This window comes from Myotis yumanensis, unplaced genomic scaffold, assembly GCF_028538775.1.
Source record: "Myotis yumanensis isolate MYYU_CA2020_CCGP unplaced genomic scaffold, mMyoYum1.0.hap1 SCAF_11, whole genome shotgun sequence".
In the NCBI taxonomy this organism is placed as follows: domain Eukaryota; kingdom Metazoa; phylum Chordata; class Mammalia; order Chiroptera; family Vespertilionidae; genus Myotis; species Myotis yumanensis.
The window spans coordinates 41,869,672-41,940,232 of NW_027223762.1; the positions used below are offsets into that span (position 1 = coordinate 41,869,672).

Below are 70,561 nucleotides of genomic sequence, written 5' to 3' on the forward strand. Positions count from 1 at the left end.
TGTCAGCATTTTGAAAAACCCTAACTTAACTCTGGTGCCGTGTCACATATAGAAATTTTTTGATCTTTGCAACCATAGTAAAACAAAGACTTATATTTTTGATATGTATTTTATATATTTAAATGCCATTTAACAAAGAAAAATCAACCAAAAAAATGAGTTCGCGTGTCACCTCTGACACGCGTGTCATAGGTTCGTCATCACTGGTGTAGGCAGTGGTTCTCAACCTTCTGGCCCTTTAAATACAGTTCCTCATATTGTGACCCAACCATAAAATTATTTTCATTGCTACTTTATAACTGTAATGTTGCTACTGTTATGAATCATAATGTAAATATCTGATATGCAGGATGGTCTTAGGTGACCCCTGCGAAAGGGGTCGCAACCCACAGGTTGAGAACCGCTGGTCTAGCGGAAAGGCAAAGGACTTGGCTAAATTGTGCTTTCAGTGTTTTGTAGAAGGCAGAACTTGCAAGTGAAGAAATTGGATAGTTAGCAGAGTAGATTTCTAAGCAAGCTATTGAAGGTGCAACTTGGGTCCCTCTTACTACTTATAGTAAAATGTAAGATGAAAGAGATGAATTAAAGAATTTTTAAACAGCCCTGACCGGTTTGGCTCACTGGATGGAGAGTTGGCCTGCGGACTCAAGGGTCTCAGGTCCGATTCCGGTCAAGGGCATGTGCCTTGGTTGCGGGCACATCCCCAGTGGGAGGTGTGCAGGAGGCAGCTGGTTGATGTTTCTCTCTCATCGATGTTTCTAACTCTCTATCCCTCTCCCTTCCTCTCTGTAAAAAAAATCAATGGAATATATTTTTTTTTTTTAAATTTTTTTAAACAAAAAGGAACCAAAACTTGAAGATTTGGGAAATTCTCAGCCCACCTATATTGCAGAAGGTGAGAAAGCTTGCTCTGAAGAGAGCATTAAGGGTATAGCTGGATAACCATTTGATCAAGAGATTGTGGGGTCAACTTCTGGACTTAATCAGCCATCTCAAAAGAGGCCAGAAATGAAGATGGGATTATACCAGCTATAATACTGTCAGTTTGAACTAAAGGGGACAGAGAAAACAGGCCAGAATGAAGGCAGGTGTTGGACTTCCTGGGTTCTACAGAACCAGACCATAGAATTATCTGGTTGTAAACATGCAGTACTCTTCAAGGAGGCGATTCAGAGATCATCAGGGCTGCTGCTCTGACCACAGGCCCAGGAGGCAAGTCTATTTCCTCCAGGTTTCAGAGGGCAGGGCCATCACAGCAGAGACCTCTTTGTGTGGGGGAGGAGGAGGAGTAGGGGAGTAGGAGGGGCACGACGCTGCCAACCAAGGGCTCCTGGAAGGTGGGATATTGAGCCAAAGAGGATTATTGTGAAGTCATAAGATCTAATGGGACTTGCCTGGCTAGTGTTGAGGCCTGCATGGGACCCATCATCCTTTATTCTTTCCTATTTCCCTCTTGGAATGGGAATGTCTATCCTATGCCTATTCACCATTGCATTTGGAAACACATAGCTTGTCTGGTTTCCCAGGATCACAGCTGGAGGAGTTTTGCCTCTGGATGAATCATACCCAGAGTCATACCCAAGTGATATACATACTTAGATGAGACTTTGGACCTCAGACTTTAGAGTTGATGCCGAATGAGTTAAGACTTCTGGGGCTGTTGCAATGGAATGAATGTATTTTGCATGTTATAAGAACATGAGTTTGGGGAATTAGGGGCAGAATGCTATGGACTGAATTGTGTCCTCCTCCCCCCACCCCCCCCCCAAAAAATATTCATATGTTGAAGCCCTAACTCCCAGTGTGACTACTTGGAGACCATTAAAGTTAAATAAGGTTCTAAGGGTGGGACCTTAATCCAATAGAATCCGTGTCCTTATAAGAAGAGGAAGAGAGACCAGAGCTTGCTCACTCACACTAGCTCTCTACTATGTGAAGCCACAGAGAGAAGGCAGCTGTCTGCTACCCAGAAACCAAACCTCCTAGTCCTTGATCTTAGATTTCCCAGTCTCCAGAACTTCGAGAAATAAATTTCTGTTGTTTAAGCCACTCAGGCTATGGTATTTTTATAGCAGCCCAAGCTAACTAATACATGTTTTGTGCCCCTGTTTCCCCATTGGTAAGACAGGGATAATCGTGGCTACCTATGAGGACAGTTGTGAGGAAAGTTAACATAGGAAAATATGGAGGGCAGAACCCAGCATACTTTAAGTGCTATGTCTCTTTGAGGAACTGTTATAAAGATGAAGACTGCCTCTATGCTCAAGGTGCTTGGGTGTCCAGCTTGCACAAGGTGCCATAGGGGCTTAGCTAGGTATTGAGCTAACCCGGAAAATTCTCACTCCCATTGGCTAATAGTTACAACTCCACATTCTTCAAGCTTTCATTTGTATTCCTCTTAAAGGTTAATTTTCCCAGGAAAGGTTAGCAGTCACTTATTTCTCAGGTAATGAAAACAGATGGAATGAAAGATATTAGGTGTAGGACTTGAGAGGATGAGGACAGAGACCACTGGAGGGTTGAAGAATAAGAATGCAGGCTGAAGGCCCTGAAGCCTATTTCTTCAAAGCATGAAATTAAGGAGAAAGTACAGTTGAGTAGATTTGTAACAAGCAAGGCCATTTAAAGGGTAATGGTAAACTTTGAATTATCACACACACAGAAAAAATCATTAAAGACTCCAAAACTGCAATTTATTTGTCTGCAGAATATAGACCTGCACCAGTTTTTTCACTTTTCATATTTGGAACCTGAAACACAGAAGGGAGTTTATTGTAAATGCTAAAGATAAGAACAGGTCACAAAAGAAATATCTAAAAACTTGTTCATTTCATTAATAATCAAAGATGTTTGCATTTAAAGACATCATTTTTACCCAGTAAAAATCTATCATTTTAATAGATCCTACTGTTGGCAAGGATATGATGAATTCAGCACTCTTACATCGATGATAGTATTACAAATTAGCACCACGCACCAAGCCATAGATTGTACCTACCATGGCTCAGGAGTTCTACTTCTGGGAATCTATCCTTTAAAGAAATACAGGAAGAGTAAAACACATTTGGTTATTTGCCAAGTTTATGAGAACAAAAACCTGAAAGCAAATATCTGTCTATTAGAAAACTGTCCAATTTAATGAGCCATTAAAACTTGTAATAAAGACCATATATTAACCTCTAAACATGCCAATGGTAGAATAAGGAAAAACAGAACACACAATGTTATCTACCCCATGGTAATTTCTTAACTCAGTTGTATAGAAAAAAAATATTTGAAAGCATTTTAGAATATATCCATCAGCAGTTTTACTATGATCATTTTGTATCCTCTCAATTTTCTGAAATCTCAACTTGAAGAAAAAACAAATGCATGACTAAAAAAATAAACTCACTTAAATGATGGTCAGGCAGTTTGTATATCAGAACTTAGATGTGTGTCACTGTGGATAATAAAACACCACATGCTTTAACTTAGGTTAAAGTTCTTATTTATTTCCTAGTCCCCTCTCATTCACATTTCAAGGGTGAGTTTTGTCAGAATGAAAGGCTGTTACAGGATTTAACACTATTTCCCACATCCCACTGACTCACTGAATATTGGGCAAGTTACTTAAACTTCTGTCCCTTAGTTTCCTGACATGTAAAATGGATATAATTATACATCACAAGTTGGTTATAAAACTTAATAGGTACCATCTTTCAGGTACAGTGTCTGGCACAACATAAGTATCAACAACAATTTTTCCCCTGACTTCGATTAAGCCTTTTCGCTATCCATGTGATCAAGCTTTCTTTTCTTGAGTTCAAATTTAGCTTTAGACATTTTATTTTAAAAGTTTTTATATAATCTAGAAGGTTTTAAACCTAAGAGACAAATTCATGTAATATTGTGTTTACTTGAAGGGTTAAAGGGTAATTTAATCTTACCAGCCTATAGTCTAGTAGTATATTATATATCATTGTCTTAGTGTTGTTCTTAAGTGTTTCCTGGAAAATCCGAAAAGGTAATATTTAAGCATCAGAATATGAAAACTTAAATTATATTAATGTTGTCTGATTCTCACAGCTCATTAAAAAGAAAAGCCTGTTGGCCTCATCTAAGTCAATGCGTTACAGGACCAAGAAGAGTGTGGTCTGAGGAACAGAAACCCAGCTTGCTGCCCAACTGCTTTAATACGGCAGGTGCACTCCTGTTGTTGGGCGTGTTGCTGAATAATTTGACATATTATCCAATGTACTTTTCCCTCCATCTAGTCCTTGATCTTAGATTTCCCTCATCCACTCAGTCAAGGCTTGGGGTTGGGATGGGTGGCAGCAATAGAGGAGAATGGCAAGAATTGGATGGAAGTTTCCCTCAAAGGTAGAGGCTGGCCTTCCTTGGACAGACAGCGCTTTGGGTTAGCAGAAAACCAAATGCTAAGACCACCTAAGCTAGTACTTGAGGGAGGTCAATGTGTCCTTCCACCTTTCCCCCTTAATCTAATCCTGGGTTATCCAGAATAGGTCAAGGGCCATTACACGTCAGAGAAATAAAAAGAAAGCATTGACCTTCTCAAATTATGCTGACAGGGTTAGGAGCACAAACCAGGCAGAGTTCTTGCCAAACACACTTCACACACATACACATACATGCACACACAACATACCAAAACCCACTTCCATGATTGATTCAACCTTTTGTCCTCATAGAAAAATCAGAGTTCCAACAAACTCCCTCTCTTATTTTTGCAAAGAAATAGAAATTTGTCTATCCTCTAACTTTTTAAAAATCTTCATCAGATTTGGCTTTAAGAGTCTTCCTTGGGTGCTAGTTGGACCTCTTCCCAAGTAGCTGTGGCCTCAGGAATCCTCCACCTGAATCACTCCAAAGTCAGATGGATCCCATCCTGCATGTCCCAGATCTCACCCTTCCAATGTTCCAGAGAGGACGACCAGCATCCATATCATCACAGCCCCAAACCCTCAGGGCCCAAAGTTCAGAAGACACAATAACACCCTAGAGCCAAATGCAACCACTGGCACAGCCTTCCCTCTGAACCTCAGCGCCCTTGGTCTGGAGCTGCAAAGTTAAATGCCTAAACTGGTGAAGTGGAGACCAACAAACCAGAGAACACCCACCCCATCAAAAAGGAAGTTCAGTTTTTTAAAATACTCTGTTGGCTAAACTTATCAGAATATGGCCCCTTGGCTACCAGTGAACACTGGGGCAGACAAAAGTGCTTCCTAAGGAAAAGCCTAGGCCAGTGATGGCGAACCTATGACATGCGTGTCAGAGGTGACACGCAAACTCATTTTTTTGGTTGATTTTTCTTTGTTAAGTGGCATTTAAATACATAAAATAAATATCAAAAATGTAAATCTTTGTTTTACTATGGTTGCAAATATCAAAAAATTTCTATATGTGACACGGCACCAGAGTTAAGTTAGGGTTTTTCAAAATGCTGACACGCCGAGCTCAAAAGGTTTGCCATCACTGGCCTAGGCCCACCCCACTGCATGGTTAGGGTTTTTGCTAAAACACACAGCCACTACCTGGGGGAAATGTGAGAGGGAAGGCAGAAGGATAGATGCTTCCGGGCTTTCCCTGGGTGATGATAAATTAATCCCAACTCATTCCAGAGCTTAAAATGCCATTAGAAGCAATGTCTGCAGTGATTGCTTTCACACGGAGATTACCACAACCTGCAGAGGAAGTAGTAGAAATCTACCACCCACACAGCTTTCCTTCTCTGAGAAACGCTTTCCCAGGACTGCTGCCCGGACAGGCCACGATTTAGAAGTGTGTGGTGGGGACACCTCCGGGCCTCATAATAGACACCATGTTTATCCATCTCTCTCTTTCCAGAGCTCCTCTGACCCAGCACAATTGGCACCTCACCCCAACACTGAAGGTGGCCTTTGTACAGGGACACAACCTCCACAGGATCACAGGCCACTCTGAACAAAATTCAGAGCCTTGTGTGATGTGAAATGCCCACATCATAGCCACGCATGACAATAGAAGGAGTAAACAATGGTGGTTTATTCAACATCTTGCCGCCCAGCAATGCCCAATCCCCAAACAGCAAGATCTTACACCTGCAAGTCCAATTCTAAATGAGCCTCGTCTGGACCTTGACATTAATCCCTATCCCCACCCCGGACAGATGCTGTGGCATCACCTGGCCCACAGCCCTCTCCATCCACACACATACTTGCTGATTCAGTCCCCCAAGTGAACCTACTCTCTCCTGAGAAATTAATCTCCATTCCTACCATCAGCAGATCTTATGTACTTCGTTTGGAATTTTGCCTCTCAGGAATGTTGCTGATCTTGCATAGCCTGTTCAGACACATCCCCAAATCCCAAAATATGACCATCTCTGCCAGCATCCGGAGTCCACTCCTCAAATCCTCTCCAAGGGCAAGAAGGGCTAAGTGGGACATCAGGTTGGCAACTTACTTTTAAATGGGTCAGGAGAAACATTCTTTGTACTGTGCTTGCAAGTTTTCTATAAGTGGATTATTGTTTCAGAATAAATGTTTTTATTTTTAAAAATGATTTGAACATCAAAGTATAAGAAACCCTTGACAAAACTGATGAAATCCTAGAACACTTCTGCAAAAAATGACTCTCTATATTTAGGCCTTAGAGAGCACACAGAAGTTATAGGCATATATTAAAAATCTAAAATTTATGAATTCTTTGTTTATTTTAAGAAAGAGAGGCCTGATACATGAAATCTGTGGGGGCGGGAGGGTCCCTCAGCCCAGCCTGTGCCCTCTAGCAATCCGGGACCCCTCGTTCCTAATTGCCTGCCTGCTTGGCTCGCCACTCTTCAGCGCCTACCATCGAGGCGGGAGAGGCTCCCACCACCGCTCCCCAGCATTGAGCCTGGCTTCTGGCTGAGCAGAGGTCCAGCTGTGGGAGCACACTGACCACCAGGGAGCAGCTCCTGCATTGAGCATCTGCCCCCTAGTGGTCAGTGCACGTCATAGTGACCAGTCATTCTGGTTGTTCCACCTTAACAGTCACTGGGCTTTTATTATATAGACTAGAGGCCCAGTGCATGAAATTCATGCACTCTGCAGGGGGAGGGGGAGGGGTCTCTCAGCCCAGCCTGTGCCCTCTTGCAGTCCAGAAGCCCTTGCGGGGGGGCGGGGGGGAAGTGCTTAGCTAGCAGTTGGACATCCTTAGTGCTGCCGTGGAGGCCGTGAGCTCAGCTTCTGGCTGAGTGGCACTCCCCTTTTGAGAGCGCACTGACCACCAGGGGGCAGCTCCTGTGTTGAGCATCTGCCCCCTGGTGGTCAGTGTGCATCATAGGGAGCGGTTGAGCAGCCTTAGCATATCATTAGCATATTATGCTTTGATTGGTTGAATGGATGATCAGATGACTGGACACTTAGCATATTAGGCTTTTGTTATATAAGATTAGCACACTCTTCCAATTAAACTTGGTTAGCTAAAAGACTAAAAATGAACTGTTTTGTTCCCTATGTAAAAGAATTTTCAATCATAATTTTTGTTTCCTACTAGAAAAAGTTAATCCCTGCTTTAAATCAATTTACTAGAAATGACCTATTTCCAGGATCACTTATCCTTGGAAGACACCGGTCTCCTATACGTCCTTGCTGCTGGTGTCACCAGCATAGGCTTGCTCTGCTATGAGGCCCAACAGGACTGGCAGAAACGGACAGCCGGTTAGCTCACCATGAGAATGGCATGGTGATGCCCACCTGATAAGCATCAGTGGGGATTAAATGCAAGTAAGATTCTAGCCTTACTACTCTAGTACATATTAAAACTTACATTTGTGGAAGCATTACTGTTATTAACTTAGATAGCCAGGCTCAAGTTTCAGTTCAGGTCAGATCTACATTCTTTTCTTTCAATCTCAGTCATTTGCTGTCAGCTCATGTAGTAGCAACAGGAATTCTGTCTCCTAAGGGTTGATTGGCAAGGGAAGGTTTATATCTCAAATGGCCCAGAATTTGAAAATCTAGACGAAGCATGTGCACAAATGGAGTACTTAGAAAAGAGTAATCAAATCAGAAATGGTAACCAAAGCCAGCCAGTCAGCAGGAAGCCTGTAAGACCTCAAACCTGAGTGGAGCATTGGTGAGAGGCACGTGAGAAAACCCTGATCACTTGCTACAAACACAGCTAAAGTGTCTGTGGCTCATTATTGACTGCTCACCAGTCAATGCTGATTGCTCACCAATCAATGTGATTGCTCATGGTGCATCAAGCAGACTTAATAATGTATGTGCAATTGAACATTGACATGCCAGGTACTGTGCTAGACACTTCACTGACATGATGCCCTTTGAACCTCACAGTTATCTTACATACAGGGTAGGTACAATTATCCTTCCCATTCTACAGGTGAGCAAACTGAGGACTGGGGAGATTCAGATTCAGTAGCTCACCCAAGGTCACACAGCTAGGAAGCGGTAGAACCAGGGTTTCAACCTCAGCATTCTATCTCTAAAACCTGCACTCAACTGCTATTCGAAATGGCCTCCCATCACCAACCACCACTTGTGACTCCACAGCCCCTTTTTCCCTTATATCAGACTAAGCAACTTGCTTGGTACAGTACATTTAGTTCTAGATTCCCACAAGACTTTCATATTTCAATAGCAATCGTATCGTCGGATGGAGTAAGGGGTCTCATTTGTGTAACACTGAAACACAGCAAGGACCAAAAGTCCACTTTCTAGACTTGGAGAAGCAGGCTGCTATTTCGAGTGGCTTCTTAGCTGGGCAGAGTAATAAGAGCTGTTACAATAAACTCCTTGTTATTACTTAGAAAATGCTGCCTTATAACAAGGCCAATTTTTTAAGTGTATGCGTGCGCACACGAGAATGTATAGACCATGCAGCTTTATGTATAGATCATGCAGCTTTATGTATAGACCATGCAGCTTTATGTATAGTGATCTAGTACTTATTTCTTTTTCTAGAGTCCTCAGAGTCCAGAAAACCTTTTGATATATTAATGAGGGTCATAAATAAGTTTAGGTCTATGATAAGTGGTTCTGGAGGAATTGGCTTCCCCTTGGGCTGCTTACCGGTTCATTTGGGGACATAATAACAGATCTTCCAAATTAGCCAACTCCATCTCGCAACCTAAGTGCTTTCACAAAATGATCTTGTTTCAAAAATGGTTCATCATAAAAAATACCACACACCTCAAGGGAAGCATTTTGAATTTTTTTTTTTAATCTATATTGCAATTTAAGAAGAAAGACTTTACCATACTCCTGGTAGGGGAGTAACTCCAGTTGTAGACATCACGCTCTGGCGACAAGTGCATGCAGGTTCACCACTGCCACCATCTGCCCAGGGCCCTTCCTCCTCATTCTTCAAGCCCACATCACATCCAGCACATTGAGTGCTGTTCCTCAATTGCTCTTTAGCCATGGATATATGTGGTTCGGAAGTACTGTTGATATAGTTCTGATGATCTGGGTTTTGTTTCTAGAAATCATATTTAGTTGTCAAATGCTATGACAGTCAGACCTTGAAGATTTAAATCAATATATTTCAAAATTGAAATGGATAACATTTCATTTAAGTTATAAGGGCAATTCTTAAGTTATGGAGAGAAAAATCATTGCTCAATGGACTGTATTTTGTTCTTCTATAACCTTAAAATGTTGTGTAATGAGCCACTGCATTTAAAATATTATAGCAACATGGAACAGATCCTGTACTTTAATGAAAACAGCATAAAACTAAGCGCTTCTGTTACACAATAAACATACAAAAAAAAAAAAAAAAACGAAGGCAGCCACTTGTATATCTGCAAGCTATGGCCATGCTAAACCCAACTATCCAATTTGGCCAGTAGGACAATCCATTCCTGTAGAATGTGTCCTTCTGGTCATCACCTAAGAAGGACTCGTAGACAAGAAAAAAAAAACACCCCAAAAAGTACAATTATGCACCTGGCTATTTCTGCCCTAAGTTTATAGAACGATTGTTTCTCTTCTAGTATCTGTCCTTCTCTTCTGTCCCTAAACATGGACCCACTGCTACTTGGAAAAGACCTTTACTGGCTCTGACAGCTTTTCTCCTCCCTTTGGTTTTTAACCTTTCCTTCCAGCCTCAGACTTCCAGGCTGAATGGACTTGAAGTTTGCCACTTCCCTCTGCTTAGACTCCAGATTTTTAGCAATAACACACCCGCAACCCCCTTCCAGCTGGCTCCCAGCCATTCCTATTCCACATCTCAAATGCTGGGCCTGGATGCCTTTCCTGAGCTCTCTGTGCTCCTCCCACTGCTTCCCACCCCCAGGTTTTCAAGATTTCCCCCGTCCCTGACTTTAGGACCCATCTTGCTTCTCTACTACCTTCCTACCACCTTCTCTCTGATGGCTCCTCCTTCCTCCTGTCAATAATGTCACTTAGGCCTTTCCTCTCTTCATATTTTACCTCCTCTGATGACGAATCCATTCTCTGGCTTTCAAGGTTTGCCTCTCCATGGAATGAGCCCATAAAACCAACCCCCTGTCTTCCACTGCCTAATGGACACTTCTCAGCCATGCATTCTGAGAACAGTGGTGACCTTATGGTGCTTCGCAGATTGCAAAGAAGGTCCATTTGATTGCTGTCAGCAGACTATTGCTGGGCTCTCCAGCAGGGTTGTCCTTCAGGGAGGACCTTTCCCAAGGGAGATCCTTTTGGGATAGAAATGCCTCTTCCTTTCTGGGTCCTGTCTAATGTTTTTCTTGCTGAAGAGAAGCCACCACCACAGTGTGGGTTTATGGGAGCCCCCTCTCATGACCCAGCTGTCAAGGCTCTATGAAAGATTCAGCATTTAGGAGCTCAGGGCCCGGGGCCGTGACAGAAGGTATAGAGATGGTCAGGAACTTGGCTCCAAATCTTACACAGACTTACACTCAGGCCCTGCTCCTGACATTTCTTAACCACATGGCCTTTAACTGTATGTTGTGTTCTTTCTCTATAAAATGAGGACCATAATAACTCAGAGGGTTGTTATAAACTAACTGGAATGTATATATAAATTGCCTGGCACATACAAGGGCTCAATAAATGATCGATCTCATTGCTCTAACTTCCTAAACCTTTACCTCGGAGTCTTTGGCTCTTCCCAAAACATCACAGAGGACTCGTATGTATTCAGTTGCACCTTTAAGAATATCAACTTTGCTAGGCTTCCTGCTTTGAGGAAGAAATGGCACCAATGCCTTCAGTTTGGAAAAACCACGGTTGAGATTTTTTATCTGGAAAACAAAAAAGCACAGTGAGAACAGAGAAGCTAATTTGTACCGACATCCCCCCCAAACCACAGAAGGGGGCTTTGAAGGCTCCCTTCCACAGCTCTCTTGTCTGGGTGGTGCATCTAAGCAGGCACATGCCACAGAGTCACCACTTCACCGACAATAGTCCCTGGCGAGGAAGGGGAGGGGGAGTGACAAACTCAGCACTATGGTGGACAGGCTAGAAGGAGTGTCTATGTTCACTTGATCCCTTTCTGTTCCTCTGAGAACACAACCACTGCACTGTGATGTAGAGGCAGTAGGGGCAGTGGCTAAAAGCTCTGAGTTCACACAACTGGGTTTAAAGCCCAGCTCTACCATTTAGCTTTACAAGAGTATTAGGATACTTCACATCACCAACACTTGGTTTGCTTATCTGCAAAATGAAAAATACCTACCTTGTACTATTTTTTGTTATAACTCTTCAACTTCTTGCCTAGCTGAGTTGATGATTAGAGTAAGAGTCCAGAGAGTCTGCATGTTGGTGAGACTCAAAAGGTAGAATGAGATGCCTTTTTTTTTTTTCAAATCTCCAGGGTCTAATTCCTCAGCTCCAAAGCCCCAAAGTGTGACAATTTCCCCTAGGGGACACAGGTCTTGAAAGACCTGGCTCCTACTCTACCATAAAGCCAATGTACTCACATAGCAAGCCTCTCCCACCCCACATCAAAGTGGACTAAGGACATAGCCCATTCACCACAGAATAAAATAACCAGGACACATGAAATATTGAACTTGAATAATCAAAGAACTATAAATTATAACAGAAACAGGTGTTGTTTTTCATGTTCCACGCTGGTAAGATTTTTGTTTCAGTTTGTTCATCATACCCAGTATTGAGGATGGAAAAGGGAATGATCCTATATCTTGTAAAAGGGGATAAAAATTGGTAACTCCTCTAGAAAACAATTGGAAAACTTGCATCAAAAGTTGAGACGGTATGTATCCCAGTAATTCTACATCTAGCATTTTATTCTAAAGTAATGAGCAGACATGGACAGAGATTTATGTACCATAATAAGTTGCCAAGAGCACACATGTCCCACAATAGGAGACTGGGTAAGTTATGGTCCATTTCTAGGTCAGTCTATGCCATTAAAAGTTGCTCTTTGTCAGCCTGCAGACTGAAAGGACCCAGGTTTGATTCCGGTCAAGGGCATGTACCTTGGTTGCAGGCACATCCCCAGTAGGGCGTGTGCAGGAGGCAGCTGATCGATGTTTCTCTCTCATCGATGTTTCCAACTCTCTCTCTCCCTTCTTCTCTGTAAAAAATCAATAAAATATATATTTTTTTAAAAAGTTGCTCTTTGAAAGCATGCTTAGGGATATGAGGAAATGCTTTTGATAATGTTAAGTGAAAAAGATACAAATATATCTTCAATATGTATACTAGATAGTTACAACTTTGAGAAAATTATATCTAGGGTGTCCCCCAAAAATGTATACATACACTTTGAATAACTTCAAAGGCAGGGTTTATTAAAATGCATTTCATTTTCAAAATTGAGCTATCAATTAAAGTGTGTATACATTTTTGGACACTGTATATATACACATAACTAGAAAAAAGACTGGGAGCATGTACACAAAGAATGATAGCTCATTGTCATCATGTTTGTGTCATGGGTGTTTCTGTTCCCTATACAGTCATCTGTATATTTTCCACATATTCATTGCATCATTATAAAGAATAAAGGGGATTAGTTTTAAAATAGTGGATAACACCAGGACAAATTCTCCACAGAAAGCGATTCCTTCCTGGTGGGAAGGCCCACACAAAATGCAAAATATTGGATCCGAATCTTGTTTGAGGGCCACATCATCACAGCAGGTCACAGGGTTATTTTCATGAAGAGTCTAGTCTAGTGTCTGGTAAAATCATGCTTCTCCACTCTTGCAAGTTTCCCAATTTTCCCTTAAGTCTTTTACTCTTCCTTGGTCCTTTCTCTGCACACTCTTTCCCAGACAAAGCTCCTAGCTGATTCACGGGGCTACATTTCCAAGGGGCAATGGCAGCCAGCTGGGGCAGTGGCCCCAACTGCTCCCACAGCAGGTCCTCCAGCACCTCGGCCGGCGGGGTGCCCAGGAACAGGCCCCAGCAGAACTGCTTCCTCAAGTCCCAGCTTAAATGTGCGCCCCTGCCTCTTCCACCATTCACCCTTCCCTCTCCAGGATCCTCTTCTGCTGCAACCCAACCTACAGAGACTGCAACTGAGCCAAAGGAGACGGATCTGACAAGTTTGGGTTTCATTACAAATACCAAAAGCTACCAGTAGATGCCGCTCCTACTACGGCCCACAGGACCATTCGGGTTGGTGATTCAGCGCGAACCCAGCCTGACTGAGAAATGGGCACTTTATTTTGTCAGGAGATTAACTGGGAGTCTGGTGCACACTGGGACATTGGGGAAGGGGAGGTGGGGTTGTTTGTTTTTGTTTGTTTGTTTAAAGAGTAACTTCCTTTAGGCCCCACTCACCCCATTTGTGCTTGGAGAGAGACGCAGAGCCCTGGGACAAGGGATGGCGAGAGGCCTGCGTGCCCCAAGCGCCCACCAGCGCACTCGGTTGTGAGATTTAAGCGCAACGGGTGCTCTAAACTTTTAAAAGCATCTGCCAAGGGGAGACATTTCTGAGGTTGTCAGGGGCCTCCTCAGCTCCGCAGGTGTGTTAGCACAAGTTCAGGTGGGTAGGCATGTGAGGTGCCCATCCCAGTGGCGGCGAGTGAGCAGCTGGACCAGGCCACTGTCATGCACCCTGGCTAGGACACAGCCGGCCCCCAGGAGGCCGACGCTCCTCGGGGGAGCCCCACGGTTGGCCAGGGAGTGGGTGCACTGGGGCCTGACCAGGTGTTGGGAGCTGGTAGCGGGGATGGGGGCGGGGAGAGGGGAGAAAGTCATTCCTGTCCTGGTGCGGGTCGTGGGGCAGCGGAGCCCTGGTGGCCTCGGGGACCCGCGCGGGGCAGGGCGCTCACCCTTTCGCGCTCCTTGGCGTTGGCCACGCGCCGTCGCTCCAGCACCAACTGCAGGTCCTCGGTGGACGAGTAGCCGCCCGAGGGCAGCCGCTTGAGCCGGCAGATGGCGGCCAGCTGGGGCAGTGGCCCGAACTGCTCCCGCAGCAGGTCCTCCAGCACCTCGGCCTTCGGGGTGACGAGCAAGCCGGGCACCGTGTCCATGGCTGCGCACTGGGCCGGAGCCGCCCGGGCCTCGGGCCTCTTATCTCTTATCCGGGGCACCTGGGGCCGCGCGAGGCCCGCGGGCCGCGGGGGCGGGGCTTGGACCACCTGCGCCCGTAACCCTGCCGTAACCCTGCCCGCTCTCCGGAAGCTGTATCTCTCTGTGTGTACAGTGGGGCCTTGACTTACGAGTGTCCCGACTAACGAGTTTTTTGAGATACCAGCTGTCTCCGATTTTTTGCTTTGAGTTGACAGAGTAATTTGAGTTAACGAGCTGCTTAACGAGCTCCGTCTTGAAAGAATTAAACTCGTAAGTCAAGGCCCCACTGTATACAGTTGGATAGGTATGTTTTACAAAGCATTTCATACTGTTATTTCCAATTCCAATCCAACACCTCAGGTTACTCCCGAGTGTCCCCCTTTTCTTATTTGTAACTTCCCTCTTTAAGAATATATATTTTAATACATATTTATATTTTCTAAAATATATTTTTGTTTGCTCTAAGTTCATTTTGAGGCAGATAGAAGGCAACAGGAGCCAGATGTGTGGGAATGAGGCCGAAAATGGAGATAGTTTACCCATTTTCTCAACTTTCCTTGAGGATCAAAGAGGACATGATTGACATTGTTCTATTTTTATCGCCAAGCCCTTGAGTGGACCAGCTGGTGTGTATCAGGAACCCAGTGTAAGAACCTTATTCTTTCACTAGAGGCCCAGTGCACAAATTCCTTCACGGGTGGGGTCCCTCGGGGTGGCCTGTGGAGATCGGGCTCAGCTCATGCCCCCAGCCTTGCAGCCCAGCAGTCCCGCCTGGTGCCCCACCTTGGCCTGGAGCCACCCTCTCATCTGCTCCACCATTCCACCATTCTCATCAGGGCCCATGGGACCAGCAGGGCCTCCACTGTCGCCCAGGTCCACCATGGTCTGCGTCACCCCCTGGTGGTCACCGCACGTCATAGCGAGTGGTTAAAATCCTGGTCTCCCTGTCGACGACTGCTCAAGGAGACAGTTTGCATATTAGGCTTTTATTACGTAGGATATTTGTTCCCCTTCCTCAACTCCAACTGTAACTTTCTGGCCTCTTGGCTGTTAGAGTCCTCCACTGAACCACCTGTTCTGAGGGAGAGCAGTCTGAGCTGAGTTGTTACACCTGATAGGGACTTAGTACCAATACCTGGCCATCACCCAATAATGCAATGGTCTAACCAAGAGTTTATTTCTCCTTCCTCTAACAGTGTGAAAGGCATAGGTCAGCAGTGCATCTCTGCCCCTCATGGTCACTTAGGGACTTAGATTCTTTCCAAGGCATGCTCCTCCATCATTGCTCCTGGTTGTCGTCTCCAAAAATGGAGCTGGTACCCAGCAGGGATCAAACCTTGAAGCAACAAACTCCCAGGCCATTCACCACAATCAACGTGCAGAGCAGGGTCAGAAACTCTTCTAGGTGTACCAGGTAGGGGCCAAGGAATTAGTTCAGGGATTTAGGTGCTTACATGAGCTCTGGGAAGATTGAAGGAACAGGGAAGCTCTGAGTTCAAGAACACACACGACCAAACCTATAGACCAGGGAGCAAGGAGCCATTGCTCCTGCAGCTGCCATTCAACCCCCCAAAGCTGGGAAGGGGCCACCTTCCCTGTGCAGAGACAGTCCTCACCTCCGGGCTTGCCAACAGGAAATAGACAAAAGGGCAGGGAGGTGTGCTCTGCCTCACTTCCACGCTAGGAAGCTCACACAAGTGTTTCTAATTACATCACCTTAATTGGCATCCAGAAGCCTGAGTACAAGGGGTTCTTGGAAAATGGAGCAATGAGAAAAGGCAGCCTGGAATAGGGGAGTGAGGATGGGGGTTGAGAGAGCCCATCCATCTTATCTTCTACCCTGAGACACAGACATTGCTCCTTGCTCCATCTCATGCCCAGCATGTTCACCTCATCAATCTTTGCCTGTTCGTTGCCCTGAGGCTCCACTGAGAGGAGCCCTCCCTCCTACATCTGCCATCCTGGGTGCACTCAGCAGCCCCCCATCACCCCAACCGAGGCTCAGACACAACTCTCTTAATCTCCTTTGCTCAGTCAAGACACAAAAGAGCTGCTAAAAAGCAACTTTAAGTAAGAGAATACAAAGAAAGACATTTTTAAAGGGATCAAAAATTTCAAAGAGACATGTCTACATTGCCCAGAATTCCTGTCCAAATTAACTTGGCAATGTTACTCATAATCACATAAATTTGTATTGTTATAATAATAAAAACATAATATGCTAATTAGGCCAGAGATCCTTCCGGATGACCTTCCAGATGAAGCCGGGCTGCAAGGGAAGCCCGGGTCCCAGGTGCCAGAGGGAAGCTGGTGCCAGCAGCTGGGGAAAGGAAGGCCTACTCTTGCATGAATTTCATGCATCAGGCCTCTGGATTTTACACATTATTTACCACATAGTATGTACTATTTTATCTCACTATTAGAGGCCCGATGCACGAAATTTGTGCAAGGGGCTCGGCCCCTACTGCCTCAGCGGCTGCCTCTACCTTAGCCCCTGCCCGCCACAGCTTCGTCCAGAAGGTCGTCCGAAAGGATGTCTGGAAGGCTGTCCGGTCTAATTAGCATATTATGCATTTATTATTATAGATATCCCTGGGAATCAGACTTAACTCCCATTGTACAGATGAGAAAATTGATGCCAGAGAAGTTGAATGATGAGCCAAGGTCATGCTGCTGGTAAGTGGCACAGCCAAGCCTAGAATTCAGATTTGCTGCCTCCACTGTAGTTCTTTCTCCTCAAGGCCTGAGTGGCCTCCCTCCCTAAGTCAGTGGGCCCAGCGCACCCCCCCCCCCCACGCCCCCACGCTTCCAGTTGACTTGGTCCATTAGCAAGCAGAGCCTTAAGAGAGAAGCAGGGTCTGTGAAACATACCCCACATTCACTTCCCCTGAGGCTCTTCCTCCTCCACCCACACTGGGCATGAGCTGGGGTTCATCTTGGCCACATCACCGGCAGGGTTAACAGTGGGTCAGAAGTGCTTCTTTGCCAAGAGTAGAGAAGAGGAACAGACCCACAGGCGTTGTCCCCAGGGAGCTTCAGCAGGTGCAGAGAGATGCCTGGCGGCCTTCACACAGGGGTAGGTGGAAGCTTACAGCCCCACGGGCTGTGGGGCCTCACAGGAGAGCTGAGACTTAAATAGGACCCCAGGGTTAGTCGCAGGTCAGGTGGAAGAGCTGCTGTATCACAGGACCCTTGGACAAGTCATTCAAACTCTAGGCCTCATCTTGCCACCTGTAAAGTGGAGATTTTACTAGAACCTTCCTCAGAGTTGTAGTGAGGAGTCGATTAGGCCACTGGCATAACAGTAACAGCTGACGTTGCACAGAGGGATCCGTGGGCCATGCCCCACTCTAAGCTTGTATACAAGAACTCTCTTAATCCACACAACAGCCTCAAGGGGGAGGTACTCTAATGTTTTCACAGAAGAACAACTGAGACACAAAAGTCAGGTAACTGGTTTTCCCAGCAAAAAGGGGCAAAGCTGGGATTGGACCCGGACAGTCTGGCCACAGAACTTGAGTCTTTAACCACCAATCTCTCCTGCTTCATGTAATTCCCACTGTCCTGTAAGTGATGGCTACAGCAGCAGAGATGATTTATGAGCCAGACAGAACGTCCAGAAATTCAGCTATTGTATAGATAAACCCTAAGGCACTCATGCAGAGGGATGTTCTGAGCACCAGTGCAAAAGCTACAGTCAGAGCTGGTTGAGAGGACGCTGAAGCACAGGGCTCCATTCCCATGGCCTGGTAGCGAGATATTAAGAAAGGCTCATTGGGGCCACCTCAGAGAGGGCCTGGAGTCCCTCTTCAAGGTGGGAATGGGAAATGCTTGTCAGATATAAGAAGGGTAAGATTACAACAAAAGCAGGGCTTAGGGGAGAGCGAAGAAGCAGTGGGGTGCAGGCTGCTTTGGGGAAGATAGGGGGAGCTAAGAGGCGAATGTGTGCTGCGAAGACCCTTGTCCTGCAGGAGGAAGCCTTCTGAGGCCCGGCAGGTCCCTTTTCTATCCTAAAACCCCCTTCCCACAAGCAACCCAGGCCTCCTTACTCCTCTGTGATTTTTCCTGGGGTCTGGGGCCTTCACTGACTGTGGGATTGGTTGGCTTTGAGCTGCAGGAATTGCTGGCAGCAGATAGAGTTAGAGTGACTTATAAGTGGCCCTTCTAAGTGAGAACAATACCAAGGGAGAGGGTCTTTCTGGCAAGTATGGTGCAGGCACACTGGGGGGACTGGGCCAAAGCCCAGGCCTAAATCTGGGTACAGTGTATGGGAGCAAGTGTTAGTAGAGGACACTCAGAGTTGCTGACTGTAACATGGGCACATTTTCCTCTAAACTAGTGACTTTCCTCATCCTCAAAATGCTGAGACATCTTCCAGAATGTGTTCACTCTCCGGACGGAGAAGTTGTCCCTTGACCCCAGAAAAGCAGGCCTGGGAGGTCATTTCATGACAGCAAAGAAGTCTGTGCTTTCTTCCCCTCTGCCAGAGTCAGGCTCTCCCCTAAGTCACAGTGTGAGAGCCCACCCTCCATCAGGTTGGGTTCTTGTATCCAGAAAGACTGGAAACCATGGCTCTGGGAGAAGAGGCTGTGGACATCAAGGTGCCAACAGCACAGCCCATGTGGTGACAATTGTCTGTCACTGCCTGCTACTGCCACCAACACAATCCATGGTCACCACCAGGGGCAGCTGTACAGGGTTTCCACAGCAGAGACAGGGTGGGGCAGGCCCTGGAGGGTGAGAGCTGGCCACTTCCCCCAGGATAGCTGAGGACTTCACTCTGGCTCCTCAGATGGCTCCACTCAGTCTGCAGACAACTTGGTTCCTCTGCCATTCCGACTCCCTCTTGGGGGAATTGCAGCTTTCAGAACCTCCCTGGGAAGAGAGACAGGGCCAACCCAGGCATGAGAATTGACTCTGGAGTGAGCAGGAGAGAATCCTTCATGTTTATTGGTCCCTGTCCCGTTACCTTTGGACCACAGGCTGTGGTTGGCTGGATTGATGATGCAGAGCTGCCTGCTACTCCAGAATGTCACCTCCCTCAGGCTTCAAGCTCCACAGGACTCCTTGCTGTGGCTGTGAGGGGCTGAGTCTCCCTGCCTCCTGCTAGAATAGCAACTACACAGGGCTGGGACTTTTATCTGTTTGTTTCAATGTTGAATCCCAAAATCCTAGAAGAGTGCCCGGTATATAGTAAAGGCACAAAAATATTCCTTGATTGAATGAATATTGATAAAAAGCAAAATTCTTCAAGTAGATTTTAGAGGTTATGAATCCTTAGACATAAAAAAAGGAACTCTGCCAAAACCGGTTTGGCTCAATGGATAGAGAGTCGGCCTGCGGACTGAGGGGTCCCCAGTTGGATTCTGGTCAGGGGCATGTACCTGGGTTGCGGGCACATCCCCAGTGGGGAGTGTGCACGAGGCAGCTTGTTGATGTTTCTCTCTCATCGATGTTTCTAGCTCTCTGTCTCTCTCCCTTCCTCTCTGTAAAAAATCAATAAAATATATTTTTTTAAAAAGGAACTCTGAAATACATAAATCTAAAGCTTTATAAATACAAGACTGTGATAAAATGATACACATAGATTAATGTTAAACATGCAAGAGTTGTATTTTTTTTAATCCTCTTAGAGAAATTGATAGGTTGGGCAGACAAATTATAAATGAAGGATATACGTAGAACATCTAAATAATAACAATCACAAGCCTAATGTAATAAATATGCCCATGGAACATTTATAAAAAGCGAGCCCATACAAGACCAAAAGAAAATCACAGTAAATTCCAAAAAAGCAGGACATATTATTTAACACTGGCTGCTATTTTATTTAGTATAAGACAGGAAAATCCTAAAAATAAAAATACACACATTCATGTCTGTTTTTCCCCAAAAATCTACTATAATGACAGTGAAGAAATAAAAACAAGAAAAACACAGGATGACAAAGAGAATGGGAGAAGAATCAATAGCAGACAAGGCATTTCAACGACATTTGGAAGCTGGGAGTGGATGGATGAGTGGTAGCTGACTCAGCAAAACTGAGAAAATGGAACTCTACCACAGTCGTAGTGTCTGAATAGGGGTAGCGAATAAAAATCAGGACAACTCGGTGAACTCAGAACTCAGAAATACCTGTTACCTCTGAAGGCAGGGGTGCAGGGCAGACTGAAAACAGAAGAACTGGCTTACCCATCTCCTCCTCCACCTTCAGTAACCAGGCAACACCCCACTGCCTATATTGCAGAAGGGTGGTTTATATCCAGAGAGGTCCGCACAGCCAGACTGAAGCAGGGAGCTTCAGGGGCCTCGATATATGAAACAGGGAGCTGCCTGGCCCCCTTTTCTCTCTGGGCCCATAGACTGCTAGCCGCTCAGCTTCTATTTCCCAGGCCAAATATTGAAGAATTTCTTTTTGAGGAGTGTGTTACCCTGGTGTTACTGGATGGGGTCTGGGCCTGGGGTGGGTCTGCCTAGGGCCTGCTAGTAGTGTGTGGGTCCTTGACTTTGTGTAGGAAAGATTTCACAGCTTGGTCCAGGTGGCTTTTGAGAGTATGTTTTGTAAAGCCAGGGACAGTGAAATAAAGGGAGGATTTAAGGTAGAAGAAGCAGCAGGAGAGGAAAAGTCAGAGAATAGGGGGCCTTAGAGACTGGGTTAGGGGATTAGCCCAGGGCAAGCTGCCACTGACCGCTGCTCCCCTGGTTGCAAGTCTTGTGGGGCCCCTTGGAGTTTAGGAGACAAACAGCAGAGATACAAGGAGTGGGTGTGCTCTTGTGAGAGAGCGCGTCATGGATCCTTTGTCTTGAGGCTTCTTATCTTTCTTTGGCCAGAATCCTAGGGGAGGTCTCAGAGGAGGTTCTTAACAAATAGTCATTAACTTTTCAGGTGTGTCCTTCAATGTGTTGATTCATCACACACATTGTGAAAACCGTGTGATTCATTAGCTGGATGTAAATTGCTCAGATTTTTGGCCTTGTTTAATTATATTGTCTCAGTTTCCCTTATTCCACTTGTCAAGGAATCTCCCTAGCTTCTTACTGTCCTGACTCACTTGGAGGAACTGCAATCAGAAATGCAGGGATACTCTGATGACAGATGGAGCTAGCCACTTCATGCCCTTCAGTAGAACCCACCAATCACCAAGCTTGTCCCATGAAGATCTAAAAACTTTTGGAAAACTTAAAGGAGACTTGCCCTGCTAGATAACCAAACATATTATAAAACTACAATAATTAAAACAATGTGTTTCTTGTAAAGGAAAAGGGAATTCATTGGAATGCAATCAAGAGTCCAGAAACGAACTTGTGAATTTCGTATTGAAAAAGTTGGCTTTTCAAGTGAGTGAAAAAGAGTATGTTATCATTTAATGATATTTGAGAAAATTCCAGATGGCTTAGTAATATAAATGTAAAAAATAAAGCTATATGAAAGTAGTAGAAGAAATACAGCAAAATGTTATTTCAATCCTGGGATAGAGGAGGGGTCTCTAAGATTAATAAAAAGCTAAGAAGCCATGTAAGAAAAAGCCAAAAAAAAAAATATGAATGCACACAGATTAAAGTCTGATTCAACCAAAGATATCATAGAAGATAAATATATTTCCATTTCTGATCAAAGGAGTAACTGGACCAGCCCTTTGCTGTAAGCAACTAGAAAACTGGACAAAATACACGAAACAATTATTTTCAGACATTGGACAACAGAGCAAAACTGTGATTCAAGCTTCTGGATGGGGAAGCAGACCAGATGAATCCACAACACCCCAGGGTTCTTCCTTGACACTCCTTTCAGACCACAGTGCAGGGAAGGGGCCTCCACAGGGTCATGACAGTCTCACTAAGCTGGAGAGAAGAAAATGGGAGTTTGGGGAGACAGAGAGTGCTTGAATCTGGAAAGGAGTACAAAGGGGAGGGAGCTGTGCAGTGAAAGCACTCCAGCAATGTTAAGGTTCCCTCTGCATGCATAGGGTGAGGGGACACCATAAGGCGGGGCAAAGAACTGCTCAGAAATTCTTATTCTGAACTGAGCTGGCAGAAAGCTGAGTCCCAGGAAGGGGAGATGGGGTCACAAGACGAGGCCAAAGCCAGAGAGTGTAACAGTCTGAAGACAAGACGAGACCAGCCACCGGAGAGAAAGAAGGTTTTGCAGTGGTTTAAAGGCCTGGAAAGATCCAGCCCCAGCCCATCTGCTACAAAGGAAATGCAGGGGACAATGGGGTGGCCATGACTTGTTTCAGGAGAAGGGACACCGAGGAAGGAGAACCAATCCCAGGAGAAGAGGGTGTGGCGGCTGTCGCAGAGACAAGTACAAAGCTTCTGCTCATCCACAAGTGTTTATTGAAGACCTGCTGTCTGACAGGCCTGCGCTGGTTGCTGAGGCGGATACAGAAGCACAGCAAGGCATTTGCCTTGAGAAGCTGTTCATCCCATAGGGTCCTACGAGGTAAGCATGTTTGAAGGGTTAAATAAAAGGACAGGGCAGGAAACACAAAAGGCCAAATGGAAGGCCCCAGAGAACAAGTTGGGTTCAGAGGCTCAACAGGACATCATTGTGGGAAGGGTCTGGAGCTGGCAGGGGCAGTGAGCCCTCAGCCCTGGCTTACTTCAGGCCACACCCTGGCTGAGGGGCTTCTTGCAGATCCACTGATAGAGGGCATTACAGTTGTTGTCATTCCACTTCTGCTGAACATGAACACAATCTTCATCCTGCCCATTCCCGTGCTGCCAGTTGTCTGGCTGATTGTCGTTCCAAAACCTGGAAAGAAGAAGGCTAGATGAAAGAAGCCCCCCCCCCCCCACCCGCCTCTTCTGTGGCATAAGGAGCTGAAGTGACATGGGTCCCTATTTTCCTGGTGGCCCCAAGATGGGAACAGACTCACCATCAGGGTGCTCTGCTGAGGTTGTCCTTGGTTACTGAGTGTGGAGAGCGGTTACAATGTTTGGACAGTTTCAAACCTCCAACTAATGAGAGGGCACAGTCCTCTCATTGCCACGTGCAAGTCCCAGCTTGGGGGGCAGGGCCCTCCCAGCACAATTATAGCCAACAGCTATAGTTGTAAGCTTGAACCTATGGTCCGAACACGTGGCCCCATGTGTCTGAGTGATGTGGGCTTCATAGAGTTCAGGTGCATGTAACTGAGTAGGATCGAAACCCATGAGAATGTTGTAAACATCTTGACCACACCCTTACTTTGCCTCGTGGAATCTGGCTATAAAATAAAGACACGGCTTGTAGTCCGTGGCGCTGTTGCTAGCTCTCCATCAGAGAGGCTCTCCATCAGAGAGGAGAGCGTCCCACCCAGACCCAGCTATCTTCTCTTGTCTGTCTTTTCTCCATCCTTCACCGCCCCCTCTCAGGCTCACTGAACTTGGCTGAGCTGGCGTGGCACATAGGGCGCCCTGGGGCTGAGTATGCCATGGTCATGCTGGCTCTCCACAACTGAGGATCAAGGGAGAGAAAGGGTATCTGAAGCTATGAGCCCCCTCCCCAGATTTCACATTCAGATACCTTGTGATGGGGGACCAGGCCTATGTAGAGTGTAGACAAGCAAAACAAACAAATAAACAGGAAGGTCTTCTTATGGGCTGCCTGCCAACCCCAAGACCATGAGGAGGGGTTCAAGCAAAGATCGCAAATATGCCCATGTGTACACACACACGCCATACACATCACACACATCATGCACATCACACATGCACAAACATATCACCCATACATCACACATGAAAATACACACACACTGTACACACACATCATAATCACACACACTGCATATACACATCACATATACCATACACACATCAAACACATATCATACACATATCACACATATACCAGTAGCACTCAGTGGGCAGGTATACACACACAGGACAGGGAATCACTAAGCAGGCCTGCCCAAGACAGTACCTGGGACAACACCAGACAGTGACTGGACTCACACTCTGCTCCTAGCATAATTGAATGGTGTCCCATCAATCCAGCGCCAAGAGCCCTCCGTGCCACTGTCGGTGAGGCCAATCCAGTAGTAAGAGGACCGTGTGAACTCCGTCAGATATGCCTGTAAAGAAAAGGCAGTGCTGCTTGACCCCGAGTGAGGAGCTGGTTCCCCCAGCATGCAGAAGAGGAGTCCAGGGCACTGCCTCCTGGGCCCAGGGCATGCAGCCCACTCCTCTGAAGGAGCCGGGTCCCTCCCTGCGCCTCCCATGGTTTGTCCAGGACCTAGGGCAGCAGCCAGGTTCCCTCAAGGGAAGTTCAGCTTCTCCCGTGTTGACTTAATGAGGAGTGTGGCTTTACTGAGACAAAGAGACATGGCTGAGAGGGGCGGAGAGGGGAGGGGAGAGGCGGGGGGGGGGGGGGGGAGAAAGAGGAAGGGAGAGAGAGAGAGAGAGACCTGGAGACCTGGCCATGGTTTATTAAGAAGTTTTGTTTTACAAAATAGCATGTCCTTTGACAGACATACAAGAGCAGTCTCAGGATGACACAGGGATGGGCGGTGCTATAAAATGAATTACGCCAAACCTACTTTGTCAATAACCCTAGTCAGTGCTGACAAGTACCTTTGGCAAGTGAGCCCCCCAGAGCTATAATGCCTTTGGTGGTCCTCAAACTCCTTTTGTGCATCTGGCCTTGCCCAGAAGCCTGGGTCTCCTGTTCATGGACCCTCCATAGCCATTGGATTAACTGATATTAAAATCAAGATTGACAACCAGAGAGGAGGCTGAGGGGCTAAACGAGGGGATGGAGGGAAGAATGTTTCCAACACTTCAAGGGCAGTCACCTGGTGCCACCTCCCTTTCCTCCCTGCTGACATCTGTGGGCCTCTGGGTGTGGCCCTCATTCATTGAGGACTTTGGGGTTTGCTGTCAGTGCTTCTACCTCCAGTGCTAGATGCTCACTGGAATTCAATAAATATTTGCTCCCTGACTGATGAGGTGACATGAAAGTTTCTGCCACAACTGTTCTGAGAGGGGCAAAGCCAAAGTATCAATGGCCCTTATCCCATATCCACCCCAGCAGCACCATCCCAAACCCAAAGCTCTGACCTGCTCCTCTGCAGAGGTCACCGAGGCCAAGTGGGCTCCCTGGGACACACAGGACTTCTCAGCCTCCTGCCAAGACTTCTTGACGTGAGAAAAGTAATACATGTTCCTGTTGTAGACCTTCCAGCCTTGCAGGATCGACTGGAGAAGTTCATCTGGAGCAAAGGTTGGGGACGAGAGAGAACCAGGGGCTGGCTGTGGATATCCGAGAGCTGGCTTCCTGACCTCTGCAGGGACTGACCACTGAGTGTCACAAGACCATGCAATGCTTGTTGCCTTGCAAGGCCCAGGAGGCTGCACCCCTAGCCTACTACCCACTATGCAAGGGAGGTGCAGCCAGGAACACCTCACTCCATCACTCCAGGGATCCTCAGGCAGCTTTGTGGACTCCTGCTCTCTGGTTCTACTATCCTGTTTCCCAACTCATTGCTATCACCTGACAGTCCTCTGCACCTCAATTCCCTGCCATCTCCCTACGGGGAGATTTCACAGCCACCCCATGGCATCACTCCTTTCCTTGACTTTATCTCCATCCACTTCAGCTGCCCACACCCAGGGCCATACCTGGGATCTTGTCATCACCTGGTCTGCCTGACTTCACAATTTTCAATTAGCTCCTCCCTGAGCACAAACTCTGATTCTCTCATCTCTTTTGTCCCTCCCTGCCATGCACTCTGCTCCTTAACATCATCTGCACCTACAACTCTTCGAAATGGCGCCACACAGACTCCCTTAGTCATCCATTTATTCTTCTATTCAACATTCATGCCCGGCCAGCATGGCTCAGTGGTTGAGCGTCAATCTATGAACCAGGAGGTCACAGTTCAATTCCTGGTCAGGGCACATGCCTGGGTCGTGGGCCCGATCCCCAGTGTGGGGCATGCAGGAGGCAACCAATCAATGATTCTTTCTCGTCATTGATGTTTCTATCTCTCCCTCTTCCTTCCTCACTGAAATCAATAAAAATATATTTTTTAAAGATAGAAAAAAAATTCATTGTTCAACGTTCCTTAACATCTATGAACTAGGCACTTTAATACAAAGATCAATAAGACATTATTCATGCCCTCAAGGAAGGTACAGTCTAGAAAATCAGACCGGTGTTGGAGACGCATTGATTGAAAACCATGTTCATGTTACAATAGAGGCAGGAAAGAGGGTATGGTCTGCTTCACCTGCGCTGGATGTGGGACACAGGGAGGACACCCTAGGTGGGAGCTCACTTGAGGAACAGTCTTCCAGGTGTTCAGGGCCAAGGAGAGCATTCCTGGCACGGGGAAGAGTTGACAAAAAACCACGAAGGTGTGAAACAGCATGGCATGGTCTGGTCTGTTCAATCATCAGTGTGATCAGTACATAAGGGTAGGAGACAAAGTTGAGCAGGTTCACCAGCCCTGAATCGTTCATCCTTTGTGGAGGAGTTTGGGATTTTCCCCCTGTGAGCAATGGGAAGCCCCGAAGGTCACTGGTTCCTTTCTCTCACATCACATCAAGCCTATCTTAATCTAGAAAAACCCTCGCAAGCAAGTCCACCAAAATGTTAGCAGTGGGATCATATAGAAAATATAAACATTTTCACGGAAATGCAAGTGGTTATTTTCTCCTCTTTCTCTTTTTGAACATTTGCCACGTTGCCTATAATTAATATCTAGGTTTTATTATGTAAATATCGATGCTACATGGTTTTTTAACCCCTCCCTCTAGCCTGCCATTCCCCGCACCTTAGCCTCATCTCTGTCCTTTTCAGGCAAGCTTCTTGAATGACTTCTGCACCTTATCTTTCACTCACACCCACTGACCATGGTCTGGCCTCCAGGCCACACACAACTCTCCACTGAAACTTCATTGCATTGACTTACTAACTGGCCAGAGTCCATGTATGTTCCTTGGTATTTTTACCTGACCTCTCTAGGGTATTTGCCAGGACTAACCACTCTCTTCTTGAAAATGTGTCCTTCCTTGGTTCCCTAACCCGCTCCTGGTTCTCCTCCTGCCTCTAAGACTGCCTTCCCCAGACTCCTTCAAAAACGTCTCTTGCCCTATCCAGTTTGGCTCAATGGATAGAGCATTGGCCTGTGAACTGAAGGGTCCCGGGTTCTATTCCAGTCAAGGGCACATGCCTGGGTTGCAGGCTCGATCCCCAGTAGGGGGTGTGCAGGAGACAGCCAATCAATGACTCTCTCTCATCATTAATGTTTCCATCTCTCTCTCCCTCTCCCTTCCTCTCTCTAAAATCAATAAAAATATATTCCAAAAAACCCAAAAACATCTCTTTCCCTCGGGCACCTGAAGGCTGGTTTTCTGTTTCCACTCTCAGTCTTCTTCTCATAAAGCATTTTATCTCATGCAAACTCCCCACCTTCACTCCCATTGCCACAATCAGAACCAACATACCCAGGGCTCCCACATCTATGTCTGCAGCCAGGACCTCTCTCCTACGCTCCAGGTAGCCTGCAGGTGATGTCCCATGAATATCCCTCCAGCATTTCTGACTCAGCATGTCCAAACCTTGCTGCTCTTCTGTTTTATCCCCAATCTCAGCAGGACACCTACCTAGTCAGCCTCCTTGAAGCCCTTCGGTAGATACTCATTTCCTGAAGGATGAAAGCCAAGCTAAGAGGCCTTCCACATCTAGCCAGTCTCTCTCCAGGTGTGCCTACCTTCCTAGCACAGTGTTTTTCAAACTACGATTATCAACCCATTAGTACAGTGGTTCGCAACCTTGGCTGCATATTAGAATCACCTGGAAATCTTTTTAAAATCCTGATTTCTGGGCCTCATCCTCCGGAAATTCTGTTTCTTTGTGATGGGGTGTGGCCACAACATTAGTAACAAAGAAACAGAATTTCCGGAGGATGAGGCCCAGAAATCAGGATTTTAAAAAGATTCCCAGGTGATTCTAATGTGCGGCCAAGGTTGAGAACCACTGCATTAGTGGGTTGTGTCAAGGTGTTTCTTGTTTTTTAAGAATAAATTATGAAATATCATGGTGCATTCATATGGTAAAAGTTTTTTTTGCGAAGTGTGTGTGTGTGTGTGTGTGACACATCATTATACTGGGTCACAAGGTAAAATGAATTTCATGCTGTGGTTGCATTTAAAACAGTTTGATAGCACCATTCTGCCCCAACCTACGGTCCTTTCAGCCTGCACCTCTTCAACTGCCCTCTTGGCCGCAGTCCAGTCAGACAAGCTGCTTGAAGCTTCCTGAACCTCATGGTTTCACATGTCCTTGCCTGTGAACCTGCTACTTTCTTACCCTATTTGTTTGTCAAACACCTACTAGCTTTCACCTACTAGGACTCAGTTCCAGGGCCATCTTCTCCACAAAACATCTTTGGATCTTTTCTCCTCTGAAAGATTTCCTCCCCCTGCCCCTTGGAAGATCCCTTCTCTACACCAGAGGACATCGGCCCCCAGAAGATTTCTTTCCCTTCTTTTCCTCCCGCTCACCCCCAGTTCCTAGACCAGTGATGGTGAACCTATGACACGCGCGTCAGAGGTGACACTCAAACTCATTTTTTTAGTTGATTTTTCTTTGTTAAATGGCATTTAAATATATAAAATAAATATCAAAAATATAAATCTTTGTTTTACCATGGTTGCAAATATCAAAAAATTTCTATATGTGACACGGCACCAGAGTTAAGATAGGGTTTTTCAAAATGCTGACACGCCGAGCTCAAAAGGTTCGCCATCACTGCCCTAGACCTACTCTCACATAACACTCATGACGCCTCTCCGCCTCTCTGCCTCTCCGCATGCCTTTCACGCAAGGCTGCTCTACCAGCCTGTGAGCTTCAAGGGCCGGCATCGCACCTTATTCATCCTTATGCCCCTGATGCATAATAGGGCCTCAAAAAATGTTTGTCAGATGAATGTATGAATGCTGGATACTGTGTTAAATGCTTTACATGTGTAAACTCATTTAATCCTCACTGTGAGGCGAATATTATTGTCCTCACTTTGCAGGTGAGAAAATTGAAGGTAAGCAACTTGATCAGAGTTAGTGATAGCAGGATGTCAGATAAAGCTACCTGGCCCCACTAGCACCCACTGTCTTTCCACGCACCGTCACCATACATAGGTCCTGTGCCGCCCCCCGCCCCCCCACCACCAAGTATCAGTCTGGCCAGATGATAAGCAACTTGAAAGCAGGGACTCTGCTGCCTATGCCACCTCCACCACAGCCTAGGCACATCGAGCCTATTTGGTTGGATTTGGCCCCTTTATTGCACCCACACTTCTTCCCGGAGGGATGCCTGGTGAAGTAAGCAAAAGGCCAAAGGGACCGGAGACCACCCTCCCAAGAGACCGTACCTTCCCCAGGCCAATCCCTCCCTCCCACTTACTTTGGGATTTCTGTAGCTGCTCCTGCGAAGCAAAGGCTGCACGGAGGGTCTCCAGGCTACGCTGCTGCTCCTGGACTTTCGCAGTTAGTTCTTTAGTGCTCGCTACCTCCCCTTTTAACCTCTGAACCTCGACATTGGCCGCCTGCAGATTGCTCTCTAGCATCCGGGTCTTGGAGTTCAAGGCCGCGACATCCTTCATTCCTTGTTTTAGGATCTGCATCTCCCTGCTGGCATTTTCCAACTGATCATTTAACACCTGAATATTGGAATGTAAGGCATTGGTGTTTTCCAGCTCTGTTTTCAATCCTTGGATCTGAGCACTGGTCTGCTCTAGGCGACCGTTTGCTATCTGGGTCTGGGTAGTGGCAGTTCCCAAATCTCTTTTTAACAAGTGAATCTCATTGTCAGCCCTTTCCAAACGACCTCTTAATGACTGGATCTCAGCAGTGGTGTTGTCTAAACTGCTTTTTATAAGGGTCTGGGTCTGGGAGTTTAAATCTCTTGCGTTTTGCAGGCTTCCCTTTAGCTTCTGAATCTCAGCATTGGTTCTTTTCAAACTATCACTTAAAACCTGATTCTGGTCCCTTAAATGATTGACACTGTCCAGATTGCCTCTTAAAACAAGGATCTGAGCATTAGCATTCTTTAAACTATTGTTTGCCAATTGGGCCTGGGCATTTGCCATTTCCAACCCTGCCTTCAACGCCTGAATTTCAGAGTTGGTGTTTTCTAAGCCTCTGCTTAATATGTTGAGCTCAAAGCTGGTGTTTTCTAAACTGGTTTTTAAGAAACTCTGGGCCTGGGAATTTAAAGCATTTGCCTTTTCCAGATCTCCCTTTTGTCTCCGGATCTCAGCACTGGCCCTGTCCAAGGAACTTTTTAACATCTGGGCCTGGAAACTCAAGGTACTGGCATCTTTTTGAACGCCTTTTACCATCTGGATGTCAGCACTGGCATTTTTCAGATGACCACCGAGCATCTGGATCTGAGAACTGACATTGTCCACTCTGCACATCAACATCTGGATCTCCATGGTCCAGGTGCTGGAGTTCTCCACGTGGTCTTTAAACATCTGGAGGGTCTCTTGTAACTCTGCCACCCCAAAGCGGTAGGGATCTGGAGGGAGGAGAAGGCAGCCAAAGGGGCCCATTACATAGGAAAACATTAATTATATGAGCCAAGCAGAGTGTTCTTGAATTTTCCAAGGGGAATGTCTGCGACACAGCCCTGAGTGCTCCTCAAGCAACCTGCTGCTCCCTGCAGCCACCGAGACCCTGGGGACGGGCCACCTGAGAATGTGAGCCCAAAAATAAAATAAAGGTCTATCCCAAGTGAACTGTGGTGCAGAAAGATTAAAATACTTGCCTACTGTAAACTAGCTGCCATCAAGAGTCATTTTAATAGACAAATCCTACATAATAAAAGTGTAATATGCAAATAGACCTAACAGTGGAACGACCGGTCGCTATGACGTGCACTGACCACCAAGGGGCAGATGCTCAACACAGGAGTTGCCTGGGTCAGTGCACTCCCGGGGGGGGAGCCATTTAGCCAGAAGCTGGGCGGCTGGCAAGCACAGGGGCGGTGGCGGGAGCCTCTCCTGTCTCTGCAACAGCGCTAAGGATGTCCCCCGAGGGGTCCCAGACTGCGAAAGGGTGCAGGCTGGGCTGAGGGATGCCCCCCCACACACACACACACAATGCACGAATGCCGTGCATGGGGCCTCTAATAGATCAACGGAACAGAATAGAAAATCCAGAAATACACCCATACATGTACGAACAATTGATTTCAATGAAGATACAAAGGCAATTCATGGAGAAAGCATAATTGTTTCAACAAATGATACTGAAACAATTGTATATCCATATGCCAAAAACAGGAATCTCGTATACAAAATTTAACTCAAAATTAATCCTAGGCCTAAATGTAAAACCCAAAACTATAACATTTCCAGAAGGAAACATCAAGAATGTCTTTGTGACGTTGGCAAAGGCAAAGATTTCTCAGATATGAGACCAAAAGCACAACCCATAAAAGAAAGAAATCTATAAATTACTAGTATACATAATCAAAATTTAAATCTTGTTAAGAGAATGAAAAGATAAGCCATGGACTGAGAGAAAATATTTGCAAACCATATGACTGATAAAGACTACTCAAATAAAGAGTACACATGATATGATCCCTTTTATGTAAAACTCTGGAAAATGCCAAGTGATCTACATTACAGCAAGTAGATCGGTGGTCGCCTGGGGATGAAGGGAGGAGGAGAGAGGGAATGATGGCAAAGGGCACAAGTAAATTTGGGAGGAGGATGATGAATATGTTCATTGTCTTGATTGTGGTGATGGTTTCATGGGCATATACATATGTCAAAAGTTCTTAGAGTGTACATTTTAAATATGGGTATCTAATTATGTGTCAATTATACCTCAATAAAGCTGTTCTCTAAAAAAGAAATCACGCCTTTCTGTGAGGATAGTGGCACTCATTCAAGGGCAGGGAGTGTTAGGGGAGAGGCCCATCCTAGGGTCTGGGCACCCGGATGCCCCAGCTCCCTCCCACCCATCCGCTCCACTGTGGCTACTCACTGTCGGGTTCCACAGGTAACTGCCAGGTGCTGTTGTCTCCCAGAAACTCTCGGGAGTAGGCATAGGCCTCCGGGGCAGGTCTTGGTTTCTGTAGAACTGAGACACCCCATTCCTGGGTCAGCACAATCCCTCAGCATTGAGTCTGAGAATGGGCTGCCCCCTCCCCTAGTCAGGTTCCAGAAGGGGGGAGGTGTCACCCAGTACCCCTCGGAGCTTCTGCTCTTGGGCCTCTGCTCTTGGGAGGCTCCCTTTTGTCAGTGGCCTCTTTCCAGGAAAGAGAGAGCCTGTGGGGTTCAGATTACCTAGGAGCTTACCCACAACAAAGAGAACAGTCAGAGAGGTGGCAATGATCATGACCATAAATACCAGGCTGGCCAGAACAAGCCTTGACATCTTGGGGGCCGCTGGAGCCACTGCCGAGGAGTCCAGGCCTGTGGGGGAGACACCAGAGTCCAGGAGGAGAGTGCGGGCTGGGCAGAGTTAGCCCCTCGGGCTCAGTCTCCCGGCCTGTCTGCTGTGGATGAGAACACCTGCACTGATCACGGAGAAGGGGCATGAAGCCTGGTAGCAACACAAAGGCTGGAGAAGGTGTACAGGGCACAGAACCCGGCCTGGACAAGGAGGGCAACAGAAGAGTGATTTGAATGAGACAAGAGGGAAGGATGGAGGGAGGCAGGAGGGGAGGGAGAGAGCGAGAATCCTGACCTCGGAGTCCCAGGCCCAGTCTGGCCCATGAATCCTGACCAGAGCAAGACTCACAGGTCTTTGGGGCTGCTGCCTCCTCCACAAACTGACATGGATCGGTCCTGCAAACTCCCTCTGCCTGGGTCAGAAGGCCCCCTGTTCGTGTCCTAAGAAGGGCTGTGCCGGGGAGTCTGGGAGCTGATCCCCTGAACCTCATGGGGTACAGAGATGGGATTCCAAACCAGGTCCCTCTGAATTCGAAGTCCATGCTCTCTCTTGCCAGGTTGCCATCCTTAAATAAAGGTCTGGGGGATTTCGTGCAGAGACTGGAGGGTACCCTGCCTCTCTGTCCTCTCCCGACCCTTGCCTGTTTGTTCTGGAGGCTGACATAGCGATGAGCATAGGGAGCTCTGGGCTGCCAAGAGGGTGCTGAGAAAATGGCGGAGGGATGGGGTTCAAGCAAGCCAGTGCCTGATTGAGGGCGGCTGAGCCCCCAGTGTCCTCACCGTGAGGGTGCAGGGAGACAGACTGGTTGTCTCTGCAGAAGCGGACCTTGTCATAATTCATCTCTGCTTCCTTCCTCCTCCAGAGCTGCTCCCCGCCTCAGCCCCTGAAGGGTTGTGCTGTGGGCCCGTAGTGGTGGGAGGGAAGCTGAGATACCCTGGACTTTTATGCTCCTGACCACACCTAAACTCTGCCTTCCTCCTCCTCCTCTCCCCGCTGACTCTGCAGAAGCCCCCCAGTAAGGCCCCTCCCCCCAGGACACCCAGGCACCAGTCTGCCCAGGCACTATCCTCTTCCTCTTCCCAGTCCACACTAGTCCTCACCCTCCCCTCAGGCCCATCACCCCAACATCTGCTCTCCAGCGTAGCCCCCAAACACTAGCCTCCTCCCCCAAATCACAAACACTTTCACCAGCAACTTAGGAGGAGATCAGAGGTTCCTTCCCAGCTTTGCAGAAAAAAATCCTTGTGACCCATGGCTGACTTAATCCTAGCCCTAGACCAGTGACGGCGAACCTTTTGAGCTCGGCGTGTCAGCATTTTGAAAAACCCTAACTTAACTCTGGTGCCGTGTCACATATAGAAATTTTTTGATATTTGCAACCATAGTAAAACAAAGACTTATGTTTTTGATATTTATTTAATATATTTAAATGCCATTTAACAAAGAAAAATCAACCAAAAAAATGAGTTCGCGTGTCACCTCTGACACGCGTGTCATAGGTTCGCCATCACTGCCCTAGACCCTTTCAGGGCCTCACTGTCCACTCAGGACCTCACAGCTGGCGTGGCAGGTAAGGGTCTGTGGTAGAATGAAACATATATTGGATTCTGTCCCAGTTCATGGAACAGAGCTCCTAAAGCCCATGACATTTCCTGGGTAATAGGAGTGTTTTTGTTATTCATAGCAAGCCCCTTTCAATTACCCTTGAGTTTATGCTAATAAGGTGACTAGGGGTGGACTCCTAGATGGCTTCAGGGTGGGAGCTGGTCCCTCCCAGAAAGAGCAAGCTCCTACCTCTCCAATCCCACCCCAACCCATCCCACCCCCACCTCCAGGTAGGAGAGGGGCCTTGAGATGGAGTTATAAAAACTCACAAACAACGAGAGAGATCCGAGGAGCTTTCAAGTTCCTGGTTGGTGAACACATCCATGTGCCAGGAGGGGATTGCTCCCCAGTTCCTCGGGGACAGAGGCTCTTGTGCTCTGGGCCTCTCCTGACCACACCCTGTATATCGCGACAGCTGTTTGTTTGCATCCTTTATCATACACTGTAATCTCCCCCATCACAGGCCTCCGTGCAGGCCACCATCTCACCCGGCTGTAACCCAATTAGTCTCCTAACAGTTCTCCCAGCCTCTAGTCTTGCCTCCCTCAAGTCCCGTCACCGTATTGCACACATAATGATCTTTTCAAAAGCCAGTTAGATACCCATGCTTGCATTACCTACAAATCTCAGCCAAGGGGAAGCAACAACACCCACATTTTGGTTTCTAATACCATTCTCAAAAAAAATACAAACAAACAAACAGAAAAGCCAGGATGTTTTGGAGAAATGTCTGATTCTAGGACGGGAGCAGGAAGTCTACAAAATGATCCTGGGGTATCTTATACTGTCAGAAAGTAAAGAGATGCTTTTTTAAAAATTATGCAAATATATCAAAAGGATACAGGAGCCAAATGAAAGAAGCTCCCAAAGCTGGAAGGACTTGAGCAAGAAAATATATATAGTATTATTGAATTATAACCCAAAGTATAAAATCTACGAATTCATAGATATAAATAAATGCTTGAATAAACAGACAAATAGCTAAATCTCTCATACAGAAAGATTACATATCATTTCTGTATAGTATATGCCATCATCCTTAAGTGTGGGCTGCGCACAGTGACTGCTATGGTCTGAGTGTTTGTGTCCCCTCCAAATTCATATGCTGAACCCCTAACGATCAATTTGATAACATTAGGAAGTGGGGCCTCTGGGAGGTGATGAGGACGTGAGGGTGGTATTCTCACAAAGGGGATTAATGGCCTTATACTTGCTGGCCCTTCTACCATGTGAGGTCATAACAAGAAGTCTATGGCCTGGAAGACAGCCCATTTCATTGAAGAAATATGTCCCCCCTGTAGGACTCTGCACTCCCTCCTGTTTCCACTTTCCTCCCCTCCTGTCTGGTGCTGCCTGGATTCCTGCCTCAGCCACTGGGCTGAGATTTGAACCCAATTCCTGGGAACAGGGTTCTGGGAAGAGTAGGAAACCTGAGGAGTTTTCCCCTTGAGAGTAAAACCAGAGAATAGACTTTCCAGTGAACATCTGAGAGAAAAGACCACCAAGAAAGTCAAGACACTGCAGACCACCCTGGCTGGTGTGGCTTAGTTGGTTGAGGGCTGTCCTGTGCTCCAAAAGGTTGCTGGTTCGATTCCTGGTCAAGGCACATACCCAGGTTGCAGACTCAATTCCCAGGAGGTAACCAATCAATGTGTCTCTCTCTCCCTCTCCCATCCTCTTTCTCTAAAAAAAAAAACAAAAACAATAAAAACATTTTTCTTAAGAAAAAAAAGAAACAGACACTGGAGATCTCACTCTCCTTCACTTTGATAAAACCAGGGATAAGCATTGGTCTTATTCTGCGGGATTTCTCTACTCCTTGTTCATTTTGAACACCCACTGGTTCCTGAGGATACCCCAGAACTTCATGTCTAGCAAAGCAGATGTACACCCAGGAATGAAACGTGCACACAGAGGGAGGCCTTTACCCAGGCAGCATTTTATTGAGGATGAAGAGGATGTCGATGAAGAGGGAGGCACGGACAGGATCCCCAAGAGCAGAGTCTTCCAAAGAACACGGCCCTCTGAGCAAGCAACTGGGAATTTGGGGGATCCACTGGAAAGCTGCTGGCTATCAGTAGCAGAAGAATTGCTTGGGCATCTGAAGCAGCTTTCATGTGATGAAACTGAGGCTTCTCTGAAGGGACTCAATTATCTTCCAACAGCTCTCCCTGCCTCTACTCTGACCTCCCTCAAGTCCTGTCACCATATTGCAGGCACAATACTTTTTTCAAAAAATAACTAGTCATACACACACACACACACACACACACACACACACACACGCACACACACATTACCTAGCTCAGCCAAGAAGAAGCAAAACCCCAGGGGGTGCCCCAAATTATGAGTCCTGATCCATCTACTGAGGCAGTTTGAATTTCTAAATCCTCTTCACCTTCCCCTCCCATTTTAACCCAAGATCTTTCCATTCCAGCTCCCTCTATGGGGTCGAAGAACTTCCAGCCAAGGCAGGCGGACTCCAGGTGCATAGGGGACACTTTTGAAGCAAGGAAAGTTAAGGTGCAAAGTCACCTTGGAGTGTGGAGGACGAGTGGCACTTCCTTGAGTTTGGACAAGCACTGAGGCTCAAAGTGCCAGCTTGGGGCTCAGTCCTGTCATGGTTCTGATGGAATATAGCGACGTTTACAGATGAAAAGGAACTGACGGTCACAGGGGGCATCATTCCATGACTGAAGTGAGGACATCTTTAAATTGGCACAGAGTTCATTGTTCTCAAAATTGCTGGGCTCACCTGGAATCCAGAACCTATCACATGAAAAAAAACAAAGGAAAACATATTTCCAATGAAAAAAGGAGTAATTTCAATCCAAGCTTTGGTCCCAGGTGATAATGTCACAAGTTTTTGCACCCACGCCTGAGAGGAAGGGAATTGGTGAGCTGTCAACCGCTAAGCCTGCCATCACCTCAGATTAGGACTGAACCGGCCCACCTCTCTCATGGCTCTACACCAACCACACTAGGACATCTAGAAGTAGACCAGGCACCCTGCCGAAGCTGGCTGGACAGCCATGCTGCCAAACCCCTGAGGGTACAGAGAGGCCACAGGTATGTCCCCGCCCCCACAGCCAATTAGTGACAGAAGTGAGCTGGATTTTGGTTCAGTGCTCCAGGCACCAGTGGATAGGGAAGGATCACAAATGCTATAGTCAGAGGGAAATATCATCCCAGGCTTCTACCCTGGCCCTGATCCAAAAATGTCATGCTGGGAAGGAGGGCTCTGGGGGCCTTACTTCATACTCTGGACCTTGTTGAATGGAGTCTCATCCACCCAGTACCAGTCCCCATCAGTCCCTGCTTTGGTCAGGCCGATCCAGTAGAAAAGTCCGCCTGCTGTCTTGTACAGAAACTCCTGTAGGGAAGACAGAATGAGCAGAGATGCTGCCATCACGCGGAGTTAGAGCACCTGTCACTCTGGGTGTTCTTCTCCTGTCCTCAGTGACAGCCCCTGAACCCACAGACACACCTGCATCCTGACCTTTCTCAAGCTTCTTCCTGTCCCTGCTCAGAGCCCAGAGTCCATCTTTCTAATTATTTGTATTTGCCCTGCAACTAACGGACTCGGGACTCAGGCCTTCTGACCCTCAGGAAGCAGGTGCTAGAGCACAAGAAAGAATCAGCTAAACTCCAGAACAGGGACCCCAGGAGAATGGCCCAAACAATGATATCTAAATGTAGTGAGCACTTCGTATGTACAAGGTACTATACATTTGTATGCACTTTCTTGATCTGAATAACTTGAGTATTGTTATTTGTTTGAGGCAGGTGCTATTATTACTTGTGTTTCATCTGGGACTAGTTAGAGGCAGGGTGGGGATTCTAGACTCTGACCCCAGGACCAAGCTCTTGCCTACCCTACTACCACACCTTCCAAATGGAAGAAGACTTCTTGGGTTCTGTGGTGTCAATAATGCTGTTTACAAATATTTCTGTTTTCTGGGCATCCAGAAAGATGGTCCCTTCCTATTCTCTTTGAAGCTAGGAGTATTCCATCATTTGCTTTACAATGAAAATGTGAGTAGAGATGTGTTAATTCCAGGCAGAGCCCAAAATACACAATGTGCCATGTTTCCTTTTCCTGCCTCAGCAATTATGGAAACATACATGAGATGAAGTCTCTTTGAGTAACCACAATGAGCAAAACCCCTTGTAGGCCCTTGTTGGACATGTAGTGTGAGAAGTAATCCTTCATTGTTAGGTCACTGATATTTGGGGATTTTTGTCATGGCAGCATAATCTTGCCCATCCTGCCTAATGCAGCTACTAATATACCTCCAGTAGAAATAACACTCACCTGCTCACTATCTGAGGTCACCGAAGTCAGTTGTGCATTCCTGGACACACAGAACTGCTGGGCGCTGTACCAGGTCTTTGGGACATGAGAAAAGTAATAGAAGTTCTCCTTGAAGTACTTCCAGCCTTGAGAAACCATCTGTATAATGTCATCTGGAGAACAGGTGAAAGGTGAACACTGGTGTTCCTGTTTCTCTGGGTGCTGGCTAGGTGGGGACACTTGAGTGAGATCCCAGCGATAGCAATGAATGGGGCTGGGCTCTAGGGTCCTTGGGTCCTTGTGTAGGTGTTTGGGGAAAATCTTGCAAATTCTGAAAGTCTGTGGTTAGTAGAGTCTCTGGGCTCAGAGAGGGGAGAGAGAGAGGATGGACCAAGAATCTATCTCTCATGAGAGAGAAGCAATTCTCCACTGGCCATCACAAGTGGCTGAGACCCTGGGTTCTAGGTAAGAAACTTAATGGAAAATAGCTGGGTTTGGGCCAGGACAGAGACTCCCTAATGCCATTTTCTGTGCCTTTGTGTGGAAGCCCAAGTTGGTCCTGGTTCCTTTTCTCCTAAGTCCTCCCCAACACCAATGCTGAGCCCTCTCTTCTTTGCTTTGCAGCCAGGCCTGCCCTGCTCCTCTTCTGCTTCCCTCCACACACACACCAGCCCCAGTGGCCTCAGGCTTGAGACCAGCAAGGTCCCATGGGCCACCGATCAGCTTGCAATATTATTTTCTCAGTCACTTACTTTGCTGTTTGAGTAACGTGCTGATATTCTCCAAACGGCTCTGGAGTTCTCGAACCTTTACATTTAATGCGCTGGCTTTATCCAAATCTCTTTTTACTTCTGGGAGCTGGGCATTTAAATTGTAGACTTCCTCCCAACTTCTTGTTAACATCTGGATCTGTGCATTGACTGCCTTTACACCGGTTTCCAGCCTCCGGATCTGAGAATGCACATGATCCAGGCTAGCATTCACCATCTGGACCTGAATGCCAGCTGCCTTCACGTCGCCTCTATTCCTCTTAATTTCAGAACTCAGGGTGCTGATGTTGTCCACACGACCGTTCAGCAACTGGGCATTGGTCTTTACGTCTGATAGTGTGCCCATAAACCAGGGATCTGGATTTGAGAAAGTCAAGGTGTCAGTCAAAGGGGTCCCTAGGGAAAGGAGTGGGGGTGTTATCAGAGTGATAAGAGGAAGGGAAGAGATGGGCTCGAGTTTCCCAAGGACCCAACCCAAGGAGCTGTTGTTTATCCTACGTTCATTCCTAATCTATTTATTTAACAAACAAGTGATGGCACCTACCATGTGCCTGGAACTCTGGTAGCTGCGGGTAATGCAAAGATTGATAATCATGGGCTCTCTGTTAGAAGACCTCACAGGCAACAGAACCAGGGATTATAACCCAGTCCTAAATTTTCTTTAAATGTTCAGAGCACATTTGGTAAAGGGACACCCTCAACCACACCTTTGGCCCCCTCCCCACATCCCTCTGTGCCCTCTCACTTGATTCCCAGCCTCTCCTTTCAGAGACTCCTGCAGTGGCCATCAGCGAGGGCAGCACCACCCCTCCCACATCTGTCCACAGGCTCTTTGTGACCATGAGAACAGGCAGCCATGCACACTTCTAACTTGGAAGTCACTTCTCCAGAGAAAACAGAAAGAGAGAATTATTAAACAATTTATCCTCTTCCCTTATCCCTCCCATTGTCACACTCTGATTAGGTCACAGGTTTGGTGCCAGAGAGGAGACCAAAAGTAAAGCAAGAGCCCCTGGCCAGTGTGGCTCAGTGGTTGAGCATCGACCTGTGAACCAGGTCACAGTTCAATTCCTGGTAAGGGCATATGCCCAGGTTGTGAGTGCAATCCCCAGTGTGGGGTGTGCAGGAGGCAGCTGATCGATGATTCTCTCTCATCACTGATGTTTCCATCTCTCTCTCTCCCTCTCCCTTCCTCTCTGAAACTAATAAAATATATTTCTTTAAAAACCACAAAAGTAAGCCAAGAGGGCTCCAAGCAGAGGAGACTCTGCTCAGAGACTCCAAGTCTAAGATGAAATATGTCCCAAATCCATAAAAGGAGAAGATAGATGTCCCCTTCCGCTGCTTCCTAATGGAAGATGAAGGCTCTGCCAGCTGCAGAAGCCACGAGCCTCAGCTGGGAGAAGAGGGAAGATAAGTCACACATCCATTGAAGAAGTGGGAAGGCTCCCTTGACATGAGAACAGGAGAATGAAGAGAGCACAAAGGGGTCCGAGGGAGGGGAAGAATCCTGGAGATTTGTTGGCTTCTTGGTCAAGTTACCCATCTAGTCAGCTGGGGTTGAGGACATGGTTGGGATTCTATCCCTTGTGGAGTCGGAAACATCTTACTCACTGTTGGGGAGTCCCACAAGGCTCTCTCTGGATCGAAGGGACATAGAGCTCAGAGAGGGAGGAGAAAAATGGCATGGGATAAAGAAATAGGTGAACGTTTCCTTGGAACAAAGAGTGTATCTTTGAGCACAAGCATGCAAGTGCTGATCCCATTCAGAAAAACCTCCCCGGAAGTGGGAAAGAAAGAGCAGCAGTTCATTTTACTGAGGACAGGGACCTGTGAATGCACAAGGAAAGAGGCAAATAAAATGAGGCAAATGAAAAAGCCATAGGCGGGAGAGACCACTGGAGAGCGGGAAAGAGAGGGCTGGGTGTGCGGAAGCTGACTGGCCCTGGAGAAGGAGCCGGCCCACATGATGAAGCCAGAGGACTTACAGAGAATGGCCTGCAGCACGACAGAGGCGAGCAGGACCAGCGTCAGGATGACGAAGGCAGCACGGACCGTGCAAGGTTTCCTCAGAACTGGAGACGAACCCATCTTGGGAGGAGGCTCTGTTGGAAGAAGAAGACATTTGTTGAAGGACCAGCAAACTCGGGTTTGGGCAGAGAGCATTGAGCGGGTTCTGAGTAGGGACTGGTGCTTGCCTTTGGGCCAGAGGGAGATGTTCTGTTTATCTACAGTGAAGTGAGCGTCAGGGACCTCGCTCTCTGCAGCCTTCATCCTGCACTCGTACCCCTGCACACAGGTGCTTCTGGCCAGCTCTCTCGCCAAGGAACTTTTATCCAGAAGAAAGGGGAAGTGAGTCCCACAAAAGGTAACCCCCAAGTTCCCCATTCCTGACTTAGACACCTTGCCTGGCCTATGCCACAGTTCCGGGCTTTCCTCAAAGGAAAGAGGTTATTCATCTCCTTCCTTTTTTTTGCGGGGGGGTGAGGGGGGTGGGGTCTGTTACTTGGATACCTTAACCATCTTGTCCCAAGGCTATCCTACTTATTTAATCCCCTCATCCATCATTTACCCACCTGACCATTCATTCCACAAACACATATTGACTGCTTCTAAGTACCAGGCACTGTACTAGGACTGGGCCACAAAGATGAATAACTCAGATTATTTGCATTCAAGCACTTCACAGTCTGGAAGGAAAAATAGACCCAAGCAAATAATTTACAATACAGGGTGATGATCATAACAATAGAAGCATATGCACGATTGAAAGGAAGTACAGAGAATGGAGTAATGGTAAAAAGTCCCAGGTAGCCCTAACTGGTTTGGCTCAGTAGATAGAGCGTGGGCCTGCGGACTAAAGGGTCCCAGGTTCGATTCCGGTCAAGGGCATGTACCTTGGTTTCAGGCACATCCCCAGTAGGAGATGTGCAGGAGGCAGCTAATTGATGTTTCTCTCTCATCGATGTTTCTAACTCTCTATCCCTCTCCCTTCCTCTCTGTAAAAAATCAATAAAATATATATATTTTTTAAAAAGTCCCAGGTAGAGGGATTGGCATATTTAAAAGTATAGGGGCATAAGGCAGCATGGAATGTCAGGTCAACTGTAAGCAGTTTGGTGGTGTTGGCGTGTAAAGTATGTGACAGGAGCAGAAAGGCCACGGGGCTAGAGAGACACATAGGGTCAGATCATGAAGATCCTTATGGATTATGTTAAGAAGCTTGGACTCTGACTTAGGGTGATATGGAGCCAATGAAGGCCTTCAGGCAGGAGCGAGAGAGAGAGGATGGGAACATTGTAAAATGATTACTCTGATCATGGTGAGAAACCTAGATTAAGGTGTGAAAATTCTGGAAGCAGAAAGACCAGTAAGGAAACCATTGTGATGAAATATTCTAATTTCTATTATTAAGGCATCTTAGATGATGCAGTATTCCTTTATCAAATGGAAGCTTCTCATCTTTTGAAGAAGTCTGCCAAATCTGAGAAACCTCATACATAACAGATTCTAAACATATATTTCTTTGAAGGTGGGAAGGAGATGAAGGAAGAGAGGAAGGGAAAGAGGGGAGGAAAAAGAAAAGGCAGTCAGTCCAGGTAATTACATGGGTGAATGGGTGGAATGAATGAATAGGTGGGTGGATGGATGTACCCATCCATTGATTATGCACTTATCAATGATGGGTACATGAAAAACAAATGAATGGAAGAATTGATGGCTGATTATTTCTCAAGTCTGAACCCTACAGTCTGTGGACTGGGATCTGTCTTCCAGAAGTTACTGCTTCTTCCCACTGCCTTTGGAAAGTCTCATTCATTACCACAGCAAAGGCATGAATGAAGGATGATTGACACCTTACCCAAAGTGCAAAACAATTCTGGCCATAGGACTAGAAAGCTAGCCCAGCCTTGTTGAGGCTGAGCAAGTGGAGCCAGTTGGCAAAGTGGTGTCAGAGACCCGGGTTGGAAGCTAAATGAGCAGGGGGGAAGGAAAGAGCTACCTACATTTTCAGGGGATAATTGAGAGGATCCGACCTCCCTGCTCAGCCCTGTCTGGCCAGCCCATTGTTCTTACAGGCCCCGAGCTGCTCTCTCTCTCTGGCTGCCTAGGCCTCAGACTGGAGCTGCTTCTCTGACTGAATGAGGAACCCCCACATCACACTTCCCTAGTGCTGAGAAGGAAGCGGGTCACAAGGATGATGGGATTCACCCTCTTTCATCTCCTCTCTCCCCACATTCTGTCTGGAGCCTCCAGGACTTCTATCTGTCCTAACCTTTGACTTCAGCTAATCGCCAACTGAAGGCCTCACGCTAACTCACTGCCGGTCTCTGCGCAGTTATAACTACACCCATTTTCTTCAGTGTGCTCATCTAGTTGCAGAGCCTTGGTTCAATGGTTAGAATGTTCTGCTCCTGAACTCTCATGCTTAGTACCCAGTCTAACCCTAGAGTCAACTCAGCTCTTCTGCTCCTGGCTCCTGGCCCTACATTCACAACTACATTCACAGCTCAGGGCCCGAGCGTGGGAAAGAATCCAAGTTACTCAAGACTGTGATAGAAGGAGCCCTTAGGGTCCAGGTCTCCTCCTGAGGCATTTGAGAGAGAAGCTGACACACAACACAACTTGGGAGCATCTGGCTCCTCCCTTTTCTGCCAAAAAGTTGACTTTTCCCAAATCTTTGCTGGATGGTAGCATGAGCCATTAATGGCACATTCACATGCCCTCTTGTTGGTCCCAGGAAAGGATCCAGAGCTTCAACGTGCTGGCACCCCCTGTGGAAGAAGGGGCTGATGTTGGGGAGCATGTATCCACGTGATAGACACGGAGGCCCCAAATAGGTATTCTACTGATCACTGGACAAAAGGTTGATCCAGCAGGAGGAAGTTAAACACGAAGCAACCAGAATCCTGGGCTGTGGGTCCTGTGGTATTCCAGAGGCAATGGGTGTAAAGTCCCGTACCGAGTTTCATTTCCCACTTTCAGAGAAAGAGTGCGTCACCTGCCTCTGAGTGCTCCACCTGGCCCCTGCCCTGCTGGCCTGGAAGGAGAAAGGACGGAGCAGGAGAGAAATGCTCTGTCGTGCTTTGTAACCAGAGATGTGGGCAGTTCTCCTGGACACTCTGGAGATGCCGTAACTTCCAAACAGAGGAGGAAGTTTGGGCCAGACCAGGAGTGACCAAAAATCACTACTGTCATGAGAGAAAAGGAAGTCCAAGCTCATTTTTCTGTTTCCCCACTGGCCATCCTACTGATGTTCTAAGATCTTTTCTGGATAAGGATGGAGGAAGGAAACAGTTTGGCCACTTCTCCCCTTTCTCTGGTGGGAACGCACCTTATTCTTAAAGGTGGACCATGGTTATAATCAGTGGGAGTGGAAAAGAGACCAAGAAACTAGAGTGGACAACAAACCAGGGAGAGGGGAGCGGGGAAGGAGCAGAGACACAGAGAGGGGAAGAGAGGGAAGAATAACTATGAAATGAGATGGGAGCCACTACAGCTGGTCAGGCTGGCCCACAGGCCTCAGAGAGGACTCCTGCACACAATGTGATGGGGGATTTCACCGGCAGAGCCCAGATAATGAAAAGATTCCATACCACACTCCAGATGTGTGGCCTGGAAGAGCAGATAGGACAGAGACACCAAGAAGGAAGAGTGGTAGGTGGGATGTTTCATCCATCCATTCCTCTAGAATGCCTGCTCTGCCCCAGGTGCAAGGAGAAAGACAGCTATAGGCCTTGCCTTCAGAAATAGTGTTCCTCTTGGTGGAAAAAAAAATCTTATTTTTTTAATTCTGGAATTAATGGAAAACTCTCCCAAGATTGAAGAGAACCAAGGACACTATGGGGTATCTCCCCCAGTCTCCCTTAAACTTGGGAATGGGTTACTCTTTTTAAGGACATTATGTGGAGGCAGGTTTCTCTGGAACAGTGACAATGGGCCAGGCCACAGGAAAACAGGCCATTGCATCTAGTGCCACATAAGCAGTGGTCTGGACATTGGAGGGTGCGGGAGAGAACCTGGCTGCATGGAAAGATGGCTGAGTCCAGGGTAGAGGAGGCTGCTCTGAACCATCCAAGTCAAAGAACCATGCCTGTAGCCATAGGGGGAAGGGCAAGTCATGTCAGGAAAGTAAAAAGGACTCTTGGAAAAAGTATGCATAGTTGCTTTTTAAATCCTTTGTTTATTATACAAACTAGAGGCCCGATGCACGAAGATTCTTGCAAGAATGGGCCTTCCTTCCCCTGGCTGCCGGCACCGCCTTCTCTCTGGCCCAGAGCTGCCTTTCCACCTTCCCACGCTGCCCAGAGCAGCTGGTGCAGTGCAGAACGCCTGCATCATTGCCATGGTGACAATGCAAGCATCTTGCCCTGCCCCTGGCTGCTCAGCACCTGCATAGGCAAATTAACCCACCATCTTTGTTGGTTTCATTTGCATACTCCTGATTGGCTGGTGGGCATTGCAAAGGTACAGTCAATTTGCATCTTTTTCTTTTATTAGTGTAGATAATAATATTCATTATAGAAAAATTCCAGGTAAGCAAAAGAAAAAAAAATTACCTACCATGCAGGGGAGAAAAACCAGCTGTATACCAGTTCATTCTTCCTATTTTCATGTATATATGTATATGTAGATATATATATATCTACATGTATATTCATAGCACTATCTAACTCTGTGTATACATTTTTATAAGTATTGAATGGGACCGTTCATGTTTATTTTTCCCAGCATCTTTCCCACACTCGTTTTCAAGAATCACCTTCCTTTTCGACCCCCACATTCCTTGACTCACAGCCAGCATCAGCAGGTTGTTTTTATCGCATCCCATCACTGACACTGAGTCTTCTGCCTCCTGGTTTCGCTTTAAGGCCTCTTACGTTGGGCCCACCCACTTAATCCAGGATAATTTCCCTATCTGATTAGCAACCTCCATTCCACTTTGCCATGTAACTCAATATACTCCAAGGTTCTGGGGATTAGGATGTGGACATCTTAGTGGCCATTATTCTGCCTACCACACTTCCTCATATTAAGTTTGGGTGGCCTAAATGGAACCATTCAGAAGGTTTGGTATATGGCCCTGGAGTTTTAGAGATATAGAGTCTGGTACTTGACACATGAATGAAAAGTCTAAGGCCTTCATCAGGTGAATGGATAAATAAATTGTGGTATATTTAGACAACAGAATATTATTAAGTGCTAAAAATAAATGAGCTATCAAGCCATGAAAAGACAAAGAGGCACCTTACATATACATTACTAAGTGAAAAGCCATATAGTTATGGCTCTAACTATATGATGTTCTGGAAAAGGCAAAACTATGGACACTATAAAAATATCAGTGGTTGCCAGGGATTACAGGGGAGGGAGGAATGAATAGGTGGAGCATGGAGGATTGTTAGGGCAGCAAAACTATTCTGTATGATATTGTAATAGATACATGTCATTTTACATTTATTAAAACCCATAGAATGTACAACACCAAGAGTGAATCCTAATGTAAACTTGGACTTCGGGTGACTTCCCCCCAGGGAAGTTGGTTTAGAATGGACTGTGCCAATAGGGACCACCTGGAGGAGTGTGTGGTGAGGCCACAGGAAAGCAGGGGCTGAGGGGAGGCCATGTGTCCAGTGAGAGATCCCCACAATGCAGACCTCAAAAAAAAAAAAAAAAAACCAAAAGCATCCCTAAGAAAATGAACTGGCATTTAGGACATGCTCCACCTAGATGTTGCGAATACCAGATTTCAAATCTTCCAAGCAAGAAGGACTTTTCTGCCACCTGGAGTAAGGTACAGTTTCGGGGCTGGTGGGTAGGGGTGATAAGAAGAGAAGAGAGGGGAATGAGACAAAAAGTCAAGCCCTCCCTCCACTATCCTATACTTCTAAGATTGAGCCTAGCCTGGGAAAAGGGAGAAAGGGTATTGCATTAAATCTGTGTGTTGTTTTATGTTATATGGCCATTTAACTATGTTGATTCTTCCAATCCATGAACATGGAATATCTTTCTATTTCCTTGTGTCTTCTTCAATGTCTTTCAACAATATCTTGTTGTTTTGGTGTATAGGTCTTTTACCCTTTTGTTGAGTTTATTCCTAGGTATTTTACTAGTATACTTTTTACTAGAGGCCTCTGCTGCCTCTGCCTCAGCCCCCTGCCTGCTGCAGCTTTTTCCGGAAGGAAGAACGTCCGGGAGGATGTCCGGTCTAATTGCCATATTACACTTTTATTATTATAGATTGCAACAGTGACTGGGGCCTCCTGTTCTCCTTTTGAATGGAAGTGTTTATTGGGTGATCCTATCCCTGCTTTGTATGTTGGGATGAGTGTGGGGTGGCGGGGCGGGGCGGGGGCGCGAGGGGGAGCAGGCAGTCTCTCCTTTGTTCCAAAGGTCTCCAGAGTAAGGAGCTGCTTCCAAATCTGACTAGAATATGAGATTCTGAAATTGTAGCTTGATGCCCTGATTGGGTGTCTAGGGCAGGAGTGAGTGTATCTGTAAGTAGGGGAGTCTTGAATAATTATGTCCAAGAGAGGCAAACTGTTAGATAAAGGAATGGATAAGCAAAATGTGATATGTACAAACAATGAAACATTATTCAGCCTTAAGAATGAAGACAATTTTGATAAATCTTGAGGACATTGTTCTAAGTGATATAAGTCAGTCACAAAAGGACATTACTGTATGATTCCATATATATGAGGTGTGTAAAGTGGTAAAATTCATACAAATAGAAAGCATGATGGTTGTTATCAGGAGGTGGGAGGAGAGAGAAGGAGAAGTTATTGTTTCATGGGCATAGAGTTTCAGTTTCTAAGACAAAAATACTTCCGAATATGAATGGTGGTGGTGGCTGCACAATGAAGTGAGTGTACTCAATGCCAATGAACTGTAAACTGAAAATAGCTAAGATAGTAATGTTTATGTATATTTTACTACAATTTTTAAAAAGTGTTATTGAGGGAATTAAAATATCTAATACAATTCTTTCCACAAGCAATAATTAAAATGTTTTAAATATTCATTTTGTAGGTGAGGCAATGGAGAGCATTATCAGCTGTTAAAGTGTGCATCCCTGGTCAGAGTACATACAAGAATCTAAGAATCAACCACGAGTCCATAGATAAGGGGAACAACAAATCAATGTTTCTCTCCTTCTCTCTCTCTCTCTCTCTCTCAAATCAATCAGTCAATAAAAATTTAAAAAAAAAATAAAACATGCAATATCTGACTGTTTAGTCAGGGGCACTGAACTCTTTTGCCTTATATTGTCAAATAAAAAAATGACTACAGCTTCGAAAAGAGGTCAGTGCCCCTGAATGAATAAATAGTCAGGTATTGTATGTTTGAAAAATCTTTGCAGCAGCACAGCGATTGAAAATTGCTGGTTTAAATCTTACTGTGCTCTCAAGACACATCTCAAATATCATTTCAAATGTCAAACCACAGAATAATCTCCAGAGGGGAAGAGGTGGGGGAAGTAGAAGAGGGTGTAGGGGAAATAAATGGTGATGGAACGAGAGGCCCACCCACCCTATTAAGAACAGTGCACTACTACCCCATAATAAACATATTAAAAATCTGGGCAAAGGATCTAAATAGACACCTTTCAAAAGAGGACATTCAGAAAGCCAAGAGACATATGAAAACACGCTCAAAGTCACTAATCATCCGAGAGATGCAAATCAAAACAACAATGAGGTACCATCTCACACCTGTCAGAATGGCCATCATCAACAAATCAACAAACGACAAGTGCTGGAGAGGATGTGGAGAAAAAGGAACACTCGTGCACTGCTGGTGGGAATGCAGACTGGTGCAGCCACTATGGAAGGCAGTATGGAGTTTCCTCAAAAAGCTGGAAATGGAACTCCCATTTGACCCTGTGATCCCACTTCTAGGAATATATCCCAAGAAACCAGAAACACCAATCAGAAAGAATATATGCACCCATATGTTCATAGCAGCACAATTCACCATAGCTAAGATCTGGAAACAGCCTAAGTGCCCATCAGTAGATGAATGGATTAGAAAACTGTGGTACATCTACACGATGGAATACTATGCTGCTGTAAAAAAGAAGAAACTCTTACCATTTGCAACAGCATGGATGGAACTGGAGAGCATTATGCTAAGTGAAACAAGCCAGTCAATGAAGGAAAAATACCACATGATCTCACTCATTCATGGATAATAAAGACCATTATAAACTTATGAACAAAAATAGATACAAAGGCAGAGCTGCCTCAAACAGACTGTCAAACTGCAGCGGGAAGGCCGGGGAGGGTAGGGGGGCAGAAGGGGGGGGCGGGTAAGAGATCAACTAAAGGACTTATATGCATGCATATAAGCATAACCAATGGACATAAGACACTGGGGGGTAGGGGAGGCCAGGAGATTGTCAAGGGTGGGGGGGAAAAAGGAGACATATGTAATACCCTTTGTAATACTTTAAGCAATAAAACAAAACAAAAAATAAAAAAATAAAAAAAAAGAAGAAGAAGGAAAGGGAAGGTGGAGAGGAACTGTAAAAAAAAAAAAAGCATACATTAACTCCTGGGCTCAGCAATTCCATATTTGGAATATATCCCAAGGTAATCATTAAAGATGTGCACAAAGATTAAACTACAAGAATTTCATGGCAATATTACTTGTATTCATAATAAAATGCAAGACAAACTGAATCAGGGATTTGAAGACATTATGCTACAGTCACTCATATAATATCATAGTAAGCAGATATCAGAAACCACTTTTGAGAAGAATATTAACATGGAAAGATGTTCACAAAATACTAAATAAAAAAGATTTTTTTAAAAAATGATTGTTGACCTCTTTTAAGTGTGAGGCCGGCACTGTGCTGGATTCTGGGGTTCAGAAAACAGTATGTCTAGAGGACAATAAACTGTACAAAAGGTAAGGATAAACTAAAGACACCTGCACAACTTTAGTTCTACTTTACCTACAAAGTACAAAAGCAGTAAAATGGGACTCATCATTATGCCTGAAAACACTGTTTATTGTTACAGAATCCACATTTTCTGTTCCCATTTTTCTTAAAGATTTTTCATTATGGTAATCTTAGTAAAACAAAGTACTTTGTTTAGAATATATAAAGGGTAGGGAAAATTCATGGTGAATAAAGAATATGTGTAAACAAAAAAAATAATAATAAATAAATAAATAAATAAAAATCATTTCTAAAAGCCAATTAGCTCTATTGATTTTTTTCAGTAAAATTTGATGTCATCAATAGTGAATGTGCTGAATTAGCATTTCTAAAACTAATGAGAGCCAATGAAAACTTATTGTACTTCCAAAAATTAGACAAATTTGGGCGGGGCGGGGGGGGGGGGGCGCAAAGCACAAGAATTTTATTTGAGTCCTGGCCAGTTTGGCTCAATGGATATAGTGTTGGCCTGAGAACTGAAAGGTCCCAAGTTCCATTCCAGTCAAGGGCACATGTCCGGGTTGTGGGCTCGATCCCCAGTGGGGGGCTTGCAGGAGGCAGCCAATCAATGGTTCTCTCTCTCATTGATGTTTCTATCTCTCTCTCCCTCTTCCTTCCTCTCTGAAATCAATATTTTTTAAAAAAAGAATTTTATTTGACTGAGCCAAGTTAATCTTTAAAACTACTTTTGAATTACGTACTGTAACATTAGAATTTTTTTAGTTCAAAAGAATCTACAGAATGCAGCCAAATTTAAATGTGGGTGTTTTTTTGTTTTTAACTTAAGGAAGGATTCAGTGTCTTGGCTGAATAAAAACATTTGGCACTTGATAGGTGCCAAAACTCAGGACATTAGACTTCAACGAGGCTCAGTTTTTGCTGAAACACAGTTTGATCTCACCTATTGTTGTGAGAGGAGAAAGTTACATTATTATGATTGTAACGTTGTTGTTTTTTTTAAAATCCTCACACACCCCTGACCGGGGATTGAACTTGCCCTGACCGGGAATTGAACCTAAAAAACCTGAAACCTTTTGGTGAGCGGAATGATGCTCCAATCAACTGAGCCACCTGGCCAGAGCCAAACTTGCTGTTTTTAATTAAAGTAGAAGTTACTGATAATTTGATTAGCAAAAAAGCTGGTACATTAGAAACAAAATTAAGTTCTTAAGCTAATTTTGTGTTTAAGACTGAAAAATAAATTGAGGGATGAGGATATTAATATTGTCAGGTAGCATTTCTTACACTTTGTTCTGGAAAATCAACACTCATGTCCCAAGGAGAATAAACTGTTCCTCTTCCCTGGCCACCCCACACAGCCACAACTCGCTGATGTGGGCATGGACCCGTTTCCTGGACGTAGCTGGTGGTCACCTTCTCGGGAGTAGATGATCTGATGGAAACCCCCCAGTCCCTGGGTACTTCCCCTGGAGCAAGAACCTCCAGGACCACAAAGGCCCCCATGTTTGACCACAAGAGAGATGGATGGAGGAAACAGCAGCATATCTTCAAGGAACAAAACATTTTCCTTGCCATACGAAAGTAAATTGCAGCATAGTAGATTATTGGATATGTCAGCATTTATCTTCTAAATGCAAGGACATTCTCCTCCATAACCACACCACTACCACACCCGAGAAATGTAATATCTAAACTGAATTTATACTGGGGTGGGGTGGTTCCTGATTCTAGGATCCAATGAACGTTTGGACATTTCATTTGATCGGCATGACTCCAGAGTGTTCTATAACCTAGATCAGCCTCACCTCCTCCACCATCATCATTCACACACACACACACACACACACACACACACACACACACCTTTTTATCTTCTATGCCGTTGACATTTTGGAGAGTCCAGGCCAGTTGTTTGTAGAATATTCCCAATTCTGAGTTTATCTAATTGTTTCCTCAGGATTAGTCTCAAGTTATGGTTTTCTTTAAAAAAAAAAAAAAAAATACTGTTAGTACAGCTTGACAGACCCCCAGGGTCTGGGTGCTGAGTGGTGACAGAGCTGGGAACCCAGCAGGTGTGCACCAACCATGGCCCAGCCTGGCTTCCTGGTGTCCCTGGGCTCCTCTGCCCTGGTGCAGCTCAGGTCCGAAGCCCTCCCCAGGTAGAGCCACAATAAAGATTGTTCTGCGCCAGCAGCTGCTCCTGGGGACAAGTGTTGCCTTCTGACGACAATACCGGAACCCTTGGGGCAAACATGTCTTGATGGAAAACGTGGAAACTGGGAAGTGACTATTCAGAAACCCATATCCCAAGGCCAAGGTGCCACCTCACTAAGCAGAGAGACTATGTCCTACCAGTGCTGGGAATACATCCCTGAGGACTCCACTATGGGACCACAGAACAAGACAGGTCACTCCGCTGCAATGCCGACCACACGCAGCTGCTGTGCGACTCTGAGAGCACTTTAAGGGAGGAGGGGGAAGAGGCAGTGCCTGGCCAGACTCCCCCTCCTTTCCTGTTCCCCGGGCCCATGAACTAGCCCGCTCAGAGGAGTCCCCCGTCAGAGTTCCCATCCCAAGATGGTGCAGAAACCAGCAGGACTATTTGCCTGGGGCTCTGTGCTCTCTAAAAAGCCTAGGAGGTAAGATACTCTCCAGCCCTGGCCAGCTGGATCCGCCCCATCAGGCACAGCCCACCCTACACCTCCAGTCAGTAGTGCCAGGTAACACAGGTAGAATGTGTCTCCTTGTTCGGAGACATCAGAGTCGCCCATTCCCACTCACCTAGTAGCCAGCCCTTCATCCAGTGAAGGAAGACGGACCAGGAGCAAAGGCCAGTGGCTGGGCAAGACAGGTGGCAGGACATAGTCACCTCAGGAGGCACCGGGGGCAGAGAAGAGAGGGTGGGAGAGAAGGTATCTGACTCCAACTCCCTGGGTCTCCCAACCTCTGTCCTCCCCTCTCACAAGTCCCCCGGAACCAGTGTCCACAGCCAGGCCTCACAGTCATTGCCAGGTCTCCATTGTCTGGTACCCTTGGAGGAGACCTAAATCAGTTTCTACAACCTGAGTCGGACCATGTCTCTTCCCTGCTTACAATGCTTCCAGAGCTGTCCATGCCCTGTGGGGTGACGTCTACTAAAAGCAGACTCCAGAGCCCTGAATGAGCTGGCAGCGGAGGCCCTGAACCCAGCACTGTTAGTGTGATGAACACTTTCATCAAAACCATCAATAAATGCTTATTTTCTATCCCTCACGCTCCATTTTAAAAGGCAGAACATGTAATGCACTTTAGAAGGATGTGGAGATGTTGCTAGCAGGTGTCAGAGAAGCAGGACTGCAGTGGTTCAGACTCGGGCTCTGGAGCCAGACTGCCGGAGTTGCAGGCTGGTGTCCCCAGGCTGTGTGGCCTTGGGCAAGTTACTTAACCTCCCTGTGCTTCCGTTCCCTTACACACAAAATGGGGCAAAATCCCTACCTCACAGGATTGTTGTGAGGATTAATGAGAGTTTTTGAAATGCTTAGGAGAATCTTTGACACCTGGTAAACCAGTGTTTGGTATTAATAAATAAAATGTATGTATTTATTAGATTATTAATAGATACAAACAGAATTGACTTCCTAAGCTACAGTTGATTGCATCCAGCCCTAACCTTGTCCCCGCCCTGTGACCCACTGCCTCTCTGCACATGAGCACACACCCCACGCCCACCACCATTTTTGTCCTGTTCTGGAAAGGAAGGCTTTAGCACTGCTTCTGTAGGGCACACATCTGCAAGCTTGATCTTTCCCCTCCCTAATGTACAACAAGGCTCACACATGGGTCCATCCATCGTTTGTGTTACTTCCAAACAACTGGTCATTCAACAAAGATCAGGTTCCCTTCTCATTAATCAGCAGGAAGAGCATGAACCATTCCTGAGTGCCCAGCGGTTATCACAGCGACACGCATGCTGTCTCCTTCGGTGACCCATAGATGGCACCATTTCCTCGGGCTGGGCACAGAGGGACTGTCTGCCGCTGAGAGAAACGTTTTTTTCACTATGTGTGTGAATTTGGTCCTCTCTGAAAGGTAGGACTGGGTGATAGTTATAATGGAATCCTGGCCTTCTGGGGACTCCAGACCCCTCATGAATAGAGCTGGTGATCCTAGTAATCTCATCTCTGTCCCTCAGTCCCTAGGCCAGGGCGCATGAGACTCAGTAAATGTATAAAGTTGCCAAATTCTTTTTTTAAAAATTTCTTTATTGGTTAAGGCATTACAAATGTGTCCTCATCCCCCCACTAACCCCCAACCTCCCCCCCCCCCCATTCATGCTCTCATCCCCCTGTCAGAGAGACGGGGGTGGCTTCATGGAAGGCAGACGACTGGGGGCCTTGTCCCCGAGGAGCTGACGCAGACGCCCAGGCTTGGTCTTCAGGACCCAGGTAGAGTGGAGGTGGCCTCTCTCCCACCAGCCGGTGGTTATTAAATACACAAGCCCTGGCGGGTTCAGTCCTGAGAGTCCAGTTAGTGGCTTCCTATAGGTCCTCCCAAGCCTTGCTCAGGTGCAGCCTCTTGGTGACCCTTGACCCTCCTGGTACCACAGTTATTCTTCTGCACATCATCCTGTGTCATTTACTTCCATGTTTGTCTCCCCTGTCAGACATTCAAAATAACTGCTAGTCACTAAAAGGAGGCGGGCTGTGACGTCAGGCCGCGGGGCAGCCTGGGGTGGGGGCTGCCAGTGTTCACTATGTCCGGATGGGTGTTCCCATCAGCCTCTATCCTCAGTGCTCAGCGCGGACTTCAGAACGAGTTTAGGACTTCCCGTTGGTGCTGAGCTCTCAGCCCTAAAGGGCCCTCATCCCGCCCCCTTCCCACCTCCCCCGGAGATACTGGGTTAGGGAGAGAAATGAGACACGCGCCCAACTTCTCCATCCTGGACTGGGCTGGAGATATCCCACCAGCCCAACCCAACCCCTACCCTTGACCCTGGGCGGAGAGGAGAAGCCTCCGGAACCTATAGAAGACCTTCACTGGGAACCCAGGGCGCATGCACCGGGAGATCGGGCCCAGCCGGGTGGTCGCTGTAAGACCAGCAGAGGGCAGCACGAGGCCGCTGCAGGAGCTGGAGGGCAGGCTGGCACTGGTCTGAAGGCGCCTGGAGGAGGAGAGAACAGAAGCCCAGCCTCCCGCTGAAATTAGCGGAAAAACAGGGACATGGCATTAGTGCGCACTCCCGGCGCACGTCCCCCAGTCCCTGACCCCGGGACAGGGACAGAGTAGTTACACGCTTGCTTGTGGGGAGCGGTTGTCAAGGAAACTGGCTTAGTCCTGAGACAAAGAATTTCAGTCTCCCTGCTTACTGTGTGGCTTTGGGCAAGTTATTGGACCTGCCTGAGCCTTGGCTTCCCCGTCTATTAAATCAGAGAAGCAGGGTCCACCTTATTGGGTCAGTGTGAGCTCATGAATACACAAGTAAGTGCTTAATAAATGTTAACCCTTGCCCTAGCTGGTTTGGCTCAGTGAATAGAGCATCAGCCTGTGGATTGAAGGGTCCCAGGTTTGGTTCCAGTCAAGGGCACATGCCTGGGTTGCAGGCTCGATCCCCAGTAGGGGGTGTGCAGGAGGCAGCCGATCAATGATACTCTCTCATCATTGATGTTTCAATCTCTCTCTCCCTCTCCCTTCCTCTCAGAAATCAATAAAAAAAATGTTAACCCTTATCAGCACTTTTCTTATTGCATCATAATTGCCCATCTGTACATCCCTCTCCTCCCCCCACCATCTCCCCACCACCACCACCACCACCACAGGATCCCTGTCGAGATTAAATGAGTCAGTCATCTTGGCATTTACCTGTGCCCAGCACCAGCCCTGATAAAAAGAACTGTTCCTTAGACTCCATGGAGGTGAGATGAGATGAGGTTGTGGGGCTTCCACACACGGACCTACAGAGTCTCTGCTCAGACCTCAGTTCAAACCAGCCACTCTGCACCCACAGACTCCAGTCCCACGGAGTCCAGTGGCTTTGCTCCATCCCGGCAGCCTGACCTGAAAAAGTGACTCAGAACATCTTAAGTGAGGGGGAAAGATAGAGAATGATATGAACAGTCAGATCCATTTCAGGTTTTAAGAAAATATAGCACTAACATACAGCAACATTCAGAGGGACAGACCGAAAAGCCAACAAGCACTTGAGGAGATACTGAAGGTCATTGGTCATCAGGGATATGATAAGTAAAACAACAAAATAGCCCTTGACGCCTGGAACTGGCTAAAACCAGAGAGTGGGAAACACAAAGTTGGGGGAGAGGGGATATGTGGATACAGAAACTCCTGGGGAGTGTGTACTGCTGGGGAGTGTGTACTGCTGGGGAGTGTGGACTGCTGGGGAGTGTGGACTGCAGCAGTCATTCTGGACAGCAAGCTGGCAGTGTTCAGGCAAGTTAGCCAAAGAATGGAAGCCACCTAGATGTCCACCAACTGATGAATGGATAAACAAAGGGTGGTATGTTCATACAATGGAATGTTACCCAACATTGAAAAGGATGGAAGTGCTGCTACACAATACAATGTGGATGAATTTATACGAAATGTCCAGAATAGGCAAAGCTATAGAGACAGAAAGTAGGTTACTATTTGCTTAGGGCCTGGGGCATGGAAGGATTGGAAGTAGGTAGCTAATGATTATAAGGTTTCTTTTCGGAATGATGAAAATGTTCTAAAGTTGATTGTAGGAGTGGTTGCAGAACTCTGTGAATATATTATAAACCATTGAATTGTATACTTTAAGTAGGTGAACTGTATCATACGTGAATTATATCTCAATAAAGCTGTTACCCAAAAAAATGACATAAAGGCCAGCTTGAAGGGACTCCCACAGACTACAGTTGGAACAATTTACCAAGTAAATAATGACAGTATCAAGTAACTCATTGACTACAATCCATTGCATGTATTGATATAAACAATGCATAGAGAATTTGATGAGTATCAGGATATGCTCATAGTCTCAAAATCCCTCCCAAAAATATTTATTAATAACAAAGGGAGAAATAATAACTTGACAGGGAGAAACAGCAGATGCCACCTTGCTGAAATGATTTCAAGTTCACATCACAGTAATGGGATAAATCAGAATCATCCCCCACCTAATAGGTTACAATGAGAAGAATTCAGCATCACTTCAGTGATATTCCTGCCAAAGATGCATAATCTGGGTTGAATCATGAGGATGCATCAGACAAACTCAGACTGATGGACATTCTATAGAATAACTGGCCATGAAGTCAAGAAAAGGCTGGAACTCTTCCAGATTGGAGGAGTCTAAAGAGACAATGTCAACTCAATGCAATACATAACCTCAACTGAGCCCTTTTGCTACAGGGATATTGTCAGGACAATTGACAAAATTTAATGAGGTGTAAGTACTTGATGGCAATAATGTTAATCTTATGATTTTGATAACTGTATTGTGATTGTGAGGGAGAATATCCTTGTTTATTGGAAATACAAAATAATGAAATAACCTCAGCAAGTTATGCTCAAATGGGTTTGCAATAGGGTGAGTTCTTTATATTTGAAGACTTTTCTGTAATATAAAACAAGAAACTATTATGTATATAAAATGCCTGGCTCATATTCTTCAAAAATCTCTGTGTTACAAAAGGCAAAGAAAAGTCGATGAACTGTTTCCAGCTAAAGGACATTAATAAGAACTTGAAAACTAAATGCAACGAATGGTATTGGATTAGTGATTTCCAACCGAGTGCCACAAGAATTTTTAAAACATGCAATACCTTACTAATTAGTCAGGGGCACTGACCTCTTTTCTCTTAGATTGTCAAATTTTAAAAATGACAACAGCAATGACCATCTGGTGTGAAGAAATCAAAATTATACCTATTTTTGTCAGATCTTCAAAAATATATATTTTAGTGTGCTGCAGAAATTTAGTAATTAGTTTCTGTGTACCATGAGATGAAAAGGGTTGAAAATCATTGGATTAGGTCCTAGACCAGGAAAAATATAACATAAAAAACATTATTGGGACAACTGGTATATTTGAATAAGACCTGAAGATTCTATAATATCTTTCTATCAATGTTAAATTTCCTGATTTTGATCATTGCACTGTAGTCATGTAGGTGAGGGTCTTCATTCTTAAAAAATACACACTCAAGTTTTTAAGCATAAAGGGGCATGGTGTCTGCCACTAATTCACAAATGCTTCAATAGCAATCTTATAAATACATAGAGAGAGAGAATGATAAAGCGAATGCAGCTAAAAAGGTACATACTGAAATTGTTTATACAATTCTTGCAACCTTTCCATAAATTTGAAATAATTTTCAAATAGTTTTTTTAAAGAATGTAAAAAACAAAATGAAATATAAAACCCAATGTACATAAATAATTAACACATGCACACAAAACAATGCATATTTTGTGAGAATATATAACAGCAAAGATATACACTGAACACAATCCAATGGTTCTTTATTGGGTGGGAGGGCGAGGAGAATGGGAATGCATGAACTGAAGAGACTAAATAAAACAATTTGTTTACAGACTGGAGAGCGGTCTAGACTAACAACTGCTGCCACCAAATTTCTCACCTCACACTTCTGAGGAATGGGGTATGATAGGAGTGAAGACAAACATGAAGAGGGGGGGATGTCAATTGTTTCTTGTTTTATCTTTACATTTTGGCATTGTTTGAATTGTTTTATGATATAAATGAAATACATTCATATACTATTTATGTAATTTTTAAAATAAAGGAAAAAATAGTGGAATATCCTTTTGATGTTACCTAGACAACTATTAAAAATGAGACAGAGCTACATCCACTGACATAGGAGAATGCCATGGTCTACTAAGTGTTTTGTTGTTGTTTTGTTTTGTTTTGTTTTGTTTTTTAATATCTTTTATTGATTTTTTACAGAGAGGAAGGGAGAGGGATAGAGAGTTTAAAAACATCGATGAGAGAGAAACATCGATCAGCTGCCTCCTGCACACTCCCCCACTGGGGATGTGCCCGCAACGAAGGTACATGCCCTTGGCTGGAATCGAACCCGGGACCCTTCAGTCCATAGGCAGATGTTCTATCCACTGAGCCAAACCGGTCAGGGCTACTAAGTGTTTTTACTAGCAATTTGCAGAGGAGCAGGGATAGTATAAATAGTTGTTGCAGAAGACATAGTTCACATATGCATAATTGTAACTATTAGCCATGCTACCCCTAAAGGGAGGATTAAGAAGAGGGACTTGTATACACTTCTAGTCTGATTATTTTGCAGATTTGTTAATTTGTTAACACATTTGTGAATTTGTTAATTTTTAATTAAACATATTATGCATGAATACAATCTTATAATGGAAAAATAAAATAACACGTATTGCTTTTATGATTTAAGATACATATTACTGTAAGAGAAGGAACTGTTTCTTACAGAACAATTGATATTATTAAATAAGGAAATGTAAGCTCCCTTTCAACGAGACACAGATTTAAACAATAATGATTATGTAACTGTGCCTCTATTCATATAGCTAATACAGTGCAAATGCCCAACGGTGCGGTTGTCAGTTTTCAGCTCTCTTGGATGGGACGGTAAGACTCTCACCTCCCGGACTTTCCCACCCACACTCAACACTCCTGCCAAGTCTAAGCCACTAGTGCCCCTGCAAACCCACAAAGTTCGCCGCCGCCCAGCCTGTGCGGGAGAAGGTGCCTACGTCCCGACCTGACCGACCGACCGACCGTCCGGGTCACCTGTCTTCCCCCAGGCAAGACAAGGAACTCGCAGCCTCCGGCAGCCCTAGTGCTCCAGCTGCCAGTCTTCCCTGTCCCTAGAGGTCTCACCACTCTGAGAAGTCTTGCTCTGGTCCAGTCACAGCAAAGAGGGGGGGGGGGGGGGGCTGGGGAGCTTTGAGGCCTGAAGGCAGGACTGTACCCAGCACATAATGGTACAAACTGCTCTGGAAAGCAGTTCGACAGGACACATATTAAGTGCAATAAAAATGCACCTATCTTGTTGACTCGAGACCCCGAGGAAATAATTCTCCCCTAAAGAGGTATATATCTGACCATTTTGTTTTGAGTATTGATTTCATGCTTAAAAACTAGACAGGTGGGGATATCTAACAATTGAACGGTTAAGAAAATTACACAGTGACATAACAGAATAGTACTCAGCCATTGAAAAGTATGCTTATAAGGACCATAACACATGGCAAATATTTAGGTCAGACCTCAAGTAGAAAAGGCGGAATACAAAACTGCCTGGTCACCATGACTAAAAGGATATAAATTATGCGGGAGGGAGGGGAGGAGTCCCTTTTTTATTTTTTTAAGGAAAGAGTCATGCATTTAGGCTTGGGTATTGGGTTTTTGTTTTGTTTTGTTTTGTTTTTTTCCTTTAAAATCTATTCTCGTTATTCTAACCTACGGGCAGAGTGCAGAGGTTGAAAAGAGTTTCAACATTGTTCGTGTAACTTATAAGCTGAGCCGAGAGGTGTTTTCAACCAGAAGCATCATTTCTAAGGAAGGGGTTCCGGCACCCTGACCGGCCGTGAGGACCAGGGATCGGAATGGGGTTCCCAGGGTCTTTCCGCACCTGGACGCCAGGGTGGGAAGGGGCCCTTCGCCCCCCGACTCCCCCACGCGGCGCCGCTGCGGTCGGGCCGGGAGGGGCTGAAGGCTGGCTGTTTGGTGATTGGGATTCTCCTGCGATCGGTCGGTCGCCTTACACGGGCTTTCCTGCTAGCGGCCTTCCAGTCCCCGCCGAGACCAGCCGGCCTGCCGACCACGATGAAGGGTCCGAGAGAAATTGGGCAAAAGGCAGATCACTCTCCGCGGCGGAGACCGGGCTGTGCTCGGTTAGGGTCGCGCTCGGCCCCCCGATTTCCGGTGCCGCCCTTCCCGCTCCCCCACCCCGTCTCCACCTCCTCCCCACCCCTTACCCCTACTCTCACCCCCCACCCCCACCCCCCTTCTCACTCCCAAACTCCTGAGGCCCAGCTGTCGCGGCTTCTCCCCCTTCGCCGGCCCCCTCCCCTCTCTCCTCCCCAGTCTGCTGTCTTCACACCCGCTCTCCCTCTCCCCACCACCCCCACCCCTCCCGCAACACCGCGACCGCAGCACGGTCCGCACCACCACCACCACCATCACCCCAGGATTTGCCCACTCGCCCCCCCTCCCCCCAGTGTCTGCAGGACCCGCGCGGGAGGGGCCGGCCTCCGTGGAGGTGCAGACGCGCCGGAGCATCCCGGCCCATCTCTCCAGCGGCCGCAGCGTCGCCCACGGGGAGGGAAGGCGAAAGGCCGGGGCTGGGAGGGCGACGCAGGTCCCCGGGCAGGAAGGCCCGCGGTGGGGACACCGGACGCGGCGCCCCGGGGGGCCCTCCACCCCGTGCCGCTGAGCGCGGTCTGCGTCTCCCCGCCGTCCGTTTATGGGGGGGGCACCCCCAAGGGCAGGACTCCCGAGGGCAGCGCCACCTCGCACTCCGCGGGCTGCCCGAGTGTGTTCTCCCGGAGGGCGGCTGGCGGCTGGGGGAGGCGGAGGGGCGACGACATTCTCCCTCAAAAGGAAATCATGGAGTGGGGCTCACAGTGACATACTCACCCCAACTCGCTTGCGCTCCTCCCGCGCTCCTCCGCTCACGCACGGGCTCGGAAGCGGGCGGTGTGGTCGCGATGATTTCACACCCACGCGTGACACCCGCGACTGCTCCGCAGCGGACGCCGCGGGAAGGGGGACGCTCTCGGCGAGAGATGCCTCGCCCTGTTCGGTGCAGTTCGTTGAGCTATGTGTTTGCCTAAGAAATGCTCTACCTCGCCAGAAACAAACTAAAATGTTTATTTAAGAAAATGAAATGGGGCCCTGACCGGGTTGGCTCAGCGGATAGAGCGTCGGCCTGCGGACTGAAAGGTCCCGGGTTCGATTCCGGACAAGGGCATGTACCTGAGCTGCGGGCACATCCCCAGTAGGGTGTGTGCAGGAGGCAGCTGATCAATGTTTCTAACCCTCTATCCCTCTCCCTTCCTCTCTGTAAGAAATCAATAAAACATATTTTTTTAAAAAGGAAATGGGACTGAAATCTAAAAGAAAAGTCGGTAAACCCTGTTCTGCAGATACACGCGCGGGTATCGGGGGCGCAGACACGTTTGCTCTTTGTTCAATGAAATTGTCTGGACGGGCCTCCGGGTTCCTCTCGCCCCTGGCTCCCCGCGGCCGTGGCCCAGACCGTCCCGCCGCCGGGGCCTTCGCTGCGGGGCCTGCCCGGCCCCTCCAGGCGCTGGGAGCTGGGGTTCCGGGTGTAGCCTCTGCGACCGCAAGCACCCCTGCAACACCCCACCCCACCCCACCCCCCGCCGCCGCCGCCGTTTCCGAGCCCAGCCCCGAGCCCGCCTCCACCCAGGACCTTGACCTCGACCCGCGGACTTTGCCTCCCGGTTTAGACCCCCCTGACCTGCTTTTGAACCTGATAATCCTGCCTCGAACTCTGGCCAGAAGGGATCCCTCGCCGCGGCCTGGCGCGCTAATTCCCACGGCCCCGCCGCCCTGCCGCCCCGCCGCTCTCCGCCCCGGACTCTGCAGGACCGGCTTCGGGCCTCTGGTTCGCAGGCTGCGACCCCCGGCATCACCCCATCCCACGCTCACACGCCCTCGGACCCAAACAAACAGCCCCGTGTTGCAAACATTCTTTCCTTTCTTGCTTTCTCTTGTGTTCCCTCACAAAGAACAAAATCTTGGGTAACATACTAAGCTGGTGACGCTGCGCGGGAGTTGGCAGTGCAATGAGGGCGCGGAAAGGGGGAAGCCAAAGACCAAGGCACTGGCGAAGGCAAAACAGGTGGGACGGAGAACAGAGGCCGGTGTGACTTCACTCCTGTTTGAAATGGGGGAGGGAAGACCCTGGGGCTCCTGAGGATGGGACTGCGGGTCTGAACAGACACCTTATACTCTACTCCTTTGTGTTATTTAGCGTCCCCCCCCCCCCCACCTAAATGTCTTCCTTTTTATAAAAATTAAAATAGTTTTAAAAGTAAATGAAATTAGTGCACACCATATGCACTTACAAACTAGATCACACACACACACACACACACACACGCATATTTGTTTGGGTTTGCATATTTGTTTAGGGTTTTTGTTTGTATTTTTGTTTTGTTTTGTCAGCTAACTGAACATGAGGTACCGTGGTTCCCCTTCTTTATGACAGGGCCGCTGAGGCTGTGCAAAAGCACTGCTTTTCATTTTTACGTATTGATAGATTTTAGATAGGAAGAGGGCGAGAGAGAGACGTCGGTTTGTTGTTCCGCTGATTATGCACTCACTGGTTGATTTCTGCATGTGCCCTGCCCAGGATGAGACCTGCAACCTCGGTGTGTCAGCTCCAGGCTCTGGCCAACCGTGCTACCTGGCCAGGACCAAAAGCACCGCTTTTAGGGGAGTTATTTTCAGAGGTGGTTTTCTAGCCAGTTAGTTGCCAACTGGCACCTGTGAGCCACGAGTGGAGTGGCCCTGAGAGATCGACCTCAGAGTCCCCTGCCTTGACCCCACCTCAGGTTTCATTGTCCAGGAGCAGGTTAACTGCTGCTGAGATTTAGACTCTACCACTGATTTAGGTCTATTTAGTTCACAACTGCCCCCCTCTCCCCCATGCGTGGCACCATGCCTGGCATATAGTAGTAGGTCCATAAATAGTTGTTGGGTGAGGAATGTTCCAACCTGTGTGCATCGGCTCCTGGAGAATCCTTCCCAGTAGATACAGGTTTCTGGCGACATGGGGGTGGGGTGAGGGGATAGGCTCCCTGAGCGAGGATCTCCAGGGTGCTGTGGCGGGTGGCCAGGGCGTTTCCAGCATTACCACATAGGCTGACAGTCACCCAACACCGCTGCCTCGCAGCTTCTCGCCCTTCCATTTCAGAAGTCCTTTTTCAGGGATAGGAGATGGAGAATTCCTCCAGGCTCTCCCCACCCTTGTATCTGGGTAACATCCTATCTTTCTCAGCTGGCCAGGGGCCACACCCCACACCCTGGAGAGGCCCCAGGCGCTAGAATCTGGACCAACCTGACCTAGAAAGCAAGGAAGCCTCAGCCAGTGCGTAGGGGAGACCCCAGAGGCAGAGCAGCTGCATAAGGGGTGCCAGCAAACTGGGCCCCCCCTACCCCCCACCCCCCACCCCCGCTTCCCTTCGTGAGCTCAGCCCACAACCCGCATGATCACTTCTTGAGGCAGCAGCACCTAAGACGGGCAGTTTCCCTGGCACTGGGGAATAGGGACAGGGGTGGTTGGGTGACCTTGAGTGTGTGGTGTTGCAGCTGTGCCACAAAGGCAAAAAGGAGCCATGTGTACATGGGAAGCCTCTGTGGGAAGCTCTCTGGGGCACAGTCAGGGAGGACAGTGGAGCAGTAGCCCTGGATGGAAACATGGAAACAAAACGCCTCTTCAAACATATTCTCACAACGACATTTAAAGCTATTTACTCCATTCATTTGAATTGTGACACCCCGCAAATTTAAAAGGTATCAAAGGATATATAAGTCTTCGGTGCTGGCCTCTAGGCTGCTCCCCAAGGAGCGCTGCGTGGGAAGAGTCGGGGAGCCATGGGGTCCCCCTGCTTCCTGGCCTCTAGACTCGGGATGGATCCTTCTTGGGATCCTATTCCTGCCCAACCACATCCCTGAGCCGTCTTGCTCTGGACCTCAGAAAAGGCCACTGGGCCGGCTGGGGATCTGGGACTGGGAAGGGGAGACTCTGGCTTAGGGCAAAGGCATGCAAGGCACTGTAAACACAAAAAGCTCAGTAACATCAGCGCCAGGGCCCAGAGTTGGATGACTGAAAGCAGAGTTGGACTCCAGGCCTCACAGATCAGTGTCTTCTCTGAGGTCAATGTCTGCCCCCGTCCACTTTTGAGAAACAGGAGGTTGGGGGAACCAGCAGATTTGCTGTCCTCCTTTAGCAGTGAGTTCAGTGAGTGGCGTTTCTCCAGCACCCCTACCCGGACCTCCACCCAGCAGCCGAGGTGTCCTCTTAAGGATGCTGACCTGACAATTTAGTGCTAGTATGTTCTGTGGTGATGGTATCGGTTCATGTGCTATATATTTTAGTTTGCTTGTGAGTATATTAAAAACCATTGAATTGTGCACTGTAGATGAGTGAGTTACATGATATGTGAATTACATTTCAACAAATCTGTTACCAACACAGTAAAAACAAAACAAGACATACATAGTTCTAGGAGGTGAGGCCATTGCCCAGCCACTGTCAATGCAGGTTCTGCTCTGTGATCATCTGGGTCCTCATAGACCCAGTTTCCTTCAGTCTCCACAAAGGCCACAGCTCCCTTGGGAGTGTGCCACCAGCTGCTCCACCGCCCCCACCGCCCCCCCAACCCCCCGCCACCCCCATGTGTCTCAACCCAAAAGTCCCACCCAGGCTGCTGTGCCAGGAACTGCCATGCAGCACCAGGCCAGATGTTCAATACCTTTATTTGACAGGGAGCCCAGTTCTCTGAGTGAAGGGAGAGGGAGAGGAAGAGGTTTTTGCCTTGGCAGGGTCCAAGGATCCGCACCTGGGTTTGAATCCACACACATTAGCTTTATGACTTTGGTCTGTTTTTTCTTCTGCAAAATGGGGCAACTGAGTCTGCCCTAAGGATTGCTGTGACTATTTCACGATAGTATTGAGTCCAGCACAACCTCAGGCAGTTAACCACACAGCCCTTGCTAGAAAATAAGTCAATTTAGAGATGATATACATAACATCAGAACGTGGCAGGAGTGAATGGATTTTGCTAAGAAAGAAGGGCATTTTTTAGATGATTCTGTTGCATCTGTAGCATCCCTTCCTTAGTTTAAATAGCACAGCTGGATTGGATGGTTATTTCCGAAGAAAGACAAGTAAAAGGGGGTGAAGACAGACAAGTAAAAGAGGGCACTCCTGCTCCGTGGAGAGAGAACCGTGAGAAGAGGGGATATAGGGTATGAACCAGGAAAAGGAGGAGAGAGAAGCTGGGGAGAGGGATGGAGGGAGACTGGCAAGAAGGTCCTAGGGGCCAGGAGGGGAAGACAGCACAGGGAAGGGGTGGCCAGGAAAGGAGGCAAACAGAGAAGGATGCGGTGGCAAAATCACCTGAGGAAGGGGAGGAAGGAAGATTCACAAAGTACTGCCTGGGAGGAGGAGTAGGGCATCCAGAAAGCCCTGGGGAGAATCTGGAGGAAAGCAGATGGGAAGAGAAGAGCACCAAATTGGGAGTCCCAGCTCTGTCCCGGAACCTGGGGACACCCAATCCCAAGCTGAGCTGGCTGTTGACTTGACTTCTGGCCTGGCCCCACCCCTGGGTGTCTGTCCCCAGGAGAATCCTGAGTCCTGTGGGTTGAGGGAGCTTTTCAGATCTGGTTAAACACCTGGCGGGGGTGGGGGGGGGGTGGGTCCTGGCCAGGTCTATTTACCTCCTTTGACCCTCCCATCCCCAAATTGCCCCCACCTTCCAGGTCCCACCACTGCTGGCTTCCCCCTCCCCACTCTCCCCCCAAAGTCCTGGCTAAAACTACTATTTCTCATTCCCTACATCACCACTTACTGACCACTTGCTTCTGCCTTTCATCCAGCAATGCCTGGTTCCCGTACTCTTGGCCCAATTTAGTGGTTTCCTGGAAGCCTTTTAAATAAAACGTATAGGGAGCCCACTGGGAACCAGATTAGAATCCCTTTGTCTGCCGCTGAGCACTAGTAACTTTTTCCAAGTTCGCTGAGTGATTTAATATGTGGCAGGTGTTGAGAACTCCCTTGCCTCCTCCTTTAAGTCTTCTAGTGTAAGGCCAAAGTCAAGGTGGGAGCTGCCTGCCCCAGAGAACACAAGTCAAACTGGAGGCAATTGGACACCAGAGAGGGTAAATGCCAGCTAGTAGGACTGGCAGGCTCCCCCACCTCCTGCACGTGCCACCCCAGCCCAGCCAGCTGGGTTTCCTGCTCTACTGTCCAGCGGTGAACTCCACCCTCATGATGGGCACCCCTGGACCCAGAGGGTCCTGTTCCCTGTGGCATCTGCAGACACTGTCATCCAGCAGCCAGGCCTGAAATGAACCAGTGACGAAGGTGACTGGGTGACTGAAGCCAGCAATTTAGAGGGGTCCAAACACCAACTTGAGGAGCCTCATTCTGCGCTCAGCACCTCTCCTGCCATCACCCCCGGGAAGGGAAGATTTCATCACACCTGGCCTTGACCCACAAACCTTCCATCGCCCCCAGGAAATGCTCTTCTCACCATAAAAGCTGCCCTCCTTCAGCACTGCTACTGTTTTCAGAAATAAATACTTTTTTGTGTTTTACAGAAATAATAGTGTTCATTGTAAAAAAACAACTTAACCAGCATCTTCTCTCTTTTTAAAATGTCAATCCCTCCCTCCCAGAGGGTGGGACGGTGGGTCCCCGGCCATAGAGGTGTGGGACACAGGAAGGTCAGGGAAGGCAGTGATATGTGGATTGTTTTTGCCAGCTGGGGCTTTGAGGAGTGTCCTTGCCTGTTCACCCCAAACCCCCAAATGCAGAAGAACCGCCCATCCCAGCAGTGATGGCTAGGGGCCTGGCAACTGCCTTCCAGAATCTTCTAGGGATCTTTGGGTGGGGCCCCAAAAACAAGGAGAAGAGAGATAGACAAGAGACCCAGACAGCAAGGGGGTGAGGTAGGGCAGAGGAACTCAGACTTCCGAGCCTTTGGCTCTGGGAATGGGCTGGGAGATGCACAGGCTGGGAGAGGAGAGCAGGTGGTGGAGACAGGCCAGGAGGGGACAGGAAGGAAGGGGAAACCCGCAGGTAGGGGGCTGCAGGCCAGCGCCAATTGACTCTTGGGAGTTCCCAGTCCTCCCCTTTCTTCCAGCCCTTTTTTCTTTTCTCACATTCTCTCTGGGCTGTAGGGGAGCAAGCAGCAGCAGGAGTCCCTGGATTTCATAGTCCCTGGCCTAGGAAGTGCAGCCCTGACTCAGTGACAGTGCACAGGGATCCAGTGAGGAACTCAAGGCTTCTGCATAGGGAGATGGAAAGTGGTGTGTGTGTGGCGGGGAGGCGGGGGGGGTGTTATATCTCCTCACCAAGCCAGGCTCTGGCCGGGTTGAGAGGGCAGCCACCCTATCCAGGTTCTCCAAACCCAGACCACCTCCTGGAACACACTGCCAGGGTGGCCTAGCTCCTCCCTCCTCCTCCTGGCTTCCAGCCGTGGGCAAACTACGGCCCACGGGCCGGATCCGGGGCCGCTTGAAATGAATAAAACTAAAAAAAAAAAAAAAAAAAGACCATACCCTTTTATGTAATGATGTTTACTTTGAATTTATATTAGTTCACACAAACACTCCATCCATGCTTTTGTTCCGGCCCTCCGGTCCAGTTTAAGAACCCATTGTGGCCCTCGAGTCAAAAAGTTTGCCCACCCCTGGTCTAACCAGTGAAGGGGAGGCGGTCCCACTTCCCACTCCGCAACCGCCCCCTGGAGCTCTTCAGGGAGGCCACTAGTCTCTCCTCACAGAATGGTCAGCTCACCATGAGCACATGCACCAGGCAACCCATCCATAGACCTCAGAAGAGGACGCCAGGGCGGAGACCTGAATTGCCACATAGAATGACGTCTTTCATGAAATGAAAATGTAAAAGTGAAAACAAAACCCCGCAGGGTTCATTTTTCTTTGAACAGAAACCCAGGCCTTGCTTGTGGCAAGAACAGGCTTGGGGCTGCAAAGGTTCAAGTGTCTGCTTTCTGCTTAGAATTCTTCTATACTAGACAATGTTTGGATAATAAAAATAAACTTGAAAGAGCCAGAGAAGAGAACGACTGAAGTGCAAGCGAAGATGCCAGGCTAGATCAGGCACCCAGTGTCCTGAGGGAGGGAGCCAGAGGGAGGGGGCGCTGGCTCAGGTGGGAGCCGCCTAGGAATTTAGTTGCTCCGTAAGGGGCCAGGCTCCATGGGACCCTGCGCCGGGCTCATCCTCCCCAGGAGGGATTAAGAGCCCTCCTATAACTGTGAACCTGTTTTCTCCCAGGCCCCCAGTGCCTCCCCCCTGCACACTATGCCCCACACCCTGGGCAAAATACTGCTGCTCCCCTTCCACTGCCAAATCACCTTGTGGGCAAGTTTCCTCCCTCCCTCCCTCTCTCCCTCCCTCTCTCCTCTCTCCTTCCGTTCCTTCCTTCCTTCCTTCTGCCTGTCTTCCGTCCTTTCTGTTAGTACAGAGCAGCTGGCCTCCTCCCCTGTCCCCTTGACTGTCCCCTTTCCCAGTGTCCCGAACCCCGCACTGAGGCAGTTACTCAGTTAAATAATTGGTGCTCTCCCTCCCACCTACCTCAGGTTGGAGACATGTGAGATTGGACACATACGCTCAGCTGTTCACATGCACACGGGACAAACAGGAAGGCCCTGACACTCGCACACTCATGTATCAGCTCTCGGAGTCATGGAAGCTGCACCAGCAACACATTCAGCCATGCCACAGCCATTTACACCCACACATCCACCGCCCCTGCCCCACTGTCAATCAGATCTTCCACGGAAGCATCCTCGCTCACCCTAGCAGGAGGGTCAAAAAAAAGGAAGCAAAATCTGCTCTTACAGCGTTTTAGGGAGAAAAGCCATAGATCCTCCTAGGTGCACACATCTTTGCTGATCTCTCTCCATCTTTCTTCTAAGCCCCTTCGGAGTCAAAGGAAGGGAAATCCCGACCTGGCCTCTCTTGGCTCTGTCCAAGAAGCTAAACTCGGGGAGCACGGGCTCCTCAGAAAGTGCTGGGGACCTGGGGGCCTCAGACGGCCAGCAACGCCCAGGGACACCCACTGCTCAGCTCTGCTGCGGCTGTCAGGCCTGGCCTCCAGCCGCGCGCACCTTGGCCCTTGCCTCTCCCCAGCCCAGCGCAGATCAGACCTGGGACCGAGGACTGGGGTCGAGGAGGGATTGTCAACGAATGGGGGCGTGACACAAGGAATACCCGCCTTCCATCCCTCTCTGAGGGTACGGTCCCCTGTGTGACGGCCTCAGAGCCGCAGGGGAACCGGGCCTTTACCGCCCATCAGCCGTGGCCTCATTCAACCCCCTCGGCTCGGCTCTTGGACCCGGTTTTCTGT

General features: G+C 47.3%; 3 protein-coding genes across 3 annotated transcripts; all 3 read right to left on the minus strand.

The window, feature by feature from the left end:
* Positions 1 to 2,730: 2,730 nt before the first annotated feature.
* Positions 2,731 to 15,398, minus strand: FIGLA (folliculogenesis specific bHLH transcription factor). Its single transcript, XM_070428306.1, is given in 7 exon segments — positions 2,731 to 2,750; positions 2,999 to 3,032; positions 9,242 to 9,261; positions 9,264 to 9,465; positions 11,081 to 11,233; positions 14,240 to 14,548; positions 15,264 to 15,398. Coding segments are annotated over 7 exon segments (873 nt in total).
* A 7,407-nt stretch (positions 15,399 to 22,805) lies between these two features.
* On the minus strand, positions 22,806 to 33,723 carry CLEC4F (C-type lectin domain family 4 member F). The gene is made up of 7 exons (XM_070428460.1): positions 33,657 to 33,723; positions 32,781 to 32,897; positions 32,467 to 32,562; positions 29,873 to 30,988; positions 25,524 to 25,675; positions 24,420 to 24,538; positions 22,806 to 23,235 (listed from the first exon to the last, which is right to left on the minus strand). The coding sequence occupies exons 1-7, from the start codon at positions 33,715 to 33,717 to the stop codon at positions 23,085 to 23,087; spliced, it is 1,812 nt and encodes a 603-aa protein (XP_070284561.1). The 5' UTR covers positions 33,718 to 33,723; the 3' UTR covers positions 22,806 to 23,084.
* A 2,773-nt stretch (positions 33,724 to 36,496) lies between these two features.
* CD207 (CD207 molecule) lies at positions 36,497 to 41,820 on the minus strand. The gene is made up of 6 exons (XM_070428461.1): positions 41,745 to 41,820; positions 41,535 to 41,651; positions 39,529 to 39,903; positions 38,798 to 38,949; positions 37,737 to 37,855; positions 36,497 to 37,251 (listed from the first exon to the last, which is right to left on the minus strand). The coding sequence occupies exons 1-6, from the start codon at positions 41,818 to 41,820 to the stop codon at positions 37,101 to 37,103; spliced, it is 990 nt and encodes a 329-aa protein (XP_070284562.1). The 3' UTR covers positions 36,497 to 37,100.
* Between the last annotated feature and the right edge of the window lie 28,741 nt (positions 41,821 to 70,561).

Coding starts and splice junctions, on each gene's coding strand:
- CLEC4F (XM_070428460.1), bottom strand. CDS start 33,717: ATGAATTATGACAAGGTCCGCTTCTGCAGAGACAACCAGTCTGTCTCC. Junction 32,898..33,656: donor TGTCTCCCTGCACCCTCACG/GTGAGGACACTG, acceptor TCTCCCCCACAG/GCCTGGACTCCTCGGCAGTG. Junction 23,236..24,419: donor AATTATGCTAGGAGCAGAGT/GTGAGTCCAGTC, acceptor TCTTCTTTCCAG/GTTTTGGAACGACAATCAGC.
- CD207 (XM_070428461.1), bottom strand. CDS start 41,820: ATGAAGGCTGCAGAGAGCGAGGTCCCTGACGCTCACTTCACTGTAGAT. Junction 41,652..41,744: donor CATCTCCCTCTGGCCCAAAG/GCAAGCACCAGT, acceptor TTCTTCCAACAG/AGCCTCCTCCCAAGATGGGT. Junction 39,904..41,534: donor CGTGCTGCAGGCCATTCTCT/GTAAGTCCTCTG, acceptor TCTCAAATCCAG/ATCCCTGGTTTATGGGCACA.